We start from the raw sequence: 72,089 nt of genomic DNA, 5'->3' as shown, positions 1-72,089 counted from the left end.
GACGGTGGAAACTAGAGTTCGAATGGCTGATGCCTAGAACGCAAAGGTTTGGGATTTTCGAGACTAAAGTCTGGTTTAAATACCGAGTGGTGTATCCCCGACTTGAAATCTATATAGAAGCCCCATAGGTTGAGATAACATGTATGCACCTCAATTCTGGATACTGAACCAACCTAGTCTATCACCCCGTTGGAGAATAGGGAAAGTTGTGAATATGGTCAGGAAGAAAGGCGGCATCCAAAGTGTTCTACGTGAAGAATCCTTGTCAGCATATCAAAACCTTTATACTATGAGTTGAATGAAAGAGTTCGAAGAACACAAGGTAAGAGTTCGAGGAACACAAGGGGGAGATCCCCATCAGAGTAGAGCGGTTCATCGCCACTCACCCCATGAGGTGCTTTCTAAAGCGCCATTTTGTTTGTTTATTTCATTCCCAAGACATCATGTTGTACATTGCTTGTAACATGTATCATATCATCACACATATTGCATAAATGCATCTTGTGCTATACTTATTCTTGTTGTTGCATAGAATATACACGTTACATTAGATGTACGTCGTTGATTCTTTTGCATAGAATATGTTTCTGTTTCATCTCTTGCATATTGTGCATGGAGCATGCCTTAAACATTGTATTATGATCATTCGTCTCGCATGTGACATGCATTGTATTTGCATTGTACCTATCGAGTTTCTTTCTCATACATGCACGATATTGTATGTACGGTTCATTTGAAGCTGGCGCAACTAGACGATATTGGATGTGCGGTTCATTCAGAGGAGTTACGTTTAAAATTGATTATGTTTTGTGTATCTATCACACTTTGTTCATTTAGTGTATCTATCACACTCTCCTCACTTAGTGTATCTATTACACTTTGTTCATTTAGTGTATCTATCACACTCTCTTCACTTAGTGTATTTATCATACTTTGTTCACTTTTGTGTATCTATCGCACATTTTCACTTAGTGTATCTATCACACTTTATTCATTTAGTGTATCTATCACACTCTCCTCACTTAGTGTATCTATCACACTTTGCTCACTTTGTGTATCTATCACACATGCTCACTTAGTGTATCCATCACACTTTGTTCACTTTTGTGTATCTATCGCACATTTTCACTTAGTGTATCTATCACACTTTGTTCATTTAGTGTATCAATCATACTCTCCTCACTTAGTGTATCTATCACACTTTGTTCATTTAGTCTATCTATCAGACTCTCTTCACTTAGTGTATCTATCACACTTTGTTCACTTTGTGTATCTATCACACGCTCACTTTGTGTATTTATCACACTTTGCTCACTTTGTGTATCTATCACACATGCTCACTTAGTGTATCTATCACACTTCGTTCACCTTTTGTGTATCTATCACACATGCTCACTTTGTGTATCTATCACACGTGCTCATTTTGTATATATATCACAATTTGGTCACTTTGTGTATCCATCACACGTTCGCTTTGTGTATCTATCACACTTTGCTCACTTTGTGTATCTATCACACTTCGTTCACCTTTTGTGTATCTATCACACGTTCGCTTTGTGTATCTATCACACTTTGCTCACTTTGTGTATCTATCACACTTCGTTCACCTTTTGTGTATCTATCACACATGCTCACTTTGTGTATCTATCACACGTTCGCTTTGTGTATCTATCACACTTTGCTCACTTTGTGTATCTATCACACTTCGTTCACCTTTTGTGTATCTATCACACATGCTCACTTTGTGTATCTATCACACGTTCGCTTTGTGTATCTATCACACGTTACTCACTTTGTGTATCTATCACACTTCGTTTGCTTTGTGTATCTATCGCACATGTTCGCTAAGATTGCATAATTTTCTTACATCCTTTCTGCATGAAATGTAGTTCAGTCTCTAATTCCCACGAGTGGCGTGTTTACTTATTTGCTTGTGTACAAGTTTGTTGTAGCATTTCTTTGCATAACATTTGCATCTAGATGTTGTATTACAGCTATCTTTTCATAATCATAAGTTATGTTCTACATTGTACATGTCTTTTGCATCTTCCCCTGCCTGGGGGCGCATCTCTTTGTTATTTTGCCTGTTTATCTAAGTCTTTGGCCTTGTCAAAAATGGGTCGTCTCTGGGATTTAACATTCACTCCCATCACTTCTTGACTTCCGAGTTCTATCAAAGAGGGGCAACTGTAGACACCCCATTTTTGACAGACCTTAAGACTCAGATGTCATCAATTGAGCGCTCAATGATCGTGCATGTTTGTGCTTGTTTCGAGTTTCTGGAGTTTTCGACTGAGTGCCTTGCCTCCGGGCCTCTAAACTCTTTGTGTTTTGGCTTGGTTTGTAGACCATGCCTTGTTGCCTTTGCCTAGAGGGAAACAGAGGTCTATAGACCACTTTTTGTAGTCATAGACTACATTTCCCTCTTGTAGACCACTTTTTGTACCCGTAGACTAGTTTTCGAGGCTTCCCGCTGAGTGTCTCGCCTTACGGACTCTCGTCTTGCTTCCTTTTTGGTTTGTTTTTGAACCAAGCCTTGTTATTCTTTGCCTGGAGAGTGGAACAGGGGTGTAGACCAGTTTCTCCCCCTGTAGACCACTTTTCTTCCCTACCAGCCAGTTTTCTGGTCGACCAGCTAGGGTAGGTGGTCTGTGGACCACCTAAAGTGGTCGGCAACCATGCCACCACCTTTCTCTCTTTGTGCAGACCACCTCCCCCCCTTGCCGACCAGTTGTTCTCCCTACAAACCACCTTTTCTGGTCGGTCGACTAGTGGAAGTGGTAGGCCGACCACTTCAATTGGTCGGCACCTTTTCTGCATTTTCTGCAGATATTTTTCATGCCACCTGTGCCAGCTGTTGGGCACAGAAGGCATCCTCTATACACGTGTATGAAGGGATTGCTTGAAGCCTTTAACTTGTCTAACAAGCTTAAGGCATGGATTTCTATAAAAGGGAGCCTCCTCCCTCTTGTCTCAGGTTCAGAAAAATTGGCTAAGGCTGTACATATATCTCTATCTCTATATTTCTCTCTCTATATATATTTGTGCTTGTAAGTGCCTTTCCTTCACACTTTTGCACTAAAGCACCTAGTGAAACACCACAATCTTGTTGCTGAGGTACCTGAGGGTCTTGCTTGCACTCAAGGGCTGGTTTTAGCTCAGAAAAGTTGTTGGAGTTGCTGCTTTGAAGTTGTTCTTCAAGGGTGAGTCTATACCCCCCCTTTTGGCTTTGTTTTCATTGCTTATTTGGACCCATTTGCATGCTTCTTTTCACTTAACTTTAAACTTCAAAAAGCTTCATTTTCAAGTGCTTAAAATGTTTGTTTGAGACCTCTTTGGTGTTGGGGGTGGTCTACCCCCTTTTGTGCCTTATTTGGCCTTGTTTTGAGCCATCTATTTTTGGCCTTTGTATCACCTTCTCTTGGCCTTTTAGCCACTGAAATCCAGTGAATTTTCAGTGGTAGAAAGTGTGTTTTGAGGTTCAAAATAGGAGGGGTCATCCCCTCTCCTTGTGTCTTGGTTGCTTGTGTTGATGGCCTTATGTTTGAGCATGTTTGTCTAGCTTGTTCTGGCTCCGTCGCAACCTATTTTTGGCCTTATTTCAATATGGCATACCTCTGTTTTGGCTTAGTTTAGGCCACCCTTGCATGCTTTATAAACTTGTAGTGTAATCCTTGCAAACTAGCCTTGTATGCTTAAGGTTTCAGCTCACCTTTCTAGCATGTATTGGTTCCATTTTAGCATGTTTTTGGTCATTATTTAACATGCCTTAACTCTGATTTTGGTTGGTAGAGTCACCTCTTGCTTGGTTTTTACACTTGTAGTGTAATCCTCTTTGTTGGCTTAGTATGCTCCATGCTTCATGCCTCTAATCTTAGCTTGTGTTAGCCCTATCTCAGTATGTATTTGCTATTGTTTTGCCATGCTTAAGCTCTGTTTTGAGTGGTCTTGATCATTTGGACCTTGCTTTGTATAGCCATAGTTCAATCTTGCTCACTGGCTTTGTGTTTTGAGTCCACTAGCATGCATTTCTTGGGCTATTTGCATGATTTAGCATCATTTGATATGTGATTTCAAAGCATGTTTCATTGTCATGCCCTCACATCTTTCACTCTTTCAATGCTTTGGAAGGTTGGTGCTTTATGCCTTAAACATGAGCCATTATGTATGCCATCTTGCCTAAGCTTTTTGGGCTACCATTTCGGTGTATTTTTGGTGTTATTTTACCATCATACAACTCTGTTTTTTGTTGGTTAGAGCATCCCTCATTTGCTTCTTACACTTGTAGTGTAATCATGCTCATTGGCCTAGCTTACTTGATGTTTTAGCTTACCATGCTAGCTTGTTTTGGCTATACACCATACATGTTTTAGCATTATTTTGACATGCTTTAGGACTGTTTTAGGAGTTCTTGGCCTTTCGGGGCTTGCTTTGTATAGTTATAGTGCAAGTGCCTATGCTAATTTTAAGCTTTAAGCCTTCTAGCATGCTTCATTTGTGACATGTGCATGATTTGACATTATTTAAGATGATATTTCAGAGCATATAGCATTGCCATGTTCTCACTTCTTTCACTCTTTGAGTGCTTTTAAGGGTTATGCCTTATGCCTCGCTTATGGCCTAACTTGTATGCATGCATGCCTAGGCTTTTGAGCTCCCATCTCAGCATGTTTTGGTTTTTATTTTGACCTAATTGAGCTCTGTCCATGGTTGGTTCAATCATTTGTGCCATGTATTGCATGCCTCTTGTGTAGTCCCTTTTGGTAGCCTTGTGTCTTAGGCCTTCTAGCATGCTATGCTTGTGTTGTTTGGATGATTTGGCATCGTTTCACACATGATTTCAGGGCATATAGTGTTGTCACACTTCCATGTTTGTCACTTTTTAATCATGTTTGAGAGTTGTGCTCTTATGCTTAGTTGATGGGCCGATGCATGAGCATGCATTATCTTGCCTTTCATGCCATCATTTTAGAGCATTTTGGCCTTTTGACATGCTTTAGGACTGCTTTAGGACTGCTTTAGAAGTTCTTGGCCTTTCAGGGCTTGCTTTGTATAGTTATAGTGCAAGTGCCTATGCTAGTTTTAAGCTTTGAGCCTCCTAGCATGCTTCATTTGTGACATGTGCATGATTTGACATCATTTAACATGATATTTCATAGCATATAGCATTGCCATGTTCTCACTTCTTTCACTCTTTGAGTGCTTTTAAGGGTTATGCCTTATGCCTCGCTTATGGCCTAACTTGTATGCATGCATGCTTAGGTTTTTGAGTTCCCATCTCAGCATGTTTTGGTCTTTGTTTTGACCTAATTGACCTCTGTCCATGGTTGGTTCAATCATTTGTGCCATGTATTGCATGCCTTATGTGTAGTCTTTTTGGTAGCCTTGTGCCTTAGGCCTTCTAGCATGCTATGCTTGTGTTGTTTGGATGATTTGGCATCGTTTCACACATGATTTCAGAGCATATAGTGTTGTCACACTTCCATGTTTGTCACTTCTTAATCATGTTTGAGAGTTGTGCTCTTATGCTTAGTTGATGGGCCGATGCATAAGCATGCATTATCTTGCCTTTCATGCCATCATTTTAGAGCATTTTGGCGTTTGTTTCGGCATGCATGAAGTCAATTTGGGACTGGTTTGATCCATTGAGCATTGCATTACATAGCCTTTGCATTGCATCCTTCGCTAGCTTTCATGCTTAAGGCCCCTAGCTTGACATGCTTATGTTGTTTGCATGTTGTTTGGAATGTTATTGCATTGCATTGTGTTTGGATTGAACGTTAATTCAAACACGAGAAACGAGGGGCGTTTCATACTTGAAGTGATGAAACGTGCCTCATTTCTCGGTGGCCAACCCTTTTGATCATGCATGATAGAGGTTAAGGCCCTTATATGTTATTTGTGCATTCATTGACATTGAATTGTGCAAACTCAGCTTCTCGGCCATCGTGCATTGCGATGCTCGATTGGTGGCCCGAGAGTTGAGAACCACACCCTTTTTTTTTCTTAAGAAATGATAGGGAGAGTGGTTGTGCACACATACCTTGCAAATACACTGTTGTGCCCCTTATTATTCTCTGTTGCAGCAAATTGGAGCTTAGCAGAATTTTCTGGTCGGCAGACCAGTAAAAGTGGCTGGCCGACCACTTTTTCTGGTCTGCAGCATGTTTAGGTGGTCTACAGGTGGTCTACACCATCCTTTTCTGGTCGGCAGCCCTCCTAGAGGTCTCCATATTGGAGAAGAAGCTATCTGGAGGTTTGTACAGCTTTCTGAAATCAAATGCAAACAGATGCAAGTTGGGGCATAGTAATGGATTTCCGAACGAGGCGACCGAGCATGCATGCACTTTTGGCCCCGAGGCCCCTTTTAACTGCTTTGCTTAGCAAGTTAACTATTTGGTTATGTACTTAAGTAGTTAATGTACTTAGCTATTCATTTGTGTTTGTAATTAGTTAACTTATTAGTTAATTAGCTTCATTTTGTAATAATTAGTTTAATTAACTTAGATTAGCTAGTTAGCTTACTATTCGAACCCTCCGTCGAGATGGCACAAATGTTGTAATAAGAGTGCGTGCGTGTGTGCATGTCTTCCAACCTCATTTCTTTCTCCATTTTACTTAGTAGCTTTTGATGATTAGTTTAGGGCATATTTCAATTAGCATACCTTATGTTTGCATGCGTGCATCATTCATCTGTCTTGCATGCACCGAGCTTGGCGCATCATCCAAACTGTATTGTATTTCAATACATATTTGAATACGTGTTTCAAAGCATGTTATCAAATTGCATTCATATGCCATTCTAGATAGCCGAGCCTATTTTAGTTGCATTTTTGCATGTGTTGCATCAGGCATCTTAACATAGTTAGGATCATGCACTGATTGCTAACTAACTTCTGTTTTGGCTCGGAGTACACTGTGAGTGTTTACGCTTTAGCATCCTTGCATGTGTGTAAGTGATTGCTATGTTAGCATGCCTGCCATGAGGCTATGTGCTTAACTGCTATAACTGCATGAATGCCTGTGGATGAAGGCTTCATTGCTTGAATTGGAACAATTCATCAAAATGTGCGTTTTAAGCCCACTTGGAGTGGCAAAATCATGTTGTTTTCTAAGCCCACTTGAGGACGGCAAATCCGCGTCTTAGCCTACTTGCGAGTAGCACTTTCAAACTATTTTTGAGAAACAAACATGAGATGTTTTGTTCCAAATTGAGTGATTTAGTCTATACTTGTATGCTGTGCGCATCACATAGTAAGCTAGCTAATAAATCAGAATAAGAACATATGTGTTTTCAAAAACAACATATCATGTTAGTAGAGGCCGATCTTTGATCGGGCGAGCGGGGGTGCTCATTTCATGACCTTCCCCTCTTGTACCCAAGTTCCCGAGCCCAGGCAACTTTGGTGATGACGGACACGTGGCCTTAGGCACGAGTCAGGGTTTCCTAAATTTCTCAAAAACAAAACATTTAGGTGGCGACTTTGAAATCTGGCAAAGCAATCTATGTTTGGCGCTTTTTGATTAAAATCGATTTTCCAAAACGATTTGCCGGATTTGGACTCTTTGGTGATTTATCAGTCTTATATTGCACTTTGTGAGATTAGATTCAGAACTGTGACAGAAGTCCGAACTGTAGTAGCTAGAACTACAATTCGCACCCTCACGCGCGGAGCAGAGTTCGGGCGGTCTACAATACCATTGCTCAATTTAAAGAGCAAAGTCATAAATTTGATAAAAATATAAACTAATTTAACAAAAATAAATGTCAAATTTTTTTTTTGAATTTTAAAAAATTATTTCTACCCACCAAGGATAAAATTATGTAAAATTGATAAATCTTTTACACATTTATTTATTTTACCAAATTACTTTTTATTATGTATTTGGATGATGATCATGTAATGGATGGTTGTTAAGCTTTTAATGCGTAATCGATATATTCAATACATGAAATATTTTTAGTTTTAGATTTTTTTTAATTTAATGGATTGGTTTAATAATGATGTGGGTGTTTGGTATTGCTTAAAAACATCTTAACTCAGCTTTTGGCTTAAGTTAAGTTGTTTTTGAGTGTTTGGTTTAGCTTAATTTAGCTTTTGATAGCTTAATTTAAGCCAAAAACTATGAATTTTGAGAAGTGACCTGGGAGGTGCTTAAGCAATTACAGCTTAAGCGGAAATCTGTATTGGAGGCAAGACTACTTAAATGCCCCTCGTCAATTTCAATTATTACCAAAAACCTAAATATATAAATCACATCTCAACACTGTTCACAAATCAGAGAGAGACGGAGGCGATTTCCGGCGTGCACAGGCAATTTCCGGTGATTTTCGGCATCAACAACCCTAACCCTAACCACCGCCATCGACAACGTAACAATCTCAAACCAGAGCTCAACGTCATGATCGATCCACAAGAGCTCACCATCGCGATCACAATCTGCGATGTGAAACCCTAGCCTCCGGTGATGGTAGCTAGGGTTTGTAATGGAAAAAAAATAATAAATAAATATTAATTGGTATATTTTGTAATGAATTAATAAATTAAAAAAAAATAACAATTTTTATATTATTAATTGTAATGAAAAAAATTAATAAAAAGAATCACAATTTTTTTTTAAAAAAATTAAAATTAAAGAAAATGAAAAAAAATAACAATTGTTGCTAATTGATATTAATGGGAAAAAATGAAATAAAAAAAACAATTAATAATAATAAAGAAAAGAAATATAGAAATAAATAATTAAAATGAATATAAAAAATGAAATGAAAAAAAGGGCGAGACAGCAAAAAATTATTTCACAGCTTATTCAACCAAACACTACTCTACTGATTAAATTTATAATCCCACAATTACACCAAAGCAGGTTAACATCTTACGTTTAAAGTTATAATATATAATCTTTTAAGTTATAATCTATAATCACTTTCTCACAGCTCTAACAAATGAGGCCGATATGAAAGTTGTCACCATATTTGACTTTTGAAAAAAAAGAAACTAATTTAATGAAAATAAAAACAATCACCCATTACACGATCATCATCCAAACACATAATAAAAATTAATTTAGTAAAAAATTAAATAAATAAATATGAAAAAGATTTATCAATTTTACGTAATTTTATCTTTGGTAAGTAAAAATAATTTTTAAAAATTCAAAAATATCTTTTTGACATTTATTTTTGTCAAATTAGTTTATATTTTATCAAATTGATGATTTTGCCCTTGAAATTGAGTAATAGTATCTTCAAAAACAAGATTTAAAATTTAAGATCAAATGTGTTATAATTAAAAAATCACGGACTAAAGTGATATAAGTCCCAAATTACAGGGACCGTTAGTGTAATTCGCCTTATTATTTTTTTTAATATATAATTTTAGTGATTATATATATATAAATAAACTTGATCGGACCCTGTCAAATAACAAATAATGAAAAATTATTAGTAATTATTAATTTGCACATTTTTTTAAAAAATAATGTATAAAGAGAGAGAGAGAGAGAGAGAGCGCCATATTTCAGAAGTACCATGGGTTAGGATTCATTTGGGAAGTGGGTTGACTTTTTGGTTTTTTGATTTTTTGATTATTTTAGCCTGGGCTAAAAAATCTCATTTAGGAAAGATTTTTTTGGCTTTTTTTACTTTTTGTGAAAGAAATAATGTAATAATTATGAGTTGAATGTAATATTTTATCTTATTAGACTAAAAAACTCATTTTATTTTTTTATAAATAATTTCAAATCCAATTCAACCCTTCTTCCCAAACGAAACCTAAAAAATCTGCCCTGAATCGATGGATAGAAAAGGATGACGAAGCAGTATCCCCAAAATGGAGAAAATTTATGTACAAATCCTTTAAAGATACATATCATATATATCTTATAATTAAATATATATATATATATATATATATAATTTTATATTTTTTTAGTTATAATTAAAACAAATGTTATAACCAAATATAATATCAGATATAATTAAAAAAACTCATGAATCATAATTATAATAATATCATAATTTAAAAAAAATTAATCATAACAAAAAAATAACATAACATAACTAAAAGCATATCCAACAGTGTATTAATTTTTTCATCAAGTTTGATTAAAATCTTCCTTTGATTAAATTCTCCAACGGAGGATTTTTGAGTTTCATCAGAACACCAATTGACGGGGCGGATGTCTGGCCGATTGACCAGTCAGTGTAAATATTTCTGTTTTTTTTTTTTTTTTTTGCCTTGAGGTGGTCGACTGGGTGGACAACTGGGCGATTCACCGGCCAGTGCAATTTTTTCACAAATTTTTTGTCTTGAGGTGGTCATCCAGGTGGACATCCGGTAATAGCAATGAGCAATGTTTTGATAAAAGACACATTAATCCTTAATTTGATGACAGAAAAGTAAAATTTTTAATTTAGGGGTTGTTTGGTATGTTCTAAATAAGTACACTTTTTGACTTTTTATGAAAAATAGGTTGGGTTTTGTTACGACCCGCTCCCCGTACCCAAGGGTTGAGCATCGTGATGGCCAGTAACTGAGATTACCTCCGGTCAATTCTTGAACAAATTAATAAGCGCGAACGGAAATAATATTCAAGTGAGGGTATTAAAATAATTATTGAGTTTCTATTTTTATTACAAAATTTATTAATCAAAAAGGCCGATATTTACATATAAAAACATCGTAAAAGTGTTGTGTGTGTCTATTCCACAGTCTCGCATCTAAGACTTCCCAAAAGCTATTTTTGAATTGCATTGTTTCCTGAAAATTGGTAAATAACTATAAGCACATGGCAGAATGAGAAATATTAAACCAAGAGTATAAGGGATACAAAATAACGATGGATAGTTATGTAACTAAAATAGTTAAGATAATTTAGTCTGAACAAATGATATTTTAAGTAGCAAAACTGAGATTATGTAAATATATAACCATAATCACGGTACAGAACAGAACAGAGGACACAGGAGTGACAGTCGGAACAGAGGTACGATTCAAGAGATGGCTCGTACGGATTATAGAGGTGGCTCCCACAATAGTGTGGTATTTATCTCCACACAGCACAGAATAGATACATGGATTCAAGAGGTGGCTCATACGAACTTTAGAGGTGGCTCCCACAATAGTGTAGCACTTAGTTCCATACAACACTTTGCTCCACACCAGAAATCAGAGAGTCAATAGATTTATAACAATACAGAGGTACGGATTCAAGAAGTAGCTCGAACGGATTATAGAGGTGGCTTCCACAATAGTATAGCACTTATCTCTGCACAGCACTTTACTCCGCACAGAACAGAGGTCAATAGATTCATGACAATAGAGGGCCACAAAATGGTCAAACAGAGGCCAATAATTATTTAAGTCCCCCAAGGCGTGGGAATCCCGTGGTGGTACTTACAAAACATAATTGTTTATAAAGTCATTGTCAAATATTCTTTAAAACATAAACAAACATATTCATGGGTTTCATTTTAACAAATAGAGTTCAGAAATTAATCCACGTAACTGAAATATTTATAAAACATAACTTATATTAATATAACTAATAAAACACAACTTGTATAAAATAAATTATGGTAAGTCAAAATATACGTAAAATATATTATGATAAGTCAAGATATAATATAACTTACTTTAACTTTAATACCTTACTCTTTCTTTCCACTGTCAAAGGCCTTCTCAACTTTCATTATGTTTCCTTCATTTTCTTCCTTTCTTTTCCTCTTTCCTTCCTTTCCTTTCCTTTCCTTCTTTCTTTCTTTCTTTTCTTTTCTTTTCTTGTTTTTTCTTTACCCAGCTGAATCACCTCCTCCTTATATAAGGAGGTAAAACCATTCTCTGACCAACACGTGGCCAGGCCCATATCATCCCACAAATTTGGTAATAAATTGATAGATTTATATTTATCTTATATAAATATTTAAGATAATTATATTTTGGCCCAATTTTCTAATAGAACTATATAAATAAATTAATTCCTAATTAAATTATACTCTATCATATATTAACAGAAAATTAATTATTTATTTTACTACCACACCCATTATTATTGTTATCAATATTATTATTATTATTATTTATTTAATAATATTTTATCACATACAACTATAATACTAGTATAAAATTTAAGAGACAACTTAAATTTTCGGGTTGTTACAGGTTTGAAGTGATGTGGTAGAGAAGTGATGCGACTTAAATAAGATGATGTGACTTAAATAAGATAGTAACGTTTTGACTTTTTTAGGAGATGCTAAACCTAACCTTAATATCTATTTAATACAACCGGTAAAGTAACAAAAATATTTATTTTTTATCAAATTTAAATTTAGGGATTGTTTAGGATGTCCTAAATAAGTACACTTTTTGTCTTTTTGGACTAAAAAGTTAAGAAAAAAAATATGAATATTTTGGTTAACTTTTTGACGTTTTACGAAAAAATATGTATTAAAAAATTGTATAAATTAGTGTGTAAGAAAAGTTTTGACAGTGTAGGCTGTTCGGTGGCAACAAGGTTTGCAGAGTGGTGTAATAGGAAATGATTGCCTCCTTTTTGGGCAAACATTTGGACGGTGCTCTTTGGCCAGTAAGAGCCCACCACAGGACCCGTTTTACTAATCGAAACCGTAAATGTGTATAACTCGTCGGGTATTATGTGTTTGAAAAAAATCACGTTAATCGGAAATCTATAGCTATCTGATCGGATTAATTTTTTTGTCAACCGTTAACTATAACACCATCTATTTTTTTTTATAGAAAACTGATTTAATCATATAGTTAGCGATATCCGATCAAAGTGATTTTTAACACACATATAATACTGGACGAGTTCTACACATTGAACGGTTCAGATTATCAAAACGGGACCCGTGGTAGGTCTCCACGGGCCCAACATTACCGTCCAACTTAGTAAATATATATATGTAATTTTTTTTAGGTTCCTTTCACGGTACTTTCCCATCAATTCAGACCTTTGACAATATAAAATTAGTTTGTATTAAAATATTATTTATATTAATTTTTTATATTTTTAATTTATAAATAATAATATTCTTTTTTTTTTTATAACTTTTCGACTTTTTAATTTTTTTTCAAACATCCTCAAGCATTAATAAAAGATTTGAATAACTACAGGAGGCCGTCTAGGTCGATCCAAAAATGACAAAGTTGCTACTGAATGAATCAAATCACAGACACAGACCGTGTACTTCTTTTACAGCTTTTATTCACCAAGAATGCTTTAGAGTGAAATTTTTTTAAAGTTTTCTAGAGTGCTATATTGTGTGGTTAAAATTTATTGGCAAGTCATATCAGAAAAATTGATATGACTTGTCAGTAAATCTCAACCACACAATGTAGCACTTTAAAAAATTTTTAAAAAAAATCACTCTAGAGAATCCTTGCTCCCTTTTATTATCATACTTTCCAGCGAGTGCATCCAAAAATGACAAAGTTGCCACTGAATGAATCAAATCACAGACACAGACCGTGTACTTCTTTTACTGCTTTTATTACCATACTTTCCGGCGTCAGGTCAAACAAAGTAAAAAATTAGAAGGGCAAATTAAACATAACCTATTTTGATTATTTTAATCATAAAAAAATAAAATTAATTAAAAAATTAATAAAATAAAATATTATATTTAAATTATAATTATAATTATTATTTTTTTATAAAAATCAAAATGATAAAAAAAATCTATCACAAATGAGATTTTTTAGCCTTAAGTTAAAATAGTCAAAAAATCAACTCACATCTCAAACAAAAGCTAAGAGGTTGTTTGGAGTGTCCTAAATAAATGTATTTTTTGATTTTTTGAACTAAAAAATTGAGGAAAAAATGATGGTTGTTTGGAATAACTTTTTGACTTTTTATAAAAAAAATGTATATTAAAAAATTATATAAATTAGTATATAAGAAAAAATTGGGATAAAATAGGCGGTACGATAGGATGAATTTAGGACTCTGAGTGTAGGCTGGGATATGATTCCTTACTTTTCGGGCATTGAATTTGAGGTGTTGTTCGTCCCGTGGGAGCCCACCACGAGTCCTGTTTTTGCTAATCAAAATTGTTCAATGTGTAGAACTCATCGAGTACTACATGTTTATAAAAAATCACGTTAATTGGATATCGATAGCTATCTGATTGAATTAGTTTTTTTTCAATCGTTAACTATAACGCTATCTATTTTATAAATTTTAACTGATTTAATCATATAGTTACCAATATCCGATCAACGTGATTTTTTACAGATATATAGTACTCGACGAGTTCTACACATTGAACGGTTTAGATTATTAAAACAGGACCCGTGATGGCCTCCATTAGCCGAATAGCACCTCCAATTCAATGCCCAAAAAGCAAGGAATCATTTCCAAAACGTCAGCTCCGCCTGTGGGACATCAGAGTTGTCTGAAATTTAATTATGTGTAAAATTAATTTTTTAAAAATTTTTTTGGTAAATAGTGATAATTTTTTAACTTTTTGAGTAACTTTTTGACTTATTGTCTTTTTTAAGACATGCCAAACCAGACTTAAATCTCCTTAAACTCTCGACCATTTATACTTTAGATGTTTTGAGAAGATGGTTAAAAGTTATTTTTTAATTTTTTTTGACTTTTTTTGTAAGAGAGGGAAGTGGGTTAAAAGCCACTTCCTAACTTTTAACCAACTTCTCAAAATACTTCTTTATCTCTTTAATGTTTTAAATTTAATAATTACTCCTTCAAATTATTTGACTTTGAACATTAAGTTTTTCTGTTAGATATTTAGATGGAAATTTGTCAAGTGTTGTGTACATTAATATAATCATCATGTACAAAATACTTTACAATTTTTCATCCAATATCTAACAGATGACTAACATAAGGACTTAATATTCAAATTCAAATAATTTGAGAGAGATAATTGTTAAGTTTAAAATATTAAGGGAGTAAAGTGTAAATAGTCAATAATTTGAGGGAGCTTAATATAATTTATCCAAATTAAAAAGAGGGAGCATGACAGTGGGTCCCATCCACTTTTTATACCTTATTTTTATTTTTTTATTTTTTTTATCATTCTCAATATATTAGTACTATTAATAGTGTATTTTTTAATAGTTTTGTTTTGTACTACTTATCTATATGATATATATAACTGACTCTCACAGACTAATGGGCGGGCCCCGCAAGTGGCTCGCGTTTAACCGAATGAGTCGAGATTGAAGCATATTTTTAGATATTTTCTTTTCATTTTTTCTGTTATTTTTGTTTTTATATTTTTTGTTGTGCCGATAAATCAACAAACGAGTTGACATGCCACTTTTCATGAATGACGAACGGGCCAAGTTTTAAATGCTACGCTTAGGTCTTGTATGAGGACATATTTTTTTAATATTTTTTTTAATTTTTTAATTAAAATATGAGATAAAAAAATTAGTATATTTAAAATGATTTTTTGAATTTTAATAAAAAGACATGTAAAAAGTAGAAAGAAAATAAAATTTTTTATTTTTTTATATAGACTATAAACTTTTTTATTTCTTTTAATAATTTTTTAATTTTTAAATTAAAACAATTACATGTTAAATGAGCCCTTAGTCTTAACCTAAACGCCATTCAAGTACGGCCAATTTGCCCAAAATATGGATTTGAACCGAGTAAAAACTCATCAGGCTTGGGTCAGGCCATGGGCCCAGTGATGATCCTTATTTAAGAGTTCATTTTAATTGTGCCTTATAAGTTTTATTTTTTGAATTTATTTAACATATTTGGGTTGTTGTTGTTAAATGGTGTTTTGGAAAACATGTTTTGTGGAACAAATTAAAATTAAATGTATTTAAGAAATATGTTTTTAAAAAATATGATTTTAGTGAATATCATTAATTTTAACTAATTAGACAATACAAGATAATTATGCACATCAAACTTTATTTATATTCTTCTATTAAAACGAGAAACTTGTCAACTATTGTCATTGATATATATGTGAACAAACTTAAAATTGTTATTCATTTTTCACAAAAATGTAAGTAAAATGTACAATTATTTAATAATTAGTTGACAAAACATACAGGTGATTAAAAATGTCGGTGAAACTAGTAAATCATTTACACTTGTCTAAACATAATCATACTAAATCCTTTCCTAATCAAAAGATTTCTATACTTTTTATATTATTAAAAATTACATCTATATAGCATTTGATGTATAATATAGAGAATATGATGTGTCTTTACACATTTTATAAAAATTGATTTGGAGAATATTATGAAAATTTTAAATATGTGTCATCTTTCACAACCATGGGAATGAAATTCTACCTCCATGGGAATATAATGATTCCATCTTTTGTGAATTCATAATTTTTTTTTTTTTTTGATCGGCAAAGAAAAATTTCATTAACAACATGAAATTAAAGGTACAGGAAGACGACATGCTTTGAGAGAGATTCGGAAGTATAAAATAATACCCATGTCAACTTTTTTTACAAATAGACCTGATTTATGTGAGGTTTACTACATTACTTATCTAATCCCATAACCTATGGAGGTAAACTGATATGGTTTGAAATATTGTTAGAGCGTCCAAAGCTAGATAACTAAAAATTGTGTATTATAGTGTGTAAGTAGTAAAAAGTATTAAAAGCTAAACTCAAATTTTATGTTCAAGTATTTTTGTTAACTTAAAAGAGTGAATGTGTGCTCCTATAATATAATTAAAATGTGTGTAAAATTTATGGAATAATGTATCATGGCCCACCAAAAATCCAATTTCTTTTGATCTCCACTCTTTTTTCTTTATCTCTCATGTTTTTTTCCTCGCTCATTCGAACTTACATTATTCTAGAGTTAAAGGGAAAGAGAAACGGTAATGATACATTTTTATTTTGGACTCTTAATTTTGGATCCCTAATGACATAGTAAATATTTATTGGACAGTTTTTATGTCTTAGTGGGGTTTTTAAGCTCTCGCTTGGCATATTAGATTGGGGGCTTTTTTGATTAAAATAATCACAAAAGATAAAATAAATTAAAAAATTACTAAAATATAATCAAAAAACCAAAAAATTAAAAAACCAATTCACTTTCTAAATGTGTAGATTATATTTGGCCTTGTTTTGATTGCATAATGATGGTTTCATAGATTTATTATGTCAATCGTATCGTAGTTACAATGGAAGGGAGAGAGGCTGGAGTAGGGGTGGACGCGGGTCGATTGCGGTCACGGAACCTCCAGTCTGCCATCCGTTCGCCAATCCGGCGGATGTGGATAGAGCGGATTGGCGGATGGATGCGAATCGATTTGGCGATTTCAAATTTTATAAATTTTCAACATAATTCAACCTGTGCACTTCCTCAAAAAAAAAAGAAGAAAGTATTACAGTAAATGACTTAAAAAAATATTACCATCGCTGCATGCCTCATCCAAAGTAACAAAGTTTGAAACTTTAGAATATCACAATCACTGCATGTCTCATCCACATACTACAATCACACCATACCTCATCCACATAAAGTATTACAATATGTGGTTCTTAAAATATAAAAACAATTCAAACCACCAAAACTATGAACAGAACAGTAGTAGAGATTGTATGTCTCTGTATTGTTACATCTATATTTGTTTTTTAAAACAAAAACCAGCTAGCATATATTAAATTTTCTATTTATTATTTTTAGAGATAGATTTAAAAACTAAAAAATATAGATAAATAGTACGTTTATTTTTTTCAATTCAAAAAAGATATTCAAGTTGAAAATTTTTTTTCAACAGAATATTTTAACTCCTTTTTAATTGAAAACACAAACAGAATATTTAAACAAACTGAAAACACAAAGTCTTATAAATTATTAGGGGTGCTCGCGGTTTAGCGGTTCGGTTGCGGCCAAAAGAATCTCAAATCTGCCATCCATTCGTCAGATTGGCGGATAGGAGAAAATCAATTCGTAACCGTCCACTCGTCATCACGCATCCGTCTAAAATGCGACGGATCAGTTCGGTTCGGTCGGTTTTGGTGGATCAGTATATCCACTGCTCACTCCTAGGCTGGAGTGATGATGATGATGGTAAAGAGAGGGAAAGAGGATTTGGGCAATAATCAGTGTACTTGGTTTTAATTTTTTAAAAATTGAAAAAAAAAATTCATATTTTTTTGTTTTTAGTGAATATTTTTTAAATTTTAAATAATTTTTTAACTTTTTTAGATGCACCTTACTTAGATGTATCTAAATAGTAAAATATTTGTAAAAAAAATATTTTAAAAAATTAATAAATACACAAAAATGTGAAAAATATACTGAATTTTTTTTTTTTTTTGGTGTATTTTTTGGTATTTAGTGTATTTTTTAAAGGATTTTTTCACAAATATTATACTTTTTAAGTGTATTTATGTTAGGTGTGTCTAAAAATTAAAAAAATATATATTTAAAATATTAAAAAAATTCATTGAAAATATTAAAATACAAAAAATAAAAAAAAAATTCTGAAAACTAGAACCAAACAAGCGGAGTGAGTTTGCTGAACAAGGAGAGACAACAGTGGTTATGGGTTTAGACACAAGTAAAGGTTAAAAAGCTAGGATGGTGATGATGGTGGTGGTCTGAGGTGGTAACAATGTTTAGGGTCGGTGGCTAGCATTAGTTGTGATTAGGGGTGGTCACGATGTTGATATGATGGTGTGGTGCAGTGGCAATGGTAAAAGTGATTGTGGGATGCTTGGTGGGGGTAATAATGGAACTCAGATTCTCTCCTTAACTTTTCTACTTGATTTTTTACTTGTCAGGCTATTGGACCTACTTTTAGGCCCAATTTCGATGATCCGAATCGTTCACATTTTAAGATTTGTTGAGTATATCATACTTATTAAAAATCAAGTTGATCGGATATCAGAAAGTATGTGTTCGGAAAACTGTTTATTAATTTTTTTAAAAAATAATTTTTAGTTAGATGATCCGAACACATAGTTTCTGATATCCGATTAACTTGATTTTTTACAGGTATGATATATTTAATAAATCTTAAAATGTCAACGGTTCGGATCATCAAAATTTTGGGCCCAATAACCCAACAAGTAGGGAGTCAAGAAGGAAAGTTAAGGAGAGGATCTTGATTCGTAATAATGGTGGTTAGGGCCTGAAAAATAAATAGGGGAGGGATAGCATGTAAATTTATTTTGCCAAAATGTTTTTGACACTATTTATGCGAAATCATTCTCTATTGATATTATTATTCTGCTTCTATCAAATTGAAATTAAGTTGTAGAGTTTGTTTTTATTGATTCTTCTCATTTATTTATAAGGATTTTTTAATATATATATATACACACTAAGGGTAAATCTGCTATGCACTGGATGTGAAAAAATTAATAACAAATTTTTATATAAATAGTTAAATTTTTATATGTAAATTATGAAAACGAAAAAATATTGAAGCCTACAATTCATCCCACAATTTTTTTTAGTCTGTTAGCTCTGCATTACCTGCATACACAATGCAGACTATGGAAATGCCTATCAGAGTGTGTAATGAGATTGATAGACTAAACATGAATTTTCTGTTGGGTGACACCCTGGAAAAGAAAAGAATTCACTTAGTAAAGTGGGATGATGTTTGCAAACTAAAGAAAATTTGGGGTCTTGGGATCAAGAAAGCTAGGAATCAAAATCTAGCTCTTCTTGCGAAGTTGAGTTGGAAATTGATTTGTGAGAAGGAAGCCTTGTGGAAAGATGTTCTTAAGAGTAAATATCTTGAGTCATCTAACTTGTATGAGAGAACTAGCTATAAGTCTACTTCTCATGTGTGGAGGGGCATTTTGAAAACCAGAAACACCTTGAGAAAATGTGCGAAATAAGAGGTTGGTAGCGGCAACAATGTGGATTTCTGGAAAGATTGGTGGTGTGGAAACAAACCTCTTGTGGAGCTTGTTCCCAACATACTTCAATCTCAAGTCACTGAGACAGATGGTGTTAAAGTCCATAACTCTATCAATGATCAGGGCCATTGGGATGTGGTGAAGTCAAATGAAATCCCTTCTTGTGTTTCAACACTTATCCTCAATTTACCTTCACCTCAGCTCTCTTCTAATGATTTACCTACTTGAAAGGGTTTGATTGATGGCAAATTTTCTACCTCAAGTGCCTATAATATCCTGTCTGAGAATATAGGCCTAAAGGAGGACTGGAATTGGCTAAATTGAGACTTCCACAGAAACTGAAAAGTTTTTTGTGGATTGCTCTTCATGGCAAGCTCTTAACTAACCAAATGCGAGAAAAAAAAGGGCTTTACTTCTGATCCCAGATGCCCTGACTACAGTGAAGTAGAAGATATGAACCATCTTTTTCAAACCTGTTACGAAGCCAAAGTTGTTTGGCTTGCCCTGTTTGGTAGGAAATGGCATCTGGATATGCTTCAAACCCTTGGCTGGATTGGCTCATCCTTAATTCCAAAAATAAAAAAAAAAAACATTTTAATGACCTTATCAGCTGGTACACTATGTTGTTTGCCTTTGGAAAAATAGAAATTCAAAATTTGTTAACCAACTATCAATTAGCAGCCAACACAGTGTAAAGTATATCTTGTGTTATACTAAGGAAATTAACCAGGCTTTTAATATGAACATTGTAAGTGCTAGACCAGCTTTTAAACTAATTATGTGGTGTCTTCACCCCTGCAAGTCGAATTAAACTAAACACAGATAGCTGCACGAAGCTAGGAGGAGATGGAGGATTTGAAGGTTCATTTAGAGATGAAGCTAGAGCATGGTTGTGTGGGTATTATGGAAGATTATCCAATGGGACAAGCCTTGAAGCTAAATTATGAGGCATTTATAAAGGTCTTATAGTGCTTCTACAAAGAGGATGGAAAAAAGTTATCATTGAAACAGATGCTATGCAAGCTGTGAAGCTTCTGGAGGAGGAGATTGAGGCAAATTCTCCTTTCAAGGCCCTCAAAGAAGATGCCAAGATCATTATGCAAGGATGTGAGTACATAGTGCAACATGTGTTCAAGGAGGGTAATCTTTGTGCCGATGCCCTTGCCAAGTTTGGAGCTGAGCAACCCAAGAATATTCTTGTGGTGAACGAGCCACCAACTGGAATTACGAGTCTGCATGTTGTAGACATTGTTAGCACTCCTAGGGAAAGGGCTTATGCCTCTTTTTTTGTTGATTATGTACCTAATATATATAGGGTCCAGCTTCTGTCCAGTCCGGGATCGGACTGGACCATGCTGTTGGGCCCGTGGGGGCCCACCATGGGTCCCGTTTTGAAAATCTGAACCGTTTAATGTGTAGAACTCGTCGAGTACTACATGCCTGTAAAAAATCACATTGATTGGATATCGATAACTATGTGATCAAATCAGTTTTGTATTAAAAAAAATGGACGGTGAAAAAATTAACGGTTGATAAAAAACTGTTTTGTTCACAGAGCTATAGATATCCGATCAACGTGATTTTTTACAGGCATATAGTACTCGACGAGTTCTACACATTGAATGGTTCAGATTATCAAAACGGGACCCGTGGTGGGCCCCCACGGACCCAACAGCACGGTCCTGTCCGATCCTGGACTGGACAGAAGCCATGGCCTATATATATATATATATATATCAATTTTTAATTTGTCATAACTTCAATTATGTAACTTTTAACCCCTTTTTTAGAATTGCAAACTTTGGCAAGCTCAATTCAAACAACTAGAGTCAAGCCTGAAATTTTATGAAGATTGGGCAGTGTAGTTTTTAATTCGGTGAGAACCTATGTAGAAATTCAAAAATTAGAATTAAATTTGAGTAGACTTAGGCAAAGACACCAAATAATCTAAGAAATTGAAACAAAATTGTGTATATAAATATATAAATTATTGCTACTTATTTTTTAAAATAATAAATAAAATTAATTACAATTTTAATATTAATGAACAAAACCAAAAGCAATATACTTAAGTTTTTCCAATAAATGTTTAAAAGTAAAACTTTTAGAAATGAATCATCAAATAAGTTAGTATTAAAAAAAATTACATTTTATAATGGCATAAAATAATTTAAATATGATTTTTTAGAAATTATTTTTAATTTAAAAATTAAAATAAAATATTTAAATGGAATAAAAATAAATTTCTTACAAAATAAAAGTATCTGAATAAAAAAAATTAAAAAAAAGGTAAGAAGAAAGTTTAGAATGATATTATCATTTGATTTGAAAATTCTAGATAAATAATAAATTATCACCTATAATCCTTGTTTTTTTAATAAAAAAAGAAGTTCCGTGAACAATCATTTTGAATAGAAAAATAACATTTATTTCTATTTTGTTTTAGCAAAAGTTACTTTTTAGCAATTTGAGTCAAAAAAATATTGGGTGAAGCACCAATAAATCTCAAAATGTGATCTTGAGAATTGTTAAGTCCTTTCTTTTTTTCTTATGAACCTAAAGGTTGCTGGACAATCTTCACTGTATTTAAATAGTTTAAATTCTGTTGTGTACTAAATAACAACCAGAATATAAAGAAATAAAAGAATAGAGAGAATTTGTTTGTTTACAAAAATCAAACTAGAAATAAAAATAAATAAATAAAAACAGATTTTATTTTGTTACAAAAATAAAATTAAAATCTGATTTAAATAAATGAATAAAACAGAATAATAAATTGAACAACTTATTTGATTAATTTCTTTGAATATTTATCTGATCAAGTCCAGTGTTTGACACTATGTCCTTAAGACAGATTCGTCCTCTCCTTGGTGCTTTCAAAATTTGGACGTCTATCTCTCAGGATAAAATGATCTACTACAAACAATAGCAGCACTACAAATTGTTTGTCTTACGAATACACTAAGTGTTTACACTCTTTCTTACAAGAAAATAATCCAACAAAATGAAAAATGAATTTGCAGAGCTCTGAAGGATGAAAATAATGAATTTTCGGAATCACTAACATCAAATGAGAGTTGTCTTATTTATAGATGTAATGGTGGCTGCAGATTTTGAATTAAACAGGTATGAACCTGTTGGTTTTGAATTCAAACAGATTTGAATCTGTTGGGTTTATAATTCAAACAGATAAAAAACGGGAAGGGCCCTGTTTAGATGTACAGTAAAACCGGACTAGTTTATTTCCGGTTTAATTTGAATTCTGAATTTTATTTTACCAAAAATAAAATTAAATTCAAATATTTTTGGCCCAAAAATATTAGTATTAGGCCCAACAAGCCCAACCCAACCACACACCCGCGCCCAGCCCAACCTGCCCGATTGGACGGCGTGCATGTGGTGATTTTTGGGTCCAATGGGTCTAGCCCATAACCTCTCCCTCTAAAACACTTAAGTACCCCTTGGGGCACACCCCAAGTACTAAACCCATGCCTTATAAACTCATTCAAAACTTCCCACCAAATCAATGTGGGACAAGCCTTATTCAATACCTTTAAGGATTTTTCACCAAAACTCCATTTTCATGGAGCATACTTTGGCTTCAATTTTCCATTCACTCGGTAATGGTTTTGAGCAACTAAATATATCACGTGAATCACAACGCGGCATAGAACGCGTTACCACTTTGACCAGTGAAAATCGACGTACGAGGCCCACCTAAAAAATAGACCAAACTTAGGAAAAAATTCTAGTTTTACCTAGAATTTTAAAACCATTTCCAACAAAGGTCCCATTAAAGTATAAATTACACAAAAGAATAGTCACTTACATATTTGGGTTTAATTTTTTAGGGATAAAAATAGGTTTCTCCAAATATAAAATTACACATTTAGGCAATCCGTACTATAGAAGTTTTGGATTTTCTCTCATTTTTTAAACAAATCCCACACTACGAACAAAAACATAACACTCTAATAATGTAACACTCCAATGTAACACACTAAAACACTTTTTGGTGTATTTTTTTTAAACATAACAACGTAACACTTAAAAAAAATTCTTTAGTGTACTTTTTTCTCAAATCTAACACTCCAATATAATACAAATATAACACTCCAATGTAACATACTCCAATCAATGTAATCCTAAACGTAATACTCCAATGTAAGACACAAAAATACTAAAAACTATTTAGTGTCCTTTTTTTAAACGTAACACTCACGGTTTGAAATTATACATTTGTCCAACATTTACTAATGAATTTTTGTACTCCTTTTGGAATGGTTTGAAGAATCCCACATCTTTTTTTTTTTTTTTTAAGTGTTACATTGGAGTGTTACGTTTGAGAAAAGTACACTTATGAATTTTTTTGTGTGTTACATTAAAGTGTTACAGTAAGAAGTTTTTTTAGAGTGTTATGTTTGGAAAAACTACACTAAAGAGTTTTTTTTGTGTATTACATTAAGAAGTTTTTTTGGAGTGTTATATTAGAATGTTACCTTTAAAAAAGTATATTAAAGAATTTTTTTATATGTTACATTAGAGTGTTATACTAAAAAGTTTTTTTTTGGAGGGTTATACTTAAGAAAAGTACACTAAGAATTTTGGGCGAATTACACTAGCGATCCCTATAGTTTGGGGTTTGTGTCATTTTGGTCCCTGACTTTTCAGTTGTAACACATTTGATCCTGAATTTTGAATGCTGTTCAAAATAAGGACAATTAAAGATACAATTGCTTAATTTTAAGGGTAAAATCATCAATTTGATAAAATATTAACTAATTCAATAAAAATAAATGTCAAAAAAATATTTTCAATTTTTAAAAATTATTTTTACTCACTAAAGATAAAATTATGTAAAATTGATAAATATTTTAGGCATTTATTTATTTATTTATTTTTATCAAATTAATTTTTATTATGTGGTTGGATGATGATCATGTAATGGGTAGTTTTTATTTTCATTAAATTAGTTTATATTTTTTCAAAAGTCAAATATGGCGACAACTTTAATATCATTATTAAATCAATTCATTAAATTAAAAAATCCAAAACTAAAAATATTTCATATATTAAATATATCGATTACACATTAAAATCCTAACAACTACCCATTACATGATCATCATCCAAACACATAATAAAAATTAATTTGGTAAAATAAATAAATAAATAAATGACTAATAGTTTTATCAATTTTACATAATTTTATCTTTAGTGGGTAGAAATAATTTTTTAAATTTTAAAAATATTTTTTTGACATTTATTTTTGTCAAATTAGTTTATATTTTATCAAATTGACGATTTTGCCCTTATAATTAAGCAATGGTATCTTCAATTGTCCTTATTTGGAACAAGATTCAAAATTCAGGGTCAAATATGTCACAACTGAAAAGTTAGGGACCAAAGTGACACGAGCCCCAAACTATAGGGACTGGTAATGTAATTCGCTCAAGAATTTTTTTTTGAGTGTTACGTTTGAGTGTTGCATTGAAGTATTACAATTTGAAATTATACATTTGTTTAAAGCTTACTAAGGAGTTTTTATACTCTTTTTGAAATATTTGAAGAATCTCACATCGTTTTGAAATATTTGAAGAATCTCATATTTCAAGTTATTTTTGTACTCATTTTGAAATGTTTATCAAATAAAAAAGATTGTCATATAAAAATTCAACCTAAATTTGATTATTATATATTGTGTACCTTACCTTTCTAAAAAAAAAAAAAAAGAAGTAGAAGAAAACATAATAGAATAAGGGTATAACCATAAATCTAATTTTCAAATAATATATTAAATCTATATTTCCAAAATCAATGGGACTGATTGGTCTATAAAAAAATCGTTGGGATTAAATGGATCACCATTTCTCAAAATGGGATTTATAGGTAAATTTTACAATTTTATTTTATTTTATATTTTAATTTATTTAATTGACAACTGAGATTAGACACAAAATTAATCACTTTGCTTGGTTTGAATTTTCTAAAAACACTTTCCAAAAATTTTACTTTCTTGTTTTCAGTATTTTTTTGTTTTTACTGAATTTTTTAATATTTTAAGCAATTTTTAAAATTTTTAGACACACTTAACATAAATACACTTAAAAAGTATAATTTTTGTGAAAGAAAATCTTTAAAAAATTCGCTAAATAACAAAAATCCAAAAAAAAATATATTACAATTTAGAACATTTTTCGTATTTTGTGTATTTATTAATTTTTTAAAATATTTTTTCACAAATATTTTACTTTTTAGACATATCTAAGTAAGATGTATCTAAAAAAGTAAAAAAAAAATGCTTAAAATTTTAAAAATATCCATTAAAAATAAAAAACACGAAAAATAAAAAACTCAATTTTCAAAAAATTTAATTCAAAAAATTCAAACCAAACGCACTTAATAGAATTTTCCATATTTGGCAAGTGCTAAAAACTCTAGATGAACAATAAATGATCACATGTAATCATCATTTTGTTTAATCAACAAGTGACATAAAAAACAAAATAAAAAAGAATTTACCTGTAACAACCATGACTTGTGATTAGCTTATAATCCTTGATTAGGAATGCTTAACAAGCAATTAAGATGAAATCTTAAGAAAATTGCAACTGTCACGTGTTAATTGTGTTTATATTTCTCTGTTGTAGGAATATTTGTCGGTAATTCTGCTTGAATCTGTGAATTGAAAGCCTTATCGGCATTCGAACATGAAATTGACTATGTTTATATGTTATTTGGAATTTCTAGAACCATATGGTAAGTTTAATTAGAATTCAATTTGGAACCAAATAATTAGAATAAATTAATTATTAAGTTGAATTCATTTAGTTATAATCATAATTAATTAACCTAAGCTAATTAGACCTATATAAGACCACTATACAACATTCCATCTTCATTTCCTTGAGACCAACGTGGAGGGTGGGGGTGAGAGAGAGAGAGAGAGAGAGAGAGAGAGAGAGAGAGAGAGAGAGAGAGAGAGAGAATTCAAGGGAGATTTATGAAGATTGAAGATAAATTGAAAGAATTTGTAAGATTTAGGATCAAAACCTCTAAAATCAAGGTTTAAGGTATTTACTTGTGAATTTGAGTCACTTAGTCTAAGAATTCAAGGGAATTAGAAGAATTAACATGAGAATTAAGTTAAGGATGTGGAATTGAGCGTGATTCATGCATTATATGCATATCTCATGGCATTTTGAGTTTGATTTCCAAGAATTCTCACATGCATGGACATATACTTGCATGATTATGAAAATCCAACATGATTATTCTTTTCTTACATCATTTGGACATGTTTTGGAACCAAAGATTGTGAATGACTACATGCATATAAGCATATACAAAGTTTTAAGATTTGGTTTGCACGATTGACTTGCTTTTGAGCCTTGATTTTGCAAAATGGTTTTCAATTCATGATATATTATGAGTTTACACATGTTTTCTAAAGTTTTGGGCCCAACAAGATTTGTTTTGATGCTTTAAAATCAAATTTTGAACTTGGAGAGCAATCTAGAAATCCTAGGATTCGAGCAGTTCGCTCGAGCGATGGAAGTATCGCTCGAGCGTACATTTCAAGCTCCTAGTAGTTTTGCAGACAATTGCATGGTGGCTCAAGAGACTGATTGTGCACTCGAGCGAGCATTCTTTTCCTCATTATTCGGCTTGAGCGACCGTCAAGTGTGAAAATTGAGCATCCAGTACTTTTACAGACTTTGTAGACTGCTCGAGCGAACAAAGTTGTGCTCAAGCGAACTGCCCTGTTTTCAAAATTTTGGCTAACTGTTCCAAAGTGTACTTTTGCATCCTTATTGCGTCTATGGCATTCCTAAGCCACATTTAAACTACAATGATGAAGATAAGAGTTAGAAACACACGTTAAGAAAGAAGAACGATAAGTTAAGCACTTTAGGGCATGTGTTCAATGTGTATCTGTCACGTGTTTGTGTAGGTCACGTGTTATCGCCCGCTTGATCGGTCTATTCTATCAAAGTGATCTGTTTTGCTACTGGAGCTATCTATGAATAACAATTCTGTAAAACTATGTTTGACTATAAGTATTTTCTAAACAATATGATATGATTTGTTTTCTAAAATGCTATTTTGCGAATTATAAATGATTATCCATTTTTCTTAAATTTAATCGTGGCATCCTTAGTATCATGTGATTCATGTGATATCTGTTATATGTTACCTGCTACCAAGATTCACGTGGATTCCATTTATCGGACTGCTTATGCATAACCGCTTGTCTGATCTGCATGTGGGTCTTTTATGACCAAATCTCATGTGAATAAGGGTCTTTATGACCATCTCTCAAGTGCATATGGGTCTTTATGACCACCTCACGTGCACGTGGGTCTTTATGACCAACTTGATCTGTAGCTAATGAATGTACCATGTATAATTATTTATGAAATTTATAAAAGCATGTGAATCTGAATCTGTTTTGGATATGGAATTTGTTTTCTAAATCTGCATCATTCATAAACTCTTTACTCTGTTGTTGTTCACTAGGCTCCAGCTCATTATTTTATATATGTGGCCTCGTTTGGGAACAGCCTAATTTAGTAACTTTTTGGCTATTTGACTAAAAAGGTCGGTAAAAAAAACTTGTATGTTTGGGATGACTTTTTGGCTAATTACGAAAAGATGTGCAAAAAGTAGAGAGAAAAGAGAATCTTTGACTTTTTGGTATGGGTTGTTGGCTTTTTGGCTAATTTAGTAACTTTTTGGCTAATTGACTAAAATAGCCTCTTGCCAAACGAGGCCTGTATGTAGGTGATCAGGCGCACGACCAGGCTTAGGATTTCAAGTTTGAATATGTTCTATCAAGCCAACCACCGTGCCTCACGTAGAGTTCCTAGAAATAGTTTGGTCAAGTTTTTGAAATGAAGTCTTAAGTTTTATTCACTTTGTTAATCTAGACAAACTTTTGTTTCTTTTCTGTGTATAGGGCTAAGTCCCTTTTGTTATATCTGTACATGTGTTGACGTCACTATATATGCGAAGATAAGCTTTAAATTTTTTGTTCCATATAAGTCTGCAGAATTCTATGGACATTGTATTTTGATATTTTGTGAGATCCCGAAATTTTAAGGTATTAATATTTTAGTAAGAGATATTGATTGCAGCTTGGTGGTGAGATTTTTAAATGAGAACCTAACTTATTTTCTTATCTTATCTATTTTTATCTCCATCTCATTAGTATTCATCTTCTTGTGAAATAGATTTACTTTTCTTCCTTAGTGAGCAAAATCATTTTTTTATTTTCCTTTCTCTCCAAGTAAAGTTTTTTTTCTTTTTCCCCAAGTACACCCATTTCTTGCCCATTAAGTAAACTTTATTATATTATTTTATTTTATTTTCTTTCTTTTGCCCCAAGTATCCTTGCCCTATAAATTGTGCCTTTCATATCCCTTAATTCCATCTCTTCAAAGCTCTCTCTTTCTTCTCTACTCTCGGCTCTCTCTCTCTCTCTCTCTCTCTCTCTCTCTCTCTCTCTCTTACTCTATTTATTTGTGATTGTAGGTCACAAGTCGAGGACCGACCGACCAACTGTCTCTGGAAGCCCACTATGAGTAACATTCATGTAAAGATATGTTTTGTATAAATTATGTTCAAACCGTTATATGATAAGATATGATTTGCTGAACTGTTATTTTGCTATGTGAACGAATGTCCTATTTGCGAATCTACTATGGCATCCACAGATAGTCCCAAGTCATGGGAGATGGCATGTAAATGCGGGTCCATGACATTTATGTGATTACGAGATCTCGTTAGCTACTTCATTGTTGTAATAACCCTCACCATTGCTTACCGATAAACACTGATTACGACTAATAACTGAACTGATTATGACTGATAATTGAACTGATTAAAGTACTGAACTGACTGACTGAAAACTGGAACTGACTTGACTGCATATGTATGTTAATCTGTGTTCTATCTGTTTGGTTGTTTATTTGATCTGTTTATGTTTTATGTTTGAACTGCTAATTGAAGGCCTTATCGGCGGCCGAACCGGGAATTGATTAATGTTTCTCGATCATCATGATTTATGCGATTTTATGGTGTATTTATCTGAAATTTGATTTAGTATGATTAAATTAGATTAAATATTAATCAATTGCTTAAGTTGGCCTTATTTACCAAACTAGCCTTAGTGGCCACTACTTGATTCATTTTTGAGCCTCATTACATACACATATCATTAGCTCTTTCCTTAGACTCAACCGACCAAGTTAGAGAGTGAGAGAGAATTGAGTTGATCTTGAGTTCATTGGTAGAATTGCTTGAGGAAATTGAAGTGTAGATTGCTAAATTGAGCCCCTAAATCTTGAATACAAGACTAAGGTAGGAAACTCATCTTCTTATTGTTGCCATTGAGCTAGTTCTTGCATGATTCATGCTTCATTGTAGAACTAAGTCATGTTTTGGTTCATTGTTGTTGAATTGAAGCTCAATCCTTGCATGCATGGTTGTATTGTAGATGTTGAGTTGTTTTCATGGCAAAATGTTACATGCATGTTCACAATTATGTTTAAGTCCATGATTTCATCATGTTTTGGAAACAATTGGCTCCTTAGAGCATCAAATTGAAGCTTTGAATTGATTTGAATTCATGTATGTTTGCATGTTCTCCATGTTCATGAAATTGGGTTTGAATTAAACACCCTTGGGCTTTGATTTCTCAAAATTGAGCTTTGAACCATGTTATTCTATGTGTTTACAAATGTTTTCTGAAAATTCAGCCCAAGAGGTCGAGTTTTGAGTTGTTTAAACTTGAGTTTGAGCTTGGAGGTGCAATCTGGAATTTCCAGATTCTGCACTTCCGCTCGAGTGGAGGAAAGTGCCGCTTGAGCGTGGAATCCGAGCATCCAGTATCTCTGCACTGTTTTACAATCTGCTCGAGCGGAAGACTGGGCGCTCGAGCGGAGTCATGTGTCTCAAGCTCGAGTGGGCGTCGAGCGTCCGTCGAGCGGAGATTTCACCCATCCAGTACTTTTGCAGTACGCTCGAGCGGGGGATTTGCCACTCGAGCGGGTACCTTTGTCTGTATGTCCGCTCGAGCGGAGTGACCTACGCTTGAGCGTGACCCCTGTTTTCTGAAAAATCTAAAAATGCTTTTAAAAGTACATCTTTGCATCCTCATCCCATTCTAGGCATTCTTAGGCCTACTTTAAGACATTTTAATGAGGACATAGATGTAGAACACACCGAGGCAAATTAGGGATTAAGTTATTATCTTTCCCAACTGTGTAGCTTAGTGTGTGTTCAATCTGTTAACTGTGTAGGTTTGACTTTCTGAGGAGACGCTCTAGCTTACTGTAGCCCAGAACTCTGTGAGTAACGATTGTGTAAAGATATGTTCACAAATGATTATTTTCTGAACAACTGAACTGTACTGTTTTCTGAACTGATTACTGTTAACTGATTGAATGTATGTCCTATATTCTGAACTGTATTGTGGCATCCTTAGCACCTACTGTTTACTGCTACTGTGACAGAAATCTCTGTCGGTTCCCTCGTTGGAACCACTACTGTTTACTGACTGATGGCCATCATTACTGTTCGGTCTTTTTAGACCTACTGTTTACTGTACTGTTATGCTAATGGGTGTACCACATATGACTGTACTGACTGAACAACTGAAATACTGTTTAAATGAACTATTTTCATACTGTAAGGACACTCACACTACAACAAAAAACACATTTTATAGCATTCGAGGAATGCTATCAAAAGTAAGTAATAGCATTCTAAAGAATGCTATGTTTGCCCATGTTATTAAAAGTGTATCATTTTTAATAACATTTATTGAATGTTATCGTTGAACGCTATCGTAAATATATTATAACAATTTTTGAATGCTATGAAATAGTTAAAAGTTACTAAAAATACCAAAGGATAACATTTTGTTAATGCTATAAAATTGTTTTTATAGCAATCTAGTAATGTTACAATTTACCATATCATAACTAACTAAGAATGTTATAATAAAGCATGATAACATTTTTTAAATGCTACAAATACCTCATTATGATAGCAATTTTAAATGCTATCATATAGTATTTATAAATAAGCCGTGCTTCAGACCCCCAGTGGGAGTCGCACCCCCAGTGACGTGGTAGCACGGGGTTGGTGGAAAACATAAAAAAAAATAAAAATAAATAAATAACTATTTTTTTTTTTGGACCAATGAGAGGCGACCCCCAGTACCCCCACTGGGGGTCCGAAGCTTTTTCCATTTATAAATATAATAAAAATCCATTCCAACACCAATATTGGAAACCTAAATTCTGTAAATGCAACAAACACATTTTCATCCATCACATACAAAACAATATTATCATTGAAAAATAACTCATCACCGCAAATTTCAAGAAATAATAAAATCGTCATAGCATTGTCTTAATAAAGTACCAAAACACAATCTCTCACTATGTTCAAAAAAATAAAAATAAAAACAAAAACAAAAACTTAAAGTCATAATGTCGGTATGTACAAGCCAATAACACATTCAAATTCCTTTTTCTGCACCCACAAACTTCCAAGCTGACTTCTATTGGTTCCATCTTCTTTCCAAACCTAAAAACTGTAAAACAATAATCAACACGTCACAATAAGTATAATCAGTTTAACAATACTGTATATCATTAAAAAGGAAAAATAAAAATAAAATTATATCAAAACAAAAGCAAAAAAGCAACAAAGCACTCCTCTACTGGAGCAAACGCAGAGCACCATGACTACTTCTTCAACACAGCAGACAAAAATTGTTAACAAAATGTTATCCTTTGATCTGTTATATACCTAATCTAACAACACATTCGATAAATGTTATCCTTTGATCTGTTAAAAGTTACAAAATGTTATGATTACAAAATGTTATCCTTTGATTTGCTGGATGAAAATAAAATTACAAATTGTTAACAAAATACCAAAGTTACTAAAACACCACTTCTTCAACACAGCATACCAGAATCAGCCAACAGCATACACCAGCATATAACAGATCAACAACACAGCATACACCAGCAGAAATACACCCAAGCTGGTGATCTCTTCCAGATTCAGAATATGTTGACCTGCAAGCTGCTACTTTGTAAGCTGATCTGCATGCTGGTAATTTGTTTGCTGATTTGGAAGCTAATCTGCATGCTGCTAATTTGTTTTGGGAGTGTTGGTTGCTGGTCTGCTTTATGGTTTTGGAGGTCTTTTGCTGTATAAGGTTTTAGGAAAATGAGTGTGGCTGGTTTGGTGGCTGGTTTGCTATCGGTTGTTTGCTGGTTGGTTCTGGATTGAGTGGATAAAATCATGGAATTCCAAGGGTGAGTGGGTAGGGTGTTATGTTGTCTGCTGCTGTTATGTTGTCTGTTGTTTAGGGTGGAGCTGGTGGGTTCTGGCTTGAAATCTAATTGATATGCAAGGTTCAGTGAGGAATTGAGGAAGCCACTTCCTGATATGTCTAACAGTGCTCATCTGCTGGTGTATGCTATTTGTGGCCTGAGGGTGTTCCATCATCTGCCTCTGTACAAGAAATCTTATTCTGGTAGCTAATGTGATATGCAAAACTATAAAGTATGTTGTAATATCATATCGCTTAAAAAAGTGTTATTTCTTTCGTAATATCAAGCATTCCTTACTCTTCTCTTTGTATTGTCTTATCTCTTAATAAATATACTTCTATTGCATTATAAGGATTCCGATTTAGATCCGACCTGTCTATTCATAAAAAAAAAAAACATTTCTACATTCTCTACAAATACATTTCTGCAGGTGGAATAAATAAAAACAAATATAATAAGATTTAAATTGTTCATGAAGAGTAATATTTGTAATCTTTTAAAAAATTACCAACCTGTAGAAGTGATCACTGCCCCATAACAACTTTGTCAGCTGGCCATGCAACTGTAGTACCCACAACGTCTTCAATGTAAGTCATGTCAGCAGTAGGCCTCCATAAATATGCTCCAGCTTCTCTTACGAGATCTACCCATACTCTCATGGCATTAGGTCCAATAGGAATGTGATGGACAAGTTGTTTCAGATCACTTGAAGACCAACGCCCTTCAGCAACTACTTCCCCTGACCCCATCCAATCCAGCAACTTGCATTTCTTGTTGGGGGTGTTAGTGTTCTGACATTTTAGTAACAAGGCAATGACAAACAAGAGAAACTGTCACTCATATATGGTTGTTAGCTCCCCTCTTTCTCTATATATATACACTATAATGATGAGTGAACCAAGAATTTTAATTGTCTAAATCAATACTCATAAGATGTGTTACACAGACTTTTCTACTTCTCCCATTGTACTTGTGTCCACTGGATATGACAAGGGTAAACATGGGGGATATGTGTCCAACACCTGTACCCAATATAGACATTTGGATCCTCTAATTTTGTATGATGTTTGAAGAAGAAGACACTTGCATTTTCTAGTAAAGAAAACATTTCTATTATGTAAATTCTATGTTTTCCTAAATCCTTTTTTATTTGAAGTACATTTTTAAACAATGTATAACATCTGATCTAAGAAGATTATACAATAAGCAATACATATGTGTGTGTGTGTGTTTAAGATGTATCCCCTTATCCATTCCCAACTTTTGGATGCATATCCAATATCCTAAGATTTAGGTTTAGGAAGATCTAACACTTGAACCCGCACCTGATACTTACCTGAGTCTGTGTGACATAGCTCATGAGTCAACCACGAAATTTCAATATTGCGAGTAAAATCCATCTGTGAACATTGCCTTGAGTATTCCTCAACCAGAGAACTAATTACAGTTAACATTCTAGTGAATGACCCAATGCCATAGCTTTTATCACCTCTCCATTAAAAAAAGGTGAAAAAACTACTGTCTGTATAATAATGACTGAAGATAAACTGCATGTGTGCACTTTATTTGGAATCTTAATTAAGCTGATCATTTGTTTTCCTTTTTCAATGTCCTCAGCTGAAGTTTTCAACAATTTGCAACTAAAAGCAATGAGGGTTTCTTTTTGAAAAATCTTTCACTTGAAGAACTTTGAAGTCCTCACCTAGCAGAAACATGCCAGTGCTGTGAGGTTTGACTGAGAAGGAGTTCTGTTGTTTGAGTGTTTATGCAGAGATGAAGGGAGGCAATATAAGTAGATTTTTGGGGAGGCATTATTTTTTCCTTTGATTGCTATTCTGTTGACCACCATTTTTCTTTATCAGAAGAAAATGAGTTCATTTTGTCTTCGCAAGGTTAGTAATTGCTTCGTGCATGTACGTATCCTAGTGTGTTTATTTGCCTGTATGTTTTTTTTTCCCTAACTTCTTATTTTTACTTGGTATTAGTAAACAACTTATTGAAGTAACATTACTCAAGCTGTTTAAATTATATTATAGAAACTATCCCCTTACATTTTCCAAAACATGAAAGTAATTGTAATAAGATCAACCTTCCAATCATTAAGGGGAGCTATGACGACCATCATCTTATCTGGGGTGTTTGAACCCCTCACATTCTAGCTAAGTATTTCTAATTCATGTAGTATCACTGAATAGTGAAGACCCAAACCCCTTAAGTGGTATTCTAAAGTTGATCTCTACATATAAATATACTCATAGAATGGAAATGTATGTGTGTGCATGTGCGCACACTACTTTCATGTAAAATGGAATGTAAATAATATTTTTTACCGAGGGAGAAACTATAGGTCTTGTTGATCCTTCCTCGCTTGCTTGCTTCTGACACCAAAAAATGAAAGACAATAATGTAATTATGTTAAAAAGTTTGAAACCTATATAAGTAAATTTAATAAATGCGTAAAACTACTTGCCTCATTTCTCATTAGATGACTAACTACGCTCTCCAAATGTGCCACTCTTTCTTTCAATTGAGTAGCTTCTTCTTTTTCCTGAGTTTTAAAACTATCCCTTTGCGAGAGTACACACAATTTAGTAAGAGTAACTCCTTTGCCAAGCCCTCTTATTCGCCCGCGATTCTCACGACCAAGTATTTTTGAAAGAGCATCTTGTTTTACCTTAAGAATAGATGATGATACTGGATCGTCAAGTTCAACTTCTTTCAATTTATCCTTAAAAAAAAAATAATATTATTATTATGTCTGAGTAGATAAGGATGACCAATATGAATATGAAGATATATTATAAAAAATAAAAAATAAAAATTATTAAATAGAGAAATGTTCTTACAATAGTTTCAGCAACAGTTGTGTTTATGGGTTCACCACTCTTTTTGGTATGTGCCTGAATCCAGACAGGAACTCTAGATAGAGATGAGGAGGTTGCACCCTTGTTTTTCTAGAGGGGAAACAAAAGATTCATACTATAAAAAAAATACAAACAGAACTTAATAAAATTTAATGTTACCATGTCCTCAGTCAACCGTGCATATCCCTTGCGACTGCATGTATGTGGGAGTTGTTTCCTTCTAATTGCTTTGAATTTCTCACTTTTAGCCTAAAGCAATTAATCAATTTCAGTTTTTTTTTTTTGGTCAACGAAAACATTCAATTTTATTGAAATTGAATCAACATTATAGTAAAATAGACAATTATCTTGCTTAATGGAATAACAGCATGCTCCCTAAGAAAGATCAATCAACAATGATGATTAGTGATCCCCTTGCAACAAAACATGACAAAAAGGTGGAGAAACATAATAGTAGTGATACAAATACAATTTGCCTTTATAAAATAGTGTTGATAACAATAGAATGTCTTTATCATATGTTGCCTTTATAAAATAGTATTGACAACTTCAGAAGTTTCTTACCTTAAACTTTTCACTTGTCTTTTCCTTCAAGAAATCCTTCCACTCATGAATTGATTTGATGTTATCAGGTCGTAGTTTAAGCCTTTCTTCTTCGTTTGATGCTTTCCTTATTTTGGTAACTAATCTTGATTTGGAGGCCCTCCAAAGATCATCCATAGACATAAATATATGATCTTTTTGCCACTCTTCATCTACCTTAAATCTTACCTGCAAGTTGTATTACCATTAATGTTATGATTATTTTATGTTCAAAGCAAAGATATTTAAGTTTGGTATACTACACCTGAATAGATTTCCATAAGACTTCTTCCATCCCCGAAGGAAGTTTCCTCCAATCAGGAAGTGTTACAGGTACAATCTCTCGAACAAGAGCTCCTAAGAAGGAGGATAATTTGACCGATCCATCACCAATTGGTTGACCCAAGTCATTGTACAATATTTCAATTCGACTTCCGCCATCCACTGCAATTGTTTTCAATTTGGTTGGGCCCCTTCTTCGTTTAACACTTTGTGAACCCTCTGTAGGAACTGCAGTTGTTTCTACGGAATCTTGAGGCAAGAGGTTGGATGGTCCTTCAAGAGAGACTTCACTTGATGTCTGCCTTGGACGTAACCTCCCCTTACAACTAGCAACCATGGTAGCCAACCTATTCAACAAAATAATAACATAGCATCAAATTCCAAACTTAGTTAGACAAATGAATTGAAATAAAGAAAGTATTTTGAAACAAGAATTGAGTTGTATACCTTATAAATACATAAAGGCTACAAAAGTGATAGAAATGACCAAGCAAAAAAACCCTGTACATACCATCATTTCCCAAAAAATTTTGAATGAAAACTTTTAAAGTGCAATATTATACATTCATCATAAGTTAAAACTCTTTTATCTTGTTTCAAACCACCATAAATAATTCTGAAACAAATTTAGAATGTAAACTAGTGCTTTACAAAGGAATTTCAAAATAACATTATAAACTAAAAAAGACTTGAGATAAAAACTACAATCTTTTCAAGAGTAGCACACAAATCACACCAATATGCCCTCACAATCTTCTCTCACAAAACTGCCTTCGTCATTATCATCATCAATGTTCAAATCAAGTGATGAAACGTGTTGTGGCCTGGAAGACATATCCTCATTCTTATCATACATTTCCAACTCATAATAACCTCTTGGTGGTGCCTTTAGTAAAACATACCAATTCGATGAATCAGTTTCTCTCGAATAAAACACTTGTTTTGCTTGTGAGGCCAATATAAAAGGCTCCCTCTCATATTGGTTCTCATCTTGGGGTAGATTAACAAGTGTAAAACCATCTTCAAATCTAACACCATGTCCAATATTTGCCCAATCACACTTGAATATTGGAAGTTGAAATGTATGGTAATCTAATAAAATTATATCTCTGATCACACCATAATATGCAACGACATCAACAACTTGTGAAGTGTCCTTTGCACTTGCTCTGCACATGGTGCTAGCTTCAATAGAAACACCACTATTTTGAGTTGACTTCTCTGCTTCCTTTGTGTGGAATCGCTGCCCATTAATTATATATCCATTATAGGACATTGCATACTTTCTAGGACCATATGCAAGCCATTTTAGTTTGTCCACCTCATCATTGTCCAACTCATTAGTTGATGGGGTATGAAACTGAATCTGTTAAAAAATAAGGAAATAAATTCATATGTTATGTTATCATATTCTTCTAGACAAACAGATTTAAAATAACATGTAACCTTTTCCTTTAACCATGCTGCGAAATTTTCAGCATGTCGCTTCAAAAGTAAGCTTTTATTTTTTTGAAGACCAAGGCTCCTATTTGATTACTTTAAGTCCTCTAAATGCATCCTGATTGAAACCAAAATATGTAAGTGGTTTATAACTGATATCAGGTACGTAGTAAATTATGCATTGGAAATTCTATCATACTTACTCCAAATAGGGTTCCACTATGGCTGTATTGAACAACACGCAACGATGTGCAGTTTCCAACAATTCATCACTCAATGTGATTGATGTTCCACCTGAAATTGGACGACCTTCAAGAATCACATCATTATCAAAATCTTGATTGCGGCCTACTTGATAATCTACTTCAATAGTTGTCTTCATATTTTTATTACAAAATGACATGCACTCATCTGCAAGATAGCATTCTGCGATGCAGCCTTCAGGTCGTGCAGGATTCCTAACATATCCTTTGAGTATCTTCATATATCTTCAGAAAAATGAACATCATATTAAAATGATACTTCTTAACACATAGTCATATTTAATAATCATGAAATAGGTGTTCACCTTTCAAAGGGATACATCCAACGGTATTGGACTGGTCCACATAATCGTGCTTCTCATCCTATGTGAATTGTTAAATGAATCATGATGTCAAAGAATGAAGGTGGAAAGAACCTTTCAAACATGCATAAGGTTTCAATGACTTGTTCTTCGAGGGCCGCTATTTGTTCTCTATCAAGGACTCGTTGACATATTCTGTTGAAGAATGAACATAACCGAAGTATGGCATTTCTTGGTCCTTTCGGCATTAATCCTTTCAAAGCTACAAGCAACAATTGTTGCATCAGAACATGACAATCGTGGGATTTGAGGCCTATAATCTTGCATTCCTCCATCGATATACAATTCCCAATATTTGAGCTATACCCATCAGGTAACTTCAGGTCAAATAACCTCTTGCAAAATATTTTCTTTTCAGTCCTTGATAGTGTATGTGCAGCTGCAGGGAGGTATGTTCTATTCCCATGGTCTTCTGGATGCAAGTCATGTCGTATTCCCATTTCTTGTAAATCCTTACGAGCATTGAGACCATCCTTCGATTTTCCATTGATATCCAACAAGGTGCCAATGATGCTCTCACAAACATTTTTCTCTATATGCATTACATCTAAGTTATGACGTAATGTAAGTTCCTGAGAATTCATTATAAAAACACTTATAAAATTGCTACTATCAAAAACTCAAAAAAAAAAATAAATAAATAAATAAATAAGATATATCAAAATAGTCAATAACAATTACCTTCCAATAAGGTAATTCAAAAAAAAATTGACCTCTTTTTCCACGTTTGAATAGGTTCATTATCTCGCATTCGCTTCTTCTTTCCACTTTTTCCATAATCATTCTTCATGTCTTTAATAGAAACCCAAATGTTGTTGCCAGTCATGATTTTTGGATTTCTTCTCTTTTCTTCCTTACCATCAAACCAAGTTTTTTTCTTTCGAAAAGGGTGAGATGGCGGAAGGAAGCACCTGTGGCCCATGTATGCAAACTTCCTACTAAATGTTAGCCACTGTGAATATGTATTGTTGCCACATATAGGACATGCTATTCTACCCTTCGTAGTACACCCAGAGAGATTTCCATATGCTGGAAAGTCATTTATTGTCCATAACAAAATTGCCCTCAAATTGAAAACAGTTTTTGTGAAAGCATCATAAATATTCACCCCATTATTCCACAACTCTTGCAGGTCTTCTATAAGCGGTTGTAAATATACATCAATGTCATTACCTGGTTGCTTTTTTCCTGGAATCAATAATGTCAACATAACATTTTCTCTTTTCATACATAACCATGGTGGGAAGTTATATGCAACTAGCATCACGGGCCAACAACTGTACGTAGAACTCAAATTACGAAATGGATTGAAACCATCAGCCGCTAGACCTAGTCTCAGATTGCGAGGATCTGATGAAAAGAGTGGCCACTTATTATTTACCAAGTCCCATGAGCAAGAATCAACTGGGTGTCTCATCTTGCTATCTTCACTTTTATGAGCAGAATGCCACCTTAAATCTTCAGCCATTTGTGATGACCTAAACATCCTCCTAAACCTTGGGATTATAGGAAAATATCTTAGCACTTTAGCAGGAACACCTTTTTTAATTTTATTGGTGCGTTGATCGACCTTCCACCGTGAAAAATCACATTTTGGACAACTCTCCATTTCAGCATTCTCTTTTCTAAACAAACAGCAATCATTCACACAAGCATGAATCTTCTCATACCCTAAATCAAATGCTTTGACAAATTTTTTCACAGAGTATACAGACTTCAGAATGACATTTCCCATTGGTAACATATCATGTAATATCTCCAGAAGTTTATTAAAACTGTTATCAGACCATTCATTTACAGCTTTGAGCTTGTAAAGAGCTACAATTGCTGACAACTTTGTGTATTTTTCACAACCTAAATATAATGGAGTTTCTGCATCTTCCAGTAATTTGAAAAAATCCTCATCCCCACTCTTGTCAACAGATTTTTCATAATTGTCATCTCGCGCACATGCAGCTTTAAATAAATTGTATGAGCCTAACATTTCAATATCAGGTTTATCACTGACATGTGGTTGTTCTCCATGATGAAACCAATTTGTATAAGTTTCATCCATTCCCTTTATGACCAAATGCTCATATACAACCTCAATACAATGGTGACTTAAGTTTCGACAATCTTTGCAAGGACATATAATCTTCTCTGGATACCCTGCATTCCTTTTAGCCATGTCCACAAAATTCCATGCTGCTTTCATGTATTCATCTGTAGTTCTATTTTACCATTCAAAGTCCAAATTTATCAAAACATTTGAGAATGAATATTTTAAGCACAATAGGTTCCAAATATAATTTTCATTACCTATTAAGATGTACCCAATCTTTCTCCATCACTAATCGCGAAGTAACTGTTTTCCTAATATGGCCAAGTAATACATATAGTTGCTTAGATCAGAAAGGTGGAGAAATTTCACACAAATAGAAGTGCATAGAAATTTCACACAAATAGAAGTGCATCTAAATAGTGAAAATAGGGATTTCTTAATAAACTATGATACATAAACATACAGGTGTTCGAACATGACCTTTATGAATTTTAGTCGTAGGCAATGCTACACCAAGGCTATATTAAGGTTTGAGACATTTTGTGATAACTGTAATGAATATTTTAAAAGTGTCTTATAGGCATCAATTCCATTGTCTTAACTTTCATAAGAACGCAAAAATATAAAATTGCCTATAAATGGTCATGTATAATGAGAAGATCATATGATTAGAGTAAAAAAAAACAAGAATGCAATAAAGAAAGAGAATCATAATATACATGAATTTTCATAAAACAAATATAGTTGTAATAAACAGCAAAGCAATATCCAAATCAAATAAAAATACATATAATAAATAAATAACTAAACTAATATGTTTGCCATAACCCTTATGAAGATCACAACCACCTGTTTTTCCACTGCCCTTTCTCTGATAGAGTGTGGAATGTCATGAAAATAAAGTTAAATGTTTCTTGGCCAGATCTGCCATGGTTTGAGCTAGTTCAGCTTCTGTCTCAACAAATTTGGGGTAAATCCCTCGGGTCGGTCATTTCCAGATTGGTTTTTAATTGCACAGTTTACCAATTGTGGATGACCAGAAATAACAGATTTTTTAATGGGGAGTTCCTCCCCGAGGAGGTGGTTATTAAGCAAATAATTGATATGGTTCGATTTCGAATGTTTTCTATTACTAACCTAAATAGTAATCAAAGTGATAGGTTGTTTCTGGAGACATGGAGGTTGCCAGATTCAATTTTGAAGAATAGAGTTACCTCTCTGGATCCGATTAGAAGAGTTTTTAGGGATGTGAGATCACTTCAAGTGGGTTGAGTGAATGGGAGCATAAATAGAGTGTTATCTAATTGTTTGGTTAATGTGCAGGTTGAAAGGTGCTGTTCTGGGAGCTAGACCATATCATAGAGGGTTGAGTGTAGGGAGGACATTAAATCACATACCTTTCACTGCCCATATTGAGAGAGTTTTGTTGCTAACTTGTTTACATGTTTATGAATTGTTGTTCTATCTTGCAAGTTGCTTGCTGTCAACATTTCTAGAGTGTAGTGAGGTCTCATATTATGGGTTGAGTGATGTGAGTTCATATAATGTGGGCTGTTTGTGGTTCGTATGTAAAGCTTTTTCTTGCCGATGGCATAGAGCATTGGTTCTTAGCTGTGATAGGAATTCGTGTATTGGGTTGCGTGTTTGTTTCAAGTCTGTTGCTGGAAAGAAGGGTTACATAAAATGTCTGTCGGATGTCTTCTGCCACTGGGAACACTTGCTGGCAGTTTGTCCTCTGGAATTAGGAATCTGGCAGCAAGGGATGATGGCTGCTCTAAGCGCCTCAAGTGTGAAGAAATCCTTTAATTTTGATTGTAAAAGTCATTCTTATTTAGTCTATACTAGTATTGATGTTCAGGTGAATATTTTGTGGCCTACCCTTGCGGGCTGTGCAAGGGAAAATACTCGTATCTTTGTGCTGACATTGATTCAGCATTTGGGATTATAGGGTGAGTTCATGGTCCACATACAGCTGGTATGGGGACCCTGAACACATTAAAACGATCCAAATCTGATGTGCAGCTTGTTTTGGTCTAAGTCTTCTCAGTTTCGTTTGGAATGTTTTCCATAGCTTAGAGAAAACTCTAGTCCCTAGTGTTTGTGTATTGGGGCTGTATATTTTTGGTTGTTATTTTTATTTTTTGTTTGCTTTCTCTTGCCTTTGTGTGGCTTTTGGCTGGTTTTTGTTCATGTATAGTGGTGGTGTAGGGCCTGCGGTATGCCTCTTATGCCCCTTCTAGTCATGTGAGCTCTTTGTTTTTATTTATGACTTATTCACCCAAAAAAAGGTTTCATGTATACTTGCAGGTTGATCTGTCCCTCTTTGTTATGGTCTCATTTTCTCCATATCCAGGGTATTGAAGTCTCATTGGCTAGCTATGTGCTTTTTTGAGGTGTATCCAGGTTGGTTCTAGGTTGAGGCCTGCATCGAAAAGTTGGCTAATATCCTACTTTTCTCTACTCTACAGCCTATGGCAGATTGCAGATGCAGGTCTTTACAGATCTTCTACCCTCCTAGTCCAACTTTCTTCTCTGTAACTACAACTGTTCTTTCTAGAATAAAACAGCAGTAATAGCAGTACAACACAGCAGCTAGTAGTTAGCCTCCCCTGTGTGACACCTCTGTACACACAGCAGTAGGCAACTATACAAGAGTAACAACTTTCTCAGGAGCTCTCCAACCAAACCCAATACTGCTGCTGCTGCTCGCCAGGGCCAGAACCAAGGCAATAACCAGGATTAATGACACAAAGCAGCAGCTGCTCACCCAGAAAGCTAGAACAGAACAGAATAAGAATCAGACCATCCCAATAGATTTATGTACTAGACCACTGAAGCTGTTGCTGTAAGCCTACTAATCCAGGCATCTTCGAACCTGATGCAGGTTATGTAACCGGATCATTGACAGAAACTTGATTGATTTTAGTCTGGAAATATCTAACTAATATCTAACTCTAACAAATATCTAATATCTCTAATAGACAGATATACCAACAGAAACTGAGCTAGATCTGAAGCTGCAGCTGTGAGATGGGCGTGAGTGCTGCTGATATAGTGGTGGTACTAATGTCTTAGACCGTAGCAACATAAGCTGTGACTTCAACTGCTACTGTATTCAGATTCTTCTTTGTCTTGCTCTTCATCACAATGAAAAAAAGATGAACTCCTCAATTCTTTATTCAATAGTTGTATTGTAGCTACATTATTGTTTATATAGACATTTGTATAATGACTGTCTAACTATCTAACAACTTGTCTAACAAATTTCTAACCAATCTTCTAACTAATATCTAACTCTAACAAATATCTAATATCTCTAATAGACATATATAGGAACAGAAGCTGACACAACTGATTAACAGCAGAAAAATGATCCAAGTTGGGGGCATGCATAGGTTGACACAACTGATTAACAGTAAAGGAGATGGTAGGTCTGGTGATAGTTAAGTACTGCAAAGCCCCAACTATACTGCGATAAAGAGACAGATTGTCAAACAATTCAGTGAAAGAACTAGTGAGACTAGCCTTGATAGACATAGGTGAAGAACAGGGCTTGCATTCAGCTAATCCAGCTCGCACAAGTATGTCATGAGCATACTTTTGTTAACAAACTGTATAACCAGTAGCAATAGCTTGAACTGAAATGCCCAAGAAATAGGACACAGGACCCAATTCTTTCATAGAAAAAACCTCATGCATATGAGCAATAAGAGAGGTAATATGAGCATCATTATTTCCTGTGAGTAATATGTCATCAACATAGATTAAAAGCACAGTAACAGTGCTATCAGACTTCTGAATGAATACAAATGAATCACATTTACTATTCTAAAACGCCCGAGATAGAATAAATGCAGAGAAGGTGCAATACCAGGCTCTAGGTGCTTGTTTGAGCCCATATAAGGCCTTGTGAAGTTTGCAGACATGAGTGGATTGAGTAGGATGAAAAAGCCAAGAGGCTGCAACATATGCACCTCTTCTTCAAGAACTCCATGAAGGAAAGCATTAGATATGTCAAACTACTTGATCGACCAATTGTGATGAAGAACAAGACATAGAAGAATCCGATCCGTGTTCCTATTGTTCCTACTGTTTGGTTCCTTATCAGTTTGCAGTATATATATATATATACTAGTTCCTACTGTTCGGTTCCTAATTTACTCTAAAACTTGATCAATCCGATCCGTGTACAATCCTAATTTTTACATATTTTTGTAATATATGTTATGTATTTTTATAATAAATATTAAGTAGTTGTGTATCATATATAACTTTTTTTACTTATTTTTTGAGGCAAATATTGCATTTTTTTCTTGCATCATTTGTGACGAATATTACGGATTGTTTTTTGATACATAATTTGTACTTCATAAATAAAATTACATATTTTCTAATAATGTTAAAATTTTTAAAAATGTGTAACTAACAGTGTATATGATACATATATTCCATAGCATTAAAACACTAATACAATATTAATAAATTTTACCTCCATCTCAATTTCAATCACTCCTCTATCTCTCAAAACAAATGGTAATAATAATTAACATCTTGTTGTAGGACTTATAAAAGATAGTAGGTGGCTCACGTGATGCGTGTGCAAGTTCAATAAATAAAATATTTAACATATATTGGCTGTAATCTCAAGTGTTAAGATTATTCCTTATCAAATTTGTGCTCTTAACTTCAAGTCTTGGCCTATTCTTTTCTCTAGCATTTTTTTTTTTTTTTGGGTTTTTGATAGATCACTAGACACTTGGTATGAAGAGAGACAAAGCTTAAAAGACACCAATTTACGTGCTCACATATATAATAGTGTAGATAAAAACAAATAAAATATTTAAAATATGTTAGTTGTAATCTCAAGTGATAAGATTCTTCCTTATTAAATTTGTGGTCTTCAGTTCTAAGTGTTGGCCCATTCTCTTCTCTAGTATTTTTTTTTTTTTTGGTTTTTGACAGATCACTGGACACCTAGCATGAAGAGAGACAAAGCTTCAAGACACCAATTTAGGTGCTCACATATATAATAGTATAGATGGTATAGAATTTTCGTATATGTGTATATTTGTTTTGGTGTGGGGTAATGAGTTTCTTCGAGTAGTAGGGTGTAGTGGCATAATAAGTGGTATTGTGAACTTTTTGGCTCAAGTGTTCAACGATAGTCATGGTGGGAAGTTAACGGTTATATGGTTGGAGTACTTGATCACTATACAGTTTAAAAAGAAAAAATCGTACCAAGAAAAATTCAGAATATTCTACTTGGTTTAAGTGCACGTTTTTGAACCCTAGTTCTTTCAACTTTTGGACCCAAAAAAAAAGGGTATTTACACAGTGATCCCTTAAACTATTGTCAAGTATCCTTTTGACCTTCTATATTAAGAAACCATACAAACTGACTTTCTAAATAATGGATATTGTAAGAGGGAGAGGTCAGTTTGCAGTTCTATTTTCTCATTTCTTGGTTGAGCTTGTATATAAGAGTTGGCTGCTAGTTCTCAATTCTACAGTTTATGACAGTTTGCAGCGGCAGATTGGGTGTAGATGTGTCCATCCGAGTGCTTGTTGCTGCTGTTAACTAATATCTAATAAAAGGTCCATAATTGCTCAGGTATAATCAGTTTAACTCTTACAAAGAGAGTTTTGAATATTAATTAAGTTCCCATACCTTGAGATCAATTTAAATCTATAAATTTTAATTTCATTTTCAAATCCAAATTTACATATCCAAATACAGTTTATTTGGAGTTAAATCACATACCTTTTTTTTTTTTGGGTTCAATCAGTCATAGATTAATTTCAAATAATGATTCAAAATCCAACAATATCTTTAAAGTCAACAATTTTCAAACTCAATAACAATCACATGAAGAACTACATGTAACCCGATCGAACTATACTCCATAAAAGTTAAACAACAACCTCAAACTACATAGTATTGCTATATCAATAGGCCAAAAATCCTTACTCACCTACCCATTTTCTTTTACCCATCGTGTTTTTAATGACGGCATGGATAGAAGAAAAACTCACACATAACTTCACAAATGGTTGGAAATGTTGACATAAAATATAATGCACTGATATAGTATCTACTTTTAGCCAATGTTATTGCCATTTTACCATAAACCATAATTTTTTTTCTTTGAAAACAGAAGAAAAATAAAAATCCAGAATCCTTTTTTTTTTTTTATGGCTTCTATATATAACATTTTTGTTTCACCAAACTTTTCATCTCCTTGGTGAGTTCTCATATATAATAACATGATAAATTTCAAATATAGTGGTTATCTTTATGTGTACATATATATAAATATAGATATAGATATAGATACTAATACAGATATTAAAAAAACTCATAAGAAAACAGTATACAAGTTCAGCCACTCTTTGTGGCATTTTATCAAGCACTTAAGAAGCATAATAATATATACTAGTGCAATATATCAGAGAATGTACTTCTTACTAAATTAAAACCAAATCATCCAAAATAACAGAGCACTGAGTGTTTCTTCTTATTCTTCTTCTTCTTTTTTTGGTTCAATTTTTCGGGAAAAAAAAAATGACCCAAAGAGAAAGAAGTACATAAAATATCAAATTACCTATGAAACTTCAACGATGAATAACAGAGCTTCAACTCCTTACAACTCTGATCCAGTAAATCAACCAACTCGTCCAATCGGAGACACAAACTTGCCAAATCAAACGCAAAAACTTGAAACAAATTCCAAGTGTTTTCTAGGGTTTTTTTGTATGCTCGATTTGCGATTATATGTGGAAGAAATACAACGCAAGAGAGGGGTCGTGCAAGAGATGGGAACTGAATGGAAAAAACGCGGCAAATTTAGAGCGCCTTTTTTCTTTCAGGTTTCAATAGCATTCTTTCTTTGCTATATCCTGTAGAATGAAGTTCCGTACTAAGGAAAGCTTTAATATTGGTTTTCAATTGCTATTAAAATATAAAAAATTGCTACAAAAAATTAAATGTTATTATTCAAAAATCTTTTACAGCATTTTATTAAAAAATGTTATGTATACCTTTTATTTTATAACATTCATAAAAAAATGCTATAAACAAATGTTATTAATTATACTTTTTGTTGTAGTGTCATTCTTAACCCCTTTACGCATTATGTTATTCACTGGGCTTTAGCTCACTGCTCATATATATATGTAGGTGTACAGGCACCAGACCGCGGCTAGGAGCGTCAGGGTTACTCCAGTTTTGTCAAGCCAACTACCGTGCCTTACTGTGAGGTTCCAAGCCTATCATGCTAAGGCTAGGGGTGTTTTAGGACTCCCCCTTCTGTACTGTCTTGCCGTTTTGTAACAACCGAATGGATTGTATAGACTGAATGTTTACTGTACTGTTATCCAGGGATTTGAGTCCCTAGTCTGAATGATTGTACACATTCTGCATACTGTTCTGTACTAGTTTTGTATATATGTTTGGAAAGTCTTTTTGTATGCAGACTGTCACAGCTCATTGGGCATTGTTTATTTACTGTATTGGCTTCCGCCAGGCCCTGTACTCTGTTTTACTGTTCTACTGTTAAGCAGGCCTTCGGTAATCTCGGATTACTGGCCGGTTACGGTGCTAAACCCATAGGGCCGGGTTTGGGTCGTGACAATTGTGGTGATATGTGTTTAATTGGTATCCGTAACCAATTACTCTAGTCGAAAGACAAAATGATATGTTTGTGGGATGTACCATTATTATGTTCTGATATGAAATTGATATGACCGATATGTATGATATGTTTTCTGTATATGATATGGCTTGGAATTCGTTCACTAACACCTCTTTACGTTAATGTTATTCATTGGACTTTAGCTCACTATTTTATATATATGTATAGGTGAGCGTTATGGAGAACCAGCTTAGGGAGAGAGTCGAGCCACCCTTTAAAGCCCTACGAGTTTTGGTGCCTCTGAGTTGAAGTTAGGTCGAGAAGACCGTTGTGTAGTCTGTGATCTTATTGTCGGGCTTTTGTTTATATATATATATATATGTCCATGAATGATGTTTTTGTATGTATGTATTGTACAATGGGTAAATTAACGTTTATACATTTGAATTTGTGCATACATATAAATAGCTCAATGAACTATTTGTTGTCTTTATATTATAAGTTTTCGTTGGCCGCGATTATTTTGATTGATACAAGAAGACCTTTGGTAATTGCAGATTACTGGCCGGTCACTTCACCGACCGTTACGAGGCAGGATTCGGGTCGTGACATATTTGCTTCCGCTAGTCCCTTATTTTGTTAATATGTCTTAAAGGCCTTTGGTAATCTTAGGATTACTGGCTGGTTACAATACTAAACCTATAAGGGCATGTTTGAGTCGTGACACTACCATGTTTGGCAAATGCTAAAAAAGTTATTTATTTTCTTAATATTTTTAAATGTGTATATTTGTATTAAAAAAATTTATTATTCAAGTCCTTATAGTTTAGAATGATATAATTTTTTTTATATAAAATTTAAAACCAAAAAAGACACAAAAATATAAATATAAATTTTTAATAGCGAATAATAATTTGAACACATGTATTTAGGGCTATTTTGGAAACTTAGCTTTTAACCGATTTTGAGTCACATCACCTCTCTACTTTTTTTAAATGTTTTTTCAAAAAAAGTCAAAAAAAAATTAAAAAATCAATTTTTAACCAACTTCCCAAAACAAACCTTAATAACATATTATATTTATACCAATAATATTATTAGTATGACACATGTGAATATTGATCTCATTCTAATTATAATAACATAATTTAAAAAAGAAATTAAAATTTTATTTTTATTTTGTAATTCAATAAAAGATGGATAATTTAAGAAATAAATATTGATCTCGTTCTAATTATAGTAAACTAATTTAAGAAAGAATCTAAATCTAAACTTTTATTTTAAGTATATAAAATTAATTTATAAACCAATCATATTGTGACACATATTAATAAAAATTAAATAAAATTTAAAAAAATGAGAAAAAAGAAGTACAACTTCCAACATTATCAAAATGAATATGTATTGCAATTATAATAGTATATATAGATAAATCAAGGGATATATCATTATAGTTTCAAAATTTAAATTAATACATTATTTTTCATTTGAATTTTGAAATGGATTAGTATTATTTTTATTTTTTTTATTTTATATATTTGATATACTTTTCATTTAAAAGTTATAAATCAAGGGATATTAATTATTTTTCTTTGAATGAGAGCTAACCAATATAATTTTTTTAATTATTTAAAATAAAATTTAAAAATTTTAGTTTGAGATGTTGTAGTTTTTACAAGACTGGAAACCTCTTTTCTTTAATATATATATATATATATATATATATATAATGTTAAATGTTAAAAAAAAAAAAGAAAAAGAAAAAGAAAAGAAGAAGAAGGAGAAGAAGAAGAAAAGTCGAAAAAAAAGTTTGTGGATATCTTAAAATGATGAGAACAAAACCCTGGACTTTTACGCTATGTTTGGTAACTTAGGAGGGAAAAGAAAAGAAATGATTACTTAAGTAATAAGAGAAAAGAAAAGAAAAGAAATGATTGTAATTTCTCTCTTTTTTGTTTGGATAAGTAAGAAATAAAAGAAAAGAAATGATTGTGATTTCTCTCCTTCTTGTTTGGTTAGATTTCATTAAGAGAAAAGAAAAGAAATTATTTTATGTTATATTACCAAAATAGCCTTTTTATATTTTCAATCATTTTATTTCTTTTATTTTTACAGGGGTAAAATTGGTATTATGAAAATATAAACAGTTGTGGATTTCTTTTCTCTCCCAATCTCTCCACTTTTGGGAAGATTGAAAATAAGGGTTATGAGAGAAATGAGTTTCTCTCCATTTCTCTCTATTTCTCCCCATTTCTCTCCACTTAAGATAACCAAATAAGGAAGAGAAATACATTTCTCTCTATTTCTTTTCTTTTCTCTCCAAATCACTCAATCCAAACACAGTGTTAGGCTTATTTTAAGTAGATTTTTTTGACTTATTAGCTTATTATAATATAAAATATATAATAAAAAAACAAAAGAAAGATGATATAACACAAATAACCCAATAAGGTGGTATTTGTTTTGAAGGATTGTAACATGGGATTGGACTATTAGTTCGGATGGACTAATAATGCGTTGTTTGGTAGTCAATTTCTGTTCCGAACTATTAGTTTCATATTTGTGGGATTGTTATATCCCATGGAAGGGGGTGGAATAGAAATCATGAGATAACTCATTTCATGGGATTAACTTATGAAATTACATTTTTGATTCTCTTGTATTTGATATCTTTTTTTAGTATTGTTAATTTAAAATTCTATATTAAATAAAAAATATAAATTATAAATTAATTTAATTAAAAATAATAAATTAAAAATTTTGGCCTTATAAATTAATTTTTTTTAGTACTGTTAAAAAATTAAATTTATATATTAAATAAAATTAGTTTTTTAGTGTTGTTAATTTAAAATTATATATTAAAAATTATGGCTTTATAAATTAAATTTTTTTATCGTTGTTAAATTATAAATTATAGATTACAAATTTAAAATTATATATTAAATAAAAAATATAAATTATAAATTTTAAGAGTAAAATAGTCTTTTGAATATTTATCTTTATTCAACCAAGCATTGGATTCATGAAAAATAATCCAATCCAGACGTCTAATCCCATAACTAAACAAACATATGATACAAATACAGTCTAACCAAATAGTCCAGAGACAATGTATCCCAAGACTAACAGTCCGATGAATTACAATCCTTCTTATCCAGTCCGTCCAAATAAACATGCCTTAAGAGCATCCACATCAGGTTCTTTACAATGACTTTGAAGCTATTGTAGAAAGCAAAAGCTGTAAAACCATGCTTCATCAGACTCTTTAAAGCCTTCATTTATTTTGACTTTACGACAGTGCCTCACCTGATGAAGTGAGACACTGTTCATAGGTTAATCTATTTTTTATTATATTTTTTAGAGTAAAGTTTGGCCAAAAAACCATGACTAGTCGTCTACCTAGATGCTTTCTTGGATGTTCCATGAGTGCCCTGTAACACAAAAAGGAAAATGCTCATTTGGCTTGACCAGTCGACCCTCAATGTGTTCGACCCGCTTATATTGCTGCTGCTCTGCTATTGCTCTGGTGTTGATTTGTTGCTGTTTTGGGTCTTATTTTATACATGTTTTAACATCATTTTGCACTCTAAAGAATAAAAAATAATATTTTAATGAAATCAAATTTTAGAATAGAGAGTTTGATGGAGTGTGTATATAAAAAAGAAGCTAGCTAAAATAAAAAAATGGATTTTTAATTATAATTTGGCTCAAAATTTGCTGAGATTAATGCGGATGCTCTAAGTCACTACGTCGTGGTTTGACAAAAACTTTTTTAGTTGCCTTTCGGCCAAAAAAAAAAAATTTAATTAGCTTCTTAGAGTAGAGGCTTTTTTAGTTTAGGGATCATTTGGAAACAAGCTAAAAATGTCAAAAGTTAGCTTTTAATTCATTTTTGGTCACATTATTTCTCACATAAAAATTAAAATTAAAATTTTAAAAAAAACTTAAAAAAATGTTAAAAAGTCAACTTTTAACCAATTTTCCAAATCACCCCAAAGTTTGTTTAGCAAATTTTTATTTTTTGACTTTTGTGAGAGAAAAAAATAAAATAATTATAATTTAGATGTGACATTTTATTTTTTTAACTTATTTAGCATATTTTATCTTTTGTGCTTTTTAATCCTAACAAACTTAGCCAAACGAAGCCTTAAGATGACCTTTTAGAGTTGATAATTTTTTAACTTGAAATTAAAAAATTTGTTTGGAAATTTTTTTTTAGCTTCTTTAACTTTTATAAAATAAAAAATAAAATAATTATAATCTAAATGTGATATTTTATCTTATTAATTTATTAACTTATTTTATCTTTTATTATTTTATTTTATTTTTATTTTAACTGAGATAGTTAAACCGAACCTAAACTGAATTTTTATTTTTTCTCCCAATACAGCCAGTGGAGTCGGTCTCTCCGGAAGGAAAAGGTTTAAATTTTAATACTGATTGGGGCACACACTTTTTCCCTCCAATATTTTAATTTTTAACGCGGCCCAATTTAACATCATTCCTTATCCAGCCAACTGCGTGCGTACAATGTCAAATGAGTTGTTTGTTGATTTATTAACTTGTTTTTATTGCATTTTCTTTTATAAAATATTAAAAAATAAATCATACTCAACTCATTTAGAGATAATTCGTTCTGAATTATTAGACTCGTTTTTCATTTAAATTACAGTCCAACAGTTTATAAAAAGTAAAGAAATGGCAATGTTTGGTTTGAGTTTTTTTTTTAAAATATATAAATTAATTTGATAAAAATAAACATAAATTTTTAAAATATATATTTATGCCCTTCAAAATATATATATATATATATATATAAATGATGTAATTTTTAATTTTTGTTTACCAAAGTAATTTTTATCATAAAAAAATTCTGAAAGAAAATTTAAAAAATTAGACCAAATATAGCCAAAAGCTTTTGTACTTTTATTTTCCAATTATGTGAATGATGGAGAGGCCAAAGAACTTAGGGCAATTTTGGCTCAATTTGAGAAGAAGGTTATAAGTGGTGTTTTGGCTTTTTGCCAAAATGTAAAAAGTGATTTTTTTTGGCCATAAATTGATTTGGGATGTTGGTTATAAGTCAAAAGAAAAATTACGAAATTACCCTCCATAAATGAAAAATGAAAGAGTAAAAATGTGTAATTTTTCAATTGGCTAGGGATATTTTGGTCATTTCATTATGATTTGACATCATAAACACATATTAATGAAAAAAGTCAAAAGTCACTTTTTATCAACTTCCTAAATCATTTGTCTAAAAAAGCCAAAAGATTAGTTAAAAGTCAAAAAATCACTTTTTACCATCTTCCCAAAATAAGCCTTTGTGTTTTCAATAAATTGGAGCGCTTACACTTATTTCAACCATACTGATTTGATAAGAAATGATATAAAAAAAATATTTCGTACAAAAAACAACTCCGAAAATGCTAAAACGATATCGTTTTGGCATTTTCGGACCATTTGAGTCACGGAATTTGTGGCCACCAAACATTTTCCATATTTTTTTTACTCATGTCCTTATATTACATATTTTATTTATTTATTTATTTTCAAATTGAGAAACAGTCATTACTCTTTTCTTTTTTTTTAAATGTCTAAGAGCATCTCTATCAGAATCCTTAAACCTCCTCGTTACTTATTTTAAGGGGTAAATAGCTTCCTATACACTTGCATCAACTCCTCTAAACAATCCCCTAAATTAGTTTTTGCTACAGTGGCTCCCAATTTGTAGGGAGTCACTATAGCTCCCTTATATATATATATATATATATATTTACTTTGCTTTGTTTAGGGACTGCAGTACACATTTATAATTTTTATTTTTTTAAAATTTATAATTAAAAATTATATTTTAATAAAATAAAGAAAAAAATAGGGAGTTTGTTAATAGAATAGAGAGTCTGTTGGGAGAAATAAATGAAAAAGCAATTCTTAAAATAGGGAATGAATTTTTTAATAATATTTTAAGGTAAAATTTAGGTAAATTGGTGGGGATGCTCTACGCACCAAAACAAAACAAAAACAAAAACAAAAACAAAAACAAAAAAATTACCCAAATCTTTAAATGTATCTTTAGCCTCCGTTTGGGAAGTGGGTTGACTTTTTGACTTTTTGACTTTTTTTGACTATTTTAGCCTGGGCTAAAAAACTTGGTTTGGGAATGGTTTTTTGGCTTTTTAGTTTTTTTGACTTTTTTTTTGTAAAAGAAGAGTATAATGATTATAGGTTGGATGTGATGTTTTGTTTGTTATGCCTAAAATAACTTATTTTGTCTTTTGTGACTAAAATAGTTAAAAAAAAAAACTCTTGCCAAATAGAGCCTTAATCTTGTTATTGTGGGACCACATTAATTATAAATTTTAAACAATTTCGAAATTTGTTTATCTTGAATTGTAGAACTGCTTTTTTATTTTTATTTTTTTTTACACCTTGATCAATGATGATAATTATATCTTCTCTTTTATTTTCTCAAATGTGATTTTTGATTATATGGAGTGTTATGTCAAAAGCACTGGACTTCTTTTATGTAATAGGATTGGAGATATATTGTTTGGTCTGATGAGTTTTTTTTTTTTTTTTTTTTTTTTTTTTTTTTTTTTTTGGCTCCTTTAGATGATTTGAACTATTCATATTTTGAATTCAATCAATATATTATTTTTATAAAAAAAATTAAGTTGATTGGATAACGAAAAAGATGTATTTGGATCAATTTTATATCAACAAAATGAATGGTAAGAAAATAAATAACTTATATAAAATTGATTCGGACACATGATTTTTGTTATTTGATCAATTTGATTTTTTATAGAGATGAATTACTCGACGAATCTTAAAATATGAATAGTTTATATTATTGAAACGAAACTCAAAAATAAATCCATTGAATTGAACAATACATTTCCAATCTTAAAGCTTCATTTGGCATTGACTAATATAGCCAATTTTTTTTTGTGTTGAAACTTTTTTAGCATGACTTTTTTTAACCTCGTTTGGTTTTAATTTTTTTGAATTTTTTGACTTTTGTAAGAGAAAAAGTGTAATGATTATGGATTGGATGTGATATTTTGTCTTATTAATTTATTTAGCCTATTTGTCTTTGTGCTTTTTTAACCCCAAATTAATAGCCGAACGAAGGCTAAGACCAGCTCCAATGATTTATCAATTCTTTTATCAAATTTAAATTTGATTAAAAAAAAAAAACTATTTTCTTGCTCTAATGGTTTCATCATATTAGTATCAATCAAATTGAGGATATCAAAAATCTTTCACCAAATTAAGGATGTTTGGGAGTTTTCATCAAATCACTATTTATAACTGTTGAATTTTCACCCTCGAATGTCCCCTATGACCACCTCTAGAAAAAAAAATTGTAAAAAAAAAACATTGGCCGATGGACCAATTGAACATCTGCTCGATCGTTCGATATTCTGATGAAAGTTCAAAATCTTATGTTGGAGTACTGATATCAAATGAAATTTTTATTCAAATTTGGACCTCTTTTCAGTAACAAGTTAAAAGTTACTTTTTTTTTTATTTTTAATCTATTTTAAGTTATATCTTTTTACATTTTTATATTTTTTTTCTTAAATAAATATCAAAAAAAATTAAAAAATTAATTTTTAGGGTTGGTTTGGGAAGTGAGTTGGCTTTTTGACTTTTTGATTTTTTGACTATTTTAGCCTGGCCTAAAAAGCTTGGTTTGGGAAGGATTTTTTGACTATTTTAATTTTTTTTGTGAGAGAAGAGTATAATGATTATAAATTAAATGTGATATTTTATTTATTGTGACTAAAATAACCTATTTTATTTTTTGTGAGTATTTTAAACAAAAAATTTTTTTTAAAAATCTCTTCCCAAACATAGGCTTGATATATTTCTGAGAACAATCCTCAATAAATAAATAAATAACACATCATTAGAGGTGCTTTAAGAACCGGACAAAAGTGGCAGTCCGTATAAAAAAGTGGAGTGTCCAGATCATTTTAAAACAAGGGAAAGACATTGCCAGTATTCACTGTACAGTGGTACACATTACTGCAGGGGGTTGACAGAACCTCCCCAGTAGGAAAAGAGAGAGAAAATTAAAAATTGATATAAATTTTAAATTTTCTACTAAATGAATGGTGAAATATGAATGTGAATTCTATAAAAAAAAAAAAAAAAAAAAATTGTAAATCCAATGAAATGTTTAATTAATTATTTGATAAAAAAATTTGTATCCTTAACCTTACTTATAAATTTTTTTTATAGGTTGATAGACTGTGATGTCACACCATCGAATAATATCTTTTATCAATTATAAATATATATTATGTCTTTTATTATTTTTTAAATATTTAATATAAATATAATAAAATTTTAATATCTATCATCAAATTCAGTCATAATAAAAAATAATATCACGTTTGTTTTGGAAAATAAAAAATTAATTTTTTATTTTATTTAAAAAATATGAAAAAAAATTAAAAAATTAAAAAAGTCAAAAATTGCAAAATGAGCCAATATCCAAAAAAAATTCTCGCAATCGGAATAGGGAAACTGGTAAATATTTTTTCATTCAAATGAAAGGGAAAATATATTTTGAGGGAGAAAGAGGGGGCTCTACTTTATTACCTTTTTTTGTGATGCACGCATCCATGGCAGGACAGAGAAGAGTACGGACAGAGAGTACTGCTTAGAGAGTAGAAGGAAGAAACAAGAAGGAAAAGAAAAGAACCAACAAGTTTAGATAGAGAGGACAGATAGAGTGGTATTTAGAGAGAAGAAGAGGGAAAAACAGAGGCCTATGATATGATAGAGGAATGGAACTCAAAAAAGGAAGAGAAAAGAAGGCTGGAGGGAAGGGATGACAGTTTAAGCTGTCTGGATTTTTTCTTTGGGTCTCTTGACAAATTCATGGCCTTGAGTTTGGTTTCAAGCTTGAATCTTTGAAAACCCATTGTAGAAATCTCAATACCCATTTCAAATCTGGGAAAAGAAAACACAATTTTTGCTTGGTTATTCAAGATCTTGGTTTTGTTAGATGATAAGAATGCAATACAACTTGAAGGAAAAGGGTGTGTTGGAAGTTGGAGATTTTGATTCTGAAGCAAAGTGGAAGAAGAAAGAAGGAAGTTTTGCAAGCAATGAACCAATCTCTGTGCTGGACACAAGGAGGAGTCCGAGCCCTTCCACATCAACATCAACCCTCTCTTCATCTCTCGGCGGCGGCGGAGTGGGCTCCTCCTCTGGTTCCACCGACAACACAGCCAGTCTGGCGGCGGTTTCCGGCAACAACCTCTGGCCGCCGGAGAGAGGGCCGGCTGATTTAGCTGCCGCATGCGGTGGCCGGAAGGACGAATGGGCGTCGGAGCTGCAACCTATTCCTGTGGGACTCGAGGTGTCTGGAGGTGAAAGATTTGGGCTTGGGTTGGAGGATTGGGAGAGCTTGTTGTCTGAATCGGGTCAAGACCAGTCTCTTCTCCGGTGGATTTCGAGCGAAGTCGATGATGGCTCTTTCAGCCTCAAGCAACTGTTGCAGAGCTCGAATCCCAATGAGTTCGACGGCAATGTTATTCCGGCAGTCATCGATCAGAGCTCCGGCTTCAAAAACGACGACAACAGTGTAAAGATTTTGGGTCCAAACAATGTTAATCTTCAAATCCCCAATTTGGGTCCTTCTCTCAGCAATCTATTGCCTAATGGCGTGGTTTATCAGCAACAACAACAGCTTCAAAACCCAGATGAGAAGCTTCAGATTTTCAATCCCCAACTATTCATCAACAGCAACAACCAGATAAATCAGAGTCAAAACTTGTTTACACCACCACTGTATGCTCAACAACAAGACCCACTTCGCCTCCTTCAGCCTCACCCAAAGCGCCAGAATTTGGGCGTTTTCGATCCAGGCCTGGAGTTTTTACTCCGGCAACAACTACCACCACTGCCGCCACTGACAGTGCCCAAGCAGGAGGCGGCGGCGGCGGGCGGCGATCAAACCCCTCCGCCTCCGCCTCCGCCTCCGCCTCCGCACCACCAGCTGTGCAAGGCTGCGGAGCTGATACTGGCTGGGAATTTCTCACACGCGCAAGGGATATTGGCGCGGCTCAATCACCAGCTCTCCCCTGTGTCAAAGCCTTTTCAAAGGGCTACTTTCTACTTCAAGGAGGCTGTTCAGTTGTCTCTCATTCCCAACCCAGTAGTCACTCCTCGGACTCCTACTCCTTTCGATGGTATCTTCAAAATGGGTGCTTACAAATTGCTCTCTGAAGTCTCTCCCTTGATCCAATTCATGAATTTCACTTCCAACCAGGCCTTGCTCGACGCTCTCGACGACGACACTCGTCGCGTCCACGTGATTGATTTCGATATCGGATTCGGTGCTCAGTGGGCTTCTTTTATGCAGGAGCTTCCGGGGAAGTGTAGCAGAGGTACTCCTTCTTTGAAAATCACTGCCTTTGCTTCGCCTTCGACTCACCATCCTCTCGAGCTGGGTCTTATGCACGAAAATTTAACCCAATTCGCGAACGAAATCGGTGTCAATTTCGAGCTTGAAGTTGTGAATTTTGATGGGTTTGATCCTAACTCTTATTCAGTTCCCATTTTCCGATCATCTGATGAGGCCATTGTTGTAAATTTCCCTATCTGGGCTTGTTCGAATCGCCTGTCTGTGCTTCCTTCGCTGCTTCGCTTTATAAAACAGCTTTCGCCCAAGGTAATTGTATCGATGGAATGCGGGTTTGAACGAGCCGACCTCCCAATCTCACACCACCTCCTTTTAGCAATCCAATACTATGAAATTCTCTTGGACTCCATTGATGCTGTCAATGCAAATTCTGAAACCATGAACAAGATCGAGAAGTTCCTTGTGCAGCCAAGGATCGAAAGCATTGTGTCGGGGCGACTCCATGGCCCAGACCACATGCCCCATTGGAGAGACCTTTTTGCTGCTGCGGGATTCGCACCGGTTGCGTTCAGCAATTTCGCTGAAACTCAGGCTGAATGTGTGTTAAGGAGAAGCCAAGTTAGGGGATTTCATGTCGAGAAGCTCCAGGCGTCGCTCACGCTGTGTTGGCAGCGCCGCCAGCTCATGACGGGATCAGTGTGGAGGTGCTGAGGAACTGCATTTGGCAAGCAAGAAGATTGGTACTATGGTCTTGCAAACTTTTTTCTCAAGAGCTTTTAACTTGCCATACTCTTCGAAATTAAGTTAAATAAATCATGAACTATGGTGGTGTGACGCCTTTTGTGCTTGTAAATTTTCTTGCTTGTTAGTCTCCTTTGCTTATTATCTATCTAGTCTAGGCTCTAGACATATTAGTTTTGAAGAAGAAAAGAATGTGCTTTAAGTGCAAAATTTGGTAGTTTCAAATCTTCTTGTTGTCGCTATGTTAATTATCTTGATGTTTCATCAGTAAGTAAGAAGATGCACTTTGTGGTTACGGGAGTGATAGTTTGTTCTTTGCTTGACAACAGATGAGCTTTTACAATGGAGAAAGAACTTACTAGAATTTCATATCTTTCCATGTGTCTGGTTGAATCTTTTTTATGCATTGCTAATATGATTTGTGAAATTGAAATTTTGCTTGTGTTGAGGTAGTTTTTATTGCATTGTGATTCTTTGAAGCTGTTTGCTGTTTGCAAACTTTACCCCCATTTGAATCGGTACTTAGAAGAGTAAGGGCCACCGGTGCAGTGGAAAGCATCAGATCCCTACCGCTGTGTTTGGTTGGAGGATTTGGAGAGGGATTTGGAAAGGAAAACGGAAACAGAAAAAGATAGGTGAAATGTGAATAAAATATGTCTATATTTTACTTAGTTTCACACACTTTTTCCTTTTTCTTTTCCAAATCCCTCTCTAAATCCCTCAACCAAACACAACATACAAGTCAGTCTTGCTCGGTGCCCTAACTTGAGCTGTGGGATCGACATGAAGGAGTGGGATATACTTATCGTTGGTCCTAACACCTTGGAATATAGTTAACAACTGCATGAATAGGTTAAATCGTATGTGGGGTAAATTCTTATTCTGTTTCAGAGGAAGTTTAGCTTGAATCCAAATCCGAGTCTTGAGCAGTAACAGTTGTTCAGAAGCTGTTTGGATATTTTCTGTGAAGCCGTAAAATTTGGACATTTACATGTTGGATCCTTTGTCAAGATCTGTGTGTTGGAAGTGAATGGAGTTTTTCATATTTAGAGATTACATTATCTGAATGAATTGCAGGCTCTATGGAGCCTGAGCTTATCATAAAATCTGAATAATTATCATAGTTACATTGTCTTAACTAATGCCAATTTATACAAAAATTACTTTGGTCTTAATCAAAGTCACCATGAACCATAATCAACTCTAATTCTGAACATTTTGGATTCGATTAATTTTGTTTTGATGTGAGTTTTAGCACACAATGTTCCATAACTGAACATCACGATAATTCTTAATCAACATCAATTAAATCATAACAATATATTATGTGAATACATTTAGAAATACTTCATGACAAATATCACTTTCGAGAATGCATTTTATGTACTTTATTAAAAGGCCGGCCTTATGTTTTTAAGTGAATGAAATGAAACTATTCTTGGAGATGACCTTTCATAAAAAATAAAAAATAAAAACAATTCTTGGAATGCAATGAGTCTAGAACATGATCAATCAATGCCTAAAAAGGGTTGTTTGGCAATGCAGAAAATAAGTGTATTTATTTGTTTATTTATTATACATTATCATATCATCTTTTTATTTTTTTATATAATTTTTATAAAGAAATTAAAAAAATCACTAAATAAGTAAATTTTTACAACTTTTAAAAATAAAAAAAAATCTTATAATTGTCACTTGCTGAGACATGGTTATGCTAAATTTTGGATGTTTCTAGATATCTTCTTGCCCTTCGTGTATTTAATGTAGGAATTTAAAGATTGAACTTGTTTTGAATTGAAGGATGCCAAGGGTACGGTTCTTTGGATTATTATTTGTGTGCAAGTGATTGTCTTGTTGTCCACTGAATTTGTTATCATTCTCGCATTTGTTTTTTGGACATCTACTAATCCGACCACATGGGTCTTGTTTGGTTGAACCTCCCCCTTTCAAAACTTTATTTATAATGTTTCTATGAAAAGGATTTATTAATTATTAATGTGTTTACCATAGACAAGGAACTGGAAAACAGCATAGATGTCAGCATTATTTCATCAGTAAAATTGTTTCTTATATTATTAGTTAGAAGTATCACATATACCTTTTTTTTTGGAGTATCTAAAAAGGAAGTATCACATATATAGTATTTTAGAATTACTAAATATTTTTTATTATTTTTTTTTTTTTTGTACTAAAGCCTATTATCTTGGATATTAGATTTATGAAGAAATTTGTGAAAATAAGAGAAAAAGATAAGAATTTGTTAAAGCCATATATACTTCTAGTTCTTTTATTTTTTTTTTGTGTTTTCTAATATTTAATACAATGAAAAATATTTATTGTAGTCAATAAAAAATGAACTAGTTGCAAGAAAATATTTTCTACTTTTAAAAGATAAAATGATTTCTTTGAATTATATCAATGCTACTATCGATGAACCCGCCTCCATCACCATTACCACTACTGTTACCATCTCAACCATCGTACATCAATTTTAAGATTAACCAAATGTAGGAAAATATTCTATGACAAAACAAACTATATATATTATGTTATAGAGTGAAAGTTTGAATTCAAATTTGTAGAGGGTCAGAAATTAAATCCCAAACTAAGTATGGGCCTAAGCACTGAGATCGCCCCAAAGAAGTGATTGGGAATAAAAAAGGAGCATGGGCCAAAGCCCAAGGAAAGTGGGCTGAAGCAAGTCCGACCCGTCAAGGCTCCAAATGGACTCCACGAAGAAAAATGCCCAAGTCAAGTTACAGAGGGAACACCTGCAACGGTGAAGTTGTAGAGGGAACATGTGCAGCGGGAAAGTTGTTGAGGCACTTTGCCTTAGCGTCGCCACTTGAAGTTGTTGAGGGAAAGATAAAGCCGACGCAACTAAGTTGCAGAGGCAACACTTGCGATGGCTAAGTTGCGGAGGCACTTTGTCTCAACGTCGCCATTCCAAGTAATTTCAGTGCCGCCGCCATTCCAAGTAATGTCGGTACCACAACCATTCACTACGCCAAAATTGGGCTTTAGCGGCGGTTTTTTACCACCGTTAAAGGCTGTAAAACCGCCGTTAAAGCCTTTAACGGCGGTATTAACGACGGTTTTGTTACCGTCGTTTATGCGCGTGTCGGAAAAAATACAACTGTCGTAAAAAGGTAAATTACCGTCGTTAAAAGTCGACCAAAAACAGCGGTAACATAGGACCAAAAACGGCGGTTTTTTACCGCCGTAAATAGGTTCAAATTTTTCAAAAAATAATTCTTTTTTCTTACACTCCCCAAGTCTTGAACCCTCAACCTCTCATCCACCCACACTAACCACTCTACCATAGCCACTCTTCATGAAATATATTCCCTAAATAAATATTTAAACATTACTTTTACTTTATTGTAGATGGTTTCGCCGGAGTTTCGCCGGCAAAGACCGCCGTCATTAACGGCGGTAATGATTGGGCATTAGCGGCGGTTTTGTTACCGCCGTTAAAAGTGGGCATTAACGGCGGTTTTTTTAACAGCGGTAACAAAACCGCCGTTAATGATACCTTTAACGACGATTTTCGTTATCGCCGTTAATAGTACCTTTAACGACGGTTTTCGTTACCGCCGTTAAAAAAATCGCCGTTAATGCCCTGTTTTGGCGTAGTGATTTGGAGTTGCTGAGAAAATGAGAAAACCGAAGCAACTAAGTCGCAGAGGCAGTACTTGCAGCGCTCGAGTTGTAGAGGCATTTTGTTGGCGCCGCTATCTCTAATATCTTTGGTCTTGCCGTCTGAACTTGCCGCGGGAAATGACTACTGCAGCAACTACGACCGCAGCAACTAAGTTGCAGAGGGAATACCCTGCCAAGGTGATAGCAGCCTTTGAGAGAGGCCTCCCTCTGCAAGTAGAGGCTAATGCCTGGCGTTGATAACAGGCCCCAAGGCATTACTAGCCTAGGGCTGATAGTAGGCCCCAAAGCTTGTCTAAATTGGCGCTGATAGCAAGTCCTAAGACTTACTGGTTGGAGCTGATAGCAGGTCCAGAGATACTAGTTTACCGTGGCGATCCCGCAAAGATAGGAGCAGGGTAGCCCAAACATAAGGGACTCCCTTTCCATTACCCAGGTCATGGACTTGCCTTAGTCGCATAGGCAGGACGAAGGAAGTTTCCTTGGGCTTGGTACTAAGGGATAGCATGATTGATAGCAGGCTTGGCTGTGGCCTTCGCCTTGGGAAGCTGAGGAGTTTGTGGTTAGGTGGCTAAGGGTGGAAGTTTCGCTGAGGTGAACACGAACATGGCTGATAGCAGGCTATGGAGTCCTGAGAATGTATGTACTGGCCAAATAAAACCGAGAAGGCAAGTGCAGAGGTATGCACTCCCGCTACAATTGCACTTGCTGAGGCTCAAAAGGGAGATGCAGCGCCAAACACTCCTGTCGTAACTACACTTGCTAAGGCTCAAAAAAAGGTAGTTGCGAAGGCAAACAGATAATATATGGTACATGCAGAAGGACACGTGGCACCTTCAGCCTGGTGACTCAAGGCAGAATATTCCATGTGATCCTCTGGGACACATGTTTTCTCTCTATTTGGCCACTTGGTGTCCTCTTAGTGCGAAGGAAAAGCTTATAAATAGGACCCATTTCCCAAGGTTCAACAAGAGAAATTTTGGAGATTTGGGAGAGATGCTGCCCATTTTGGTACTGCCATTGTCTTCTTCTTGAGCCATTTGCTTCACCCTCACCCAGCTACATACTCTTCAACTCCCAAATAGTTGTTGCTACTTATTCTCTAGCTACTTCCGCCATTATTGGACTATTAAAGTATAGTTTTGTCTCTCTAATCACCTCTCTAACCTTGAACCCCCTTACAAAATTCAACTTGACTTTGTCATTCAAGTTATGGCAATGATATTTATATGAGATTATTTTATGAACAATTAAAGCTTAAAACTTACAAAAATTCATTAGAACATGACGAGTATGGACCACGACAAAGATTAATTGCAGTTTATTTTGTTTGCCCCATTCTTCATATAAGAATATGCAATAAAATAAAATAAAAAATCTAAACTAAATTAAATGTCGCTTTCGTTGAAAATGAACTCCCAATATACATATACATATATATATATATATATATAAATCCCTTCAACAAACTTGATAATGGTTGGAGATTTGGAGTAAATTAATAGATAATTGATCATATGACAATTGTTCTTATATATTTAATTTTCAAGAGGGTTGTTGTGTAGCATTTATTTATTTTTTTCCATTTCATGCATGAATTCATATATCAAACACCATATATACATGTAAGATTATCTATATTTAAAAAATAATAATCAATTCTTTTTTTTTTTAGATATGATAAGTCATATATATACACATGATATTTGTTGTGCACATTCATGCATAAAGTGAAAAAAAAAATTATGAAATTCTTATTTTCTTATAGAGTAGAGTAACAAAAGTGAAATTTGTAAATAAAAAGATGGATTATTTGGGACTTTTCAAACTTGACCTTAAATAGTAAACCAAGATCGTTGAAATATTAGATGCGTAGATTCAAAGTATTAAACTATTCACAGATAATGTACATATCGTGCACATTGACAACTTAAATAAATTTTGACCACACATGCGGTTTTTTGTGTAAATGGTTCATGAATTCGAATCCTCTGTAGTGTATTGTTGTTAGTACACCCTATAGTGGCCCAATCGTTGTCAAGTGAGCCCACCTTAAAAGCCACTATGGTCCCCTCTGCCTTGAGCTTGGGATGACTTGTGAAAGAGTAGAGCATAATTGACATTTCTGCTTGGAAATATGTGGATTTGTTTTCTTTATTGGAATTACTATTAATTAATTGTGTTGTTAATTTTTTTTTTTAAGCCCAGGGTCCTAGCCCAATTCAAGGTCGTGATCCATCTACAAAGCATTGGGTGCCCAAGTGGTCCAGCCCAACCCAGCCAATTGACAGCACCACTTTTGATTTTCGCATACTTTTGTTGATTTTGACCTGGTTCTGTGCTTCACTACCCCAAAAAAAATTAAAAATAAATAAAATAATAAGTAAAATAAAAAAAAGAGACGATTCTTTTTGTTAAAGAGTTTTTCTTAAACTCAGAACATTTTAGGTTTATTCCTTCTGATGTATGTACTAGTCTTAATTAACATATGTGATTTGAAATTGATTATAAATAATTAGAATTTGCCTCGCAGAGATTTGTTCAACTCAGACGTTGGATATGTTTGTCTTAGTACACCTATTTTACAAGTGATCTCTTTTGGAATACTAACTTATTAACTTACTCATTTAAGTCACATCACTTTTTATATTTTTTGCACATTTTTTATAATAAAAAAAATATAATTTATAAACCATACTCAAAATAACACAGGTGTCCAATTAGAGGGAAATTTCTTATTAAAAGAAACGTACACTTGAAATAGTTGAACATTTTTTGACAAGTGTCCTCAAAATAATTATTAATAAATTTGAAAAATATATTGTCAAAATACTTATTAATAAATTTGAAAAATATATTGTATCACATAAATAATATATATTTTTATAAAAGTGTATAATTATTTTAAATTTTGTTAGTAAAATAATAAGAAGAAGAAGACGAAGTCACAAACAGCAATTATAACAATTTATAATAAATAGTTATTATATTTGATTTCAAGCCTTATTGCTAAGCTTAGGGGTTTGTGTGTGCGCGGTGCGGGTCGGATAATTTGAGAGTAAAATTACAAATTAAATGACGGGTTGGCGGATTAATGGATTAAAAAATTGCGATTTTGGCAGTTTTTGACGGATTGACAGATTGAAAAATATTCTAACTAATTATCATATATTTGCATAATATATAACACTAATTTGTATAATATTTTTTAGATATATAACACAAAATAATTTTACATAATATGTTTTATATATATAACCACTAATTTATAATAAATTTCATATATTAAATCTCTCTCATGTTATTTTTATATTTGGAAGTTAAAAAATATATATGTATTAATTATAGCGGAGCGGAGTGGTTCGATTGACGGATTATAAATTTTAAAATTTTAACCGCAGTTAACAGTTGAGTGATACAGATCAATACAATTTTAACGGATTAAGCGATATTTTATACAACCCTAAACTAATGGCTCTTTTCCTTTTTTCACTGTAAAATATTTTATTGTTATAAATATAATTATTCTGATGGCTACGAAACAAAATTTGCTATAGCTACCAACTTATTTATTTATATTTATTTAAAGAATGAATTATATTGGCTTCTCCTAAAGGGAAAATATTATAACTTCACAAGTTTAAATATAGTTTTGTTTGGAATGTGGATTAACCTTTTAACTTTTTAGTTTTTTAATTTTTTTAGTTTGAACTTAAAAAGTCTCGTCTGAAATAGATTTTTTAGTTTTTATGATTTTTGTGAGAAAAGAATAAAATGATTATAGTTTTGATGTGACATTTTATTTTATTGACTTTTTTTTTTTTTTTTTTTTTTTGACTCTTTTAGCCAAAGAGTCTCAAACTTCTTCATGCCAAACAAAGGCATAATTATATTAAACTCTCTTGAAATTTTAATTCATATACACATTATGGCTCCTATTTTATTAGTAATTCATTAGCTATATTGATGAAAAATAATATTATCATTCTTACTATGAAATGCACATTTACACATCACGTATATTATTTTCCATCGTTTTAAGCTTACTAAGCGAAAGGCCAATATGATTATGCTCAATTTTTGCAGATTTATTATATTTTTTCTAAACTTGATGAGCGATCAGTGAAATTCACCTGAAAAAATAAAAATAAAAATAAAAATAAAAATAAAAACAATGTACGCTGGCATCAAAATAGTAAGATTATTATAAAGTATGGTAAGTCTCATTATTTATTAAATAAAAAATGCTATACAAATCTATTTTTTAGACCCGAGTAATGCTAGAAATTCTAAATATTTTATTAAATATTTCACATAGGTGTGAGATTCATATAAGACCCATATGGTGTGGGTCCCACACTCACGTGAGATATTTTGTAAAACATTTGGGGTCCCAAGCATTTTTCTTTTCAGCCCACTTTATAGACTCAGTGATGTGTCAAGAAGATCATTAATTGATATTAACCAATCATCTTCTTAACACATCATTAAGTTAAGAAAGTGGGTCTAACTTTTATTACATTAGTAACTATGAATTGGAATCAAATAATGAAATAAAATTGATAACAAATAACATACACAAATTTTTGAAAGCATTGCTGACATTAAACATTAAAGGGAAAATTGCAAGAAAAAACCCTAGGGTATAACCCTATTAACAAATTAAATCCTGAATTTTTTATTTTGTTAATTTAAATTCTAAACTTTTAATTTGTTTTCAATCTAAACTATATAGCTATTTTTGTTAAGTAAAATCAACGGAAAAAAAATTACATTTTAGTCATTAAACTCAATGAAAAATAGTATTTTAAACATTTTATATATATTTACATTGAACTTAATAATTAAAAATACTCTTTTTCTATTGATTTTACTTAACAAAAACAGGCAAATGATTTAAATTGAAAACAAATTAAAAAAATTAAGACTCTATTACAAATCTCAAATCTTAGGATTTTCTTTGTAATTGCCCCAACAATTAATGGAACCATATTGACATTCTAAGGTCCGAATTCTATTACTAGACGCCATTGTTAATTATATGTCAAACAAGCACAAACTGCTGAAACAACCTTGTTACTTTTGGCACACGTTGTAGTTGCGTATGATTGTATTAGTTCTAAATTTCATATTCTCATGTTTTGATGTAATTTCAATCGTTAAATTTTATTTTAAAATTAATTTTTAAATAATCTAATAATTCAGAGTGCATTGTAACAAGAAAACATAAAAAAATTAAATAAATCAGGACAAAAGAAGATCTTCAGCATAAAATTTTAAAATATTAAATTGTATATGATATGTTTAGAACTGCCCTATCATTTATGTTCTTCAACTTCTGCTAAACAAGAAAATTTTAGGAAAATATAATCAAATCCCGTGGGATTTATATGTATTTAGCACATGTGAAACTCACTAGGGCGAGGAATCAATTAATTCAATTTCATGCAAAACTTGCTCAAGTTTGATTTTGAGAGAGAAAGAGAGGACACATAATTCTCTTCTAGATAAAGAATAATATAAGAAGTCATTAAAGGTAAAGATTTCTTTTCAAGCTCTAAAAAAACACATTCGATCTCTTGGAAAGAATAATTAATGATAAAACACTTTTTATTGTAACTGAGAGCATATTTATGTGGTTATTTTTGTCATCAAGAAGCCTCTCTTGAGAGTTGGGGAATTAGATGCTCTCCTCAGACCTATGAACCAACTTTTGTACAAAGTTCAAGTCCAGTCAGGGATTTTTTTTTTTTTTTTTTACTGTTGAACTATGACTCTCAATATATCAAAAATAAATTAAAAAATTGTTACAAGGATTAAGGTATATGCAAAATGAATGATTATTTTGTATTTTGGAAATATCATACTAGTTGTGTATCGCCCTTGTAATAGGCAAGCTGATAGTTATATGATTTGAAAAATAAAGAAAATTGATCGACGATTCACAAAATTTCATTAAACAGACACACGACATATAATGCATCAGATTTATGTGATATAATTTCTTATAACACTTATGCATGCATCTCTTAATATCAGTGAGTTGTTTATATTATTTGATTTTAGTAAGTTTCATTTCAAATATCAATATTTTATTATTGTGTGTCACTGTAAGTATTTTTATTTTTATTTTTTAAATTGTGTGTATGACATTTTTAAGGAGCAAACCAAACGTGCAATGCATCTATATTCGGTCCCTTTCAAACTAGCAGCATTTGTTTGGCATTTATGGCTTTGGTTTGCACAAAAAAACCATCATTCATGTAATTCTAAGCAGAATAAAAAAAAATCGATTAAATTGATTGAATCGGACCGAATCAGTTATATTTGGTCTATTTTTTAACAAGAAATGGTCTGTACGGTTTTTAAATTTGATTTTTTTTTATTCATTTCTGATTCGGTGTCAATTCAAGCACATTGTACACCGAACTAAACCGAAACCGACCGCTTCAATATATATTATATTTATAATATATATATATATATAATCTCTAATAATATATGATATTAATAAGTATAATAAATTATTAGCCTTAATTAATTAACTTTATCATCTTTATAACCTAAGTTTATAAACTCTTATTATATATAATCTTAATTCTAACTCATTATTCTTGTAACATTAGTATTTTTTATCTTTTTATTTATTTATTTTTGTTAATCTAAATTAAAAAGTACTTATTAAATAGATGGATTGGATATGTTTGAAATGGTGGATAAATAACTAATTTAATATTTTTATATGGATTAGTGATTACATTTAAAAGTGACTTAAATTTGAAAGGTTCTGCACCAATTAAACCGCACCACACTACACTGAACCGTTTCAATCAATTTGATGCGATTTGATGAGAGAAGCGATCTGTATCGGTATTTAAAAAAATAAAACTAACATTATCAATTTAGTGAGATTTTTTACCTAAATACCGATCATACTAAACCGATTACCTCCTTAGTAATTCCTCGTGTTCATATGATATACATGTACTATTGTTGAGAAGATAATGATATTATTAACCCCACTTACGCAAAACATAATCACCAAACAAAACGATTTGTGATGGAAAAAGAAAAGGAATTTGTAAAACTCTTTAAAATAAAATAAAAAAATCTTTTATTTCACTTATACCATTTTTATTTTTTAATTTTTTATTTATTTTTAGTTTATACATTGAAAACGGAGGATCGAGCTAAATACATTATTCTATTTATTTACTAATAATTACATTTTTTTTTTCTTCTTTTCATTAAACTTCACAAATTTATAGATGAAATATTCTAATAAGTGGACAAAATCGAATTCTATCCTCTTACATGGGTGAGTGCCACCAAATTCCTTCTATACCACTAAACGCACCATAACAATTTAAGTTTTAAAAACAAAAATTTAGGAGCAAAATATCTTAATGGTAAAAAGTGTCATTATTAATTATATTTTTAACAACATGATTTGATATTTAATAATGAATTACTATCATTTTGGGATCAAAATTTTCATCTCAAAGCGTAAACTTTTTGGCAATAAATTGGTTTGTCCATATTTATTAGTGACATTTTTAAATTTGTCGCTACAAATTTTTATTTTTTTAACATTTCGGGATAGTCTTTTTATGACGACAAGAATTGTTATTCGAATATATTGTGCAATAAAACTTTTACTTTTAGAAACAAAATAGTTTGCTCCTCCCTAAAATCCTATTATGTTGTAGTGGCAGAAGGAAAAATTTATCAAGATAGATTGAATCCACTACCAATATTTCAACTAAAGGGATAAGGAAATTAAGTATTCAAGGGGACAAAACTGAATAAATGCACACGAGTCTACTTGAAGTTGTGGGTCTCATCTTTCATGAGATAGTTATATTTAATTCTATAATCAAATTCAATACACATAAAACAAGACTGTTTATAGATAAATTTAATATCCAAAAATAACATTAGTTACTAGTTATATTTAATTTTATAATCAAATTCAATGCACATAAAACAAGACTGTTTATAAATAAATTTAATATCCAAAAATAACATTAGTTACTAGAGCTAATTTATTCAATTTCTCTACTACCCTCTCATCCACATATTTTCATTCAATTTCTGTACTACCAGTTCCTAGTCCAACTTGGGCATTATTAGGTTCATCACATGTAACCATGAAGGGTATAAAAAAAAGGTTGTGACCTTTCCAAACAAACATGTTCAAACACGAAATGTACGTTCAAAGCAAGCAAAGTATCCGAAGCTCATTTTAACAAGCAATCTCACTTGATTTAGTCAAAATTAACTTGCAAAATTATGGCTCTGTTTGTTTAATAAGTTTTAGAATTTTACTTTCAATAAGATGTTCTCACGTGGTGTTTGTTTGCAGTTTTTAAAAATTAATTTCACGTTTGCTTTTGAAAACTTAGCTGAAGACGAAAAAATTTGGACTAATCGGTCGTCCCACCGGATGTCCTACCGAACGTCTCTCCGGTTGTCCAACTAGTTGACCAGAATAGTAATTTTTTTTTTTTTGACACATGTTAATTTTTATATATTCAACAAAAAATATTTTCCTATTTTTCAAATTTTTTAAATTTTTTATGAACTTTAATAGAATTTTGAGTAGTGTGTTTAGTTA

At 32.7% G+C, this 72,089-nt stretch overlaps 2 protein-coding genes across 2 annotated transcripts; one reads left to right on the top strand and one right to left on the bottom strand.

Moving 5' to 3' along the window:
- Positions 1–37,674: 37,674 nt before the first annotated feature.
- Positions 37,675–41,339, bottom strand: LOC145805429 (uncharacterized). Its single transcript, XM_082900565.1, has 5 exons — positions 41,311–41,339; positions 39,723–41,222; positions 39,064–39,618; positions 38,626–38,872; positions 37,675–38,310 (listed from the first exon to the last, which is right to left on the bottom strand). Exons 1-5 carry the CDS (start codon positions 41,337–41,339, stop codon positions 37,675–37,677), a joined length of 2,967 nt encoding a protein of 988 aa, XP_082756691.1.
- A 15,884-nt stretch (positions 41,340–57,223) lies between these two features.
- LOC114293319 (scarecrow-like protein 22) lies at positions 57,224–60,183 on the top strand. Its single transcript, XM_028237351.2, has one exon. It carries the CDS (start codon positions 57,710–57,712, stop codon positions 59,780–59,782), a length of 2,073 nt encoding a protein of 690 aa, XP_028093152.2. The 5' UTR covers positions 57,224–57,709; the 3' UTR covers positions 59,783–60,183.
- The last annotated feature ends 11,906 nt before the right edge of the window (positions 60,184–72,089 follow it).

The sequence above is a fragment of the Camellia sinensis genome, chromosome 13 (assembly GCF_055761805.1).
Source record: "Camellia sinensis isolate YWXY chromosome 13, ASM5576180v1, whole genome shotgun sequence".
Lineage (NCBI taxonomy): Eukaryota > Viridiplantae > Streptophyta > Magnoliopsida > Ericales > Theaceae > Camellia > Camellia sinensis.
Note: the sequence above shows the minus strand (reverse complement) of the source record. Positions and strands in the feature narration are given on the sequence as shown.

Bases quoted from the DNA above. Each gene is read 5' to 3' on its own strand.
- LOC145805429 (XM_082900565.1), bottom strand. From the start codon at position 41,339: ATGGAGAAAGATTGGGTACATCTTAATAG. The intron at 38,873-39,063 runs GTTCTTTCCACC...ATTTTTCTGAAG, and splicing joins ACCTTATGCATGTTTGAAAG to ATATATGAAGATACTCAAAG. The intron at 38,311-38,625 runs GTGTTGTTCAAT...ATTTTTTAACAG, and splicing joins TGGAAACTGCACATCGTTGC to ATTCAGTTTCATACCCCATC.
- LOC114293319 (XM_028237351.2), top strand. From the start codon at position 57,710: ATGATAAGAATGCAATACAACTTGAAGGAAAAGGGTGTGTTGGAAGTT.